At 48.6% G+C, this 72,089-nt stretch overlaps 2 long non-coding RNA genes across 2 annotated transcripts; both read right to left on the reverse strand.

Moving 5' to 3' along the window:
* Positions 1-4,191: 4,191 nt before the first annotated feature.
* On the reverse strand, positions 4,192-38,958 carry LOC125555964 (uncharacterized). The gene is made up of 2 exons (XR_015604615.1): positions 37,066-38,958; positions 4,192-4,757 (listed from the first exon to the last, which is right to left on the reverse strand). It is a non-coding gene; the product is annotated as an uncharacterized LOC125555964 (long non-coding RNA).
* A 4,399-nt stretch (positions 38,959-43,357) lies between these two features.
* On the reverse strand, positions 43,358-46,902 carry LOC147971279 (uncharacterized). Its single transcript, XR_015604616.1, has 2 exons — positions 44,903-46,902; positions 43,358-43,648 (listed from the first exon to the last, which is right to left on the reverse strand). It is a non-coding gene; the product is annotated as an uncharacterized LOC147971279 (long non-coding RNA).
* Between the last annotated feature and the right edge of the window lie 25,187 nt (positions 46,903-72,089).

The following is a 72,089-nucleotide window of genomic DNA, read 5'->3' on the forward strand; positions in this document are numbered from 1 at the left end:
CGCCGAACGCCCACGGGAGCACAGTGCCCCGACATGTTTTAATGGCGCTCGGCTTCTTCCTCTGCTTCTCCTTTGGCCTCCTCTTCCGCATGAGAATTCTCCCTGTGCCTCCGTTGTCGCCTACCTCCGAGCTCGCGAGCGTGGGCATGCGTTCGCGGCGACGCCAGCTCAACCTCCCTCGCCCAGCCTATATAAGGCCACCCCGTCTCCGTTTCTCCTCACCACTGGCCTCCCCCGCATCCTAGAAGCCTCCCCGAGCACTCCCTCGAGCTCGAGCGCCTCCCTTCCCTTCCCCATGGCTGCCGTGCCCGCCTCGGCTCGGCCTAAATTCTCTCAACGCCGAGCTCCTACCTCCCTATCTACACCACCAGAGACCTCCATCCTCACCCCGGAGCCACCCCAGCACCTCTCCTCATCCTCCCGTGGTCATTTGCAGCGCACTCCCCGGAGGCCAAAGCTCTCCTCTGCCGCGGCTCCCCGTTCCGCCTACTCCGCTGCTCTCCAACGTGGGCAAACTCAATAGGCGGGTGCGGCTCCTCGCGCTGGTCACTCCAGTGGTCCGAGCTACACCGGAGGTGGCCGGAGCTGGCCGGGTGAGCGCCGGCGCCGGCGGTCCTCCTCTGTGCAGCGGGTGCGCATCGGGGGAGAAGAAGGAGAAGGCCAGGAGGAGAGAGATGTCGCGCTGGACCCACACATCAGCGACACAAGGCCCAGCCCCGCCCCCTCGCTGACGTGGATAAGGGGACGCGGGATTTGCCCGCGTGCGCTTTCCCCTTATGAAAGCATACTTTGTTCTTCTTCGGGCCAAAAGTACGTTTTCCGCTCTGGAAAACGTATTTCCTGAGAAGACGCATTTTGTTTTTCTGTCCAGGCCCGGTTTGTAAAGATTTTTCTTACAGATGGGTCCCTGGCAGAAAAACCCTTATATCTTTTTGCTCCTAACTCCAAATGAGGTGATTCCAAAGCCCACTTCTTTGTTTCGTTGATCCCGTCCCGATGGAATCATTTTTAGCATTTTTTGACATTCTTAAAATGACCATTTTGCCCCTGCCTTATTCAGCCCCCTCCAAGAGAGCATGTTTTTCGGCGATTCTTTCCGCGAGCTTCTCGCACTTGTTCTCGGTGATTTCTTCCACCCAAGGCAAGCCACACACTCCATTTGCATGATTGCAATGCAGTGGCATGGTTTATTCATTTGAATTTGTTTAAAATATTGCATTAGCTATATATGCTTTGTTCATGGCATTTCTCGGAGTATGGTTTTGATCTAGATGTTGCCATGATATTGGTTGGAGTTCTAGGACTTATATTTTGATGATTATGTGGATGACATGTTGCCTTTGGATTCTTAATGGCTATTATGATTATGTCCGTGTTGATATTATGCTTTGGAGTATTACTTTGGATATCATGTTGCCTTCAGATTATTAGTGGCTTTTATGAATATTTTTCATGATGATATCTGGTATTATTTTGGAGTATTACTTTGGATATCATGTTACCTTTGGATTATTAGTCGCTAGTATTAGTTTCATCATGATGCTAGATGATATTATGTTTTGGAGTATGATGATGGAAATGATGCTTGCATGTGGATCATAGTTGGATAGTTAGTTCTTGATATTTGGGTAGTAGTCTTATCGCTCTTGGATTCATCATGATAGTAATGATAGACTGTCCTCGGAGTATTTTGATATGATGATATTAAGCTTTGGATAAATTGTTGGACAGTGCCATGACTTGGGTTATAGGTTGATAGATGATATCAGAGTATCAGTCCTTACTATTATATTTTGGGGATAAATTCCGTAATTAAGTTGGTTAGGTGCCACCGAACCGGGCTTTTCCAGTGCAACCACATTTGCCTTTATGGGACGGCCCTAATGCGTTCTATTGTCGTGCCTCTCGCCGGTGCCTCCAACTAGGGAAGGTTATGGGCGCGCACTACCCAGATCAGGTAGGCGGACATAGGCCTTGTGTGCCCGTTGTTGTTGTTATGTGCACCGTCCCCTAGGGACATTTTGGCCACGACGGTGGTCTTTGTGTCTTTGGTAGACATGGGGCCACCCAGGACTAGCTCAGTTGGGAGTGGGTAGGAGTGGCCGGGAGAGTGTCATGGCAGTAGATCGGTTTTGTCGGAACACTGTTGGTCCACCCGAATGGGAGTGCGAGGCCATGGGTTCCGTGGTGTGGGTACAGTGCGCTACCTCTGCAGAGTGTGTATTTAAATCTATCGATAGCCGCGTCCTCGGTCATGGGCATGGGTTCGTACTAGGTCACACCGTTCGATCAACACTCACATGACGGAATGACTTATAGGTGATATATTTATATGTTGATATGTTGAGCAGTACAGATTGGCAGGATGTTGATGATGATGTTGGAGAGCAAGTGTTGGTCATGGTAGTGATCGCCGGAAGGATCACAGTTGATACCAAGTGTTGGTCATGGTAGTGATCGCCGGAATGATCACCGTTTGGTTTGGATCACGTGGTGATCGAGATGGTATATTGCTTGGTCGGTTAGCCAAGAGATAAATGGTTATGGGGAACTGAGATGGTGATTTATCAGTATTGTATCAGTTTCATACCATGTTTAGTAGTTGTTTCATCATAATAGTTGTTAATTTAATTAACCTGTTAAATGCTATGCTATTATCTTGCCTTGATGTTATGGTTGTTGTGAGCTTGCAAGTACATTCAATGTACTGATATGGCGTGTCATGCCAGATTGCAGGTGATGCCATGATTGCTTGATTGCTTGTCGATGGTTGCCGTGCGTGCGAGCTAGATCGTGTCCCAACAAGAGTCCCTGCGGAGTGGAGTTCACCACCTTCGTCGTTGTTCCGCTGCTAGAAGTATTCCGCTGCTATGAGTTGTTTCGCTGCTAGCATAGAGCAAGTGTAGTATCGCAGGCGTAGTGTCGTCGTGCTGATGTGCTTCTTTGTAACATTAGACCCTTGTATTATTATTCTTGTAATAAGAGCTGATTTATTCTATGTCAAGCAGTGTCGTATTCCAGAGACTTCTCTTCGATCTCTCGGCTGGAATACGGGGCATTCTGGTTTCTCTGAACCGGGGTGCCACAGGCTTGGTATCAGAGCAGGTCTAGTTGTAGGACGCCCTAGTCAGTGCGAGCGGTAAAAACCGGTAGCAATCAATAGTGTAGAGTTTTGCTTGTTTATTGCATTTGGTTGCTGCATTTGTTTGTTGCACAACATGCATATAGCCTTATTATTTTGCTACTGATGATTTATCTGGTGAGTGTAGATGGCATCGGTTCAGATCCACTACAGCTCAGCCTTTGCCTTTCTCTAGTTTTCTTTTCTTGCACGTTTTTCAGTGTTTGGTGTCATTTCTATCCCAGTAGAGTGAGGCCAAGTGATCCCGCCACTATTTGCAAAGATGGTGCTCAGGTATCGCGCCAAATTCCTTCCTTCAGCCTCATTTTGTCTCGGTGGTGGACATGTTTCTACCCCGGATCGTCTTTTTTCTTGTCGTGATGGCAACCCTTAGTGGTCTTAGTTATCAAGAAAGGGCAATGCCAGCAGACTCAGTTTCCCCGCTATCCTTATTTCTTGGACGAGTACGGATATTTTCCGTCCACTAGTTAATAATGTGGTCGCGACATTCGTGTCCTGCTACATGGTTACCAAGTACGTCCTCGCCTCCGAGCTAGTCCAGGTTGCTACCTGGCTAAGCTAGCACTTGGTGTAGCGCTGTTTACACCAATTCCTCCACACATTTGTTCATCCTCGTGCACATCGTCACAGCATGCTAGATCATAGTACCGGAGATCCCGCGATATTTGTGTGCTTAAGTAGGCATGCATATTGTGTGACTAGCAGTAATATGTGACACTGATTGTGTGTGAATTGATTGTTATTGTGTGTTTTTGTTTAGTTGAGTTTTCTTTTTCTTCTTTCTTTTGGGCGCCGGTGTTACATTATTTTTCCCGTATAAATAGTTGCTCATCAGCTGACACCGGACCCGAGGAATAAGAAATGAGTTCAAATATTTGGAAGCTCAGCTAAATAGAATGGAATTCTCAGCCAACTGCAGTGAAATGAGGAATATATAATTTTGAGGCTGATAATCAATTTTGCATTAGTGTTCACTCCTCACAATAGTATTGATAACTCAAGTCTGTAACAGTATAAAATTCTCACGGCAGTAATGATCAGCAGCAAGATAAGTCAGGTACAAGATCAACGGTATATTCTCGGTCAAAGGTATGGAGCATATACAAAATTTTGGCTCAGCAATGCATGATGCTTGAAATATGTTATCATCCGAAATAAAGTCAGAATGTGATATGCTCAAGGAAGACAGTTAAGCAAATTTTCTCATGCAAATATTCAGCCACAAAATATCATGGGTGTTTGTGTGTGGATTTCAGTCTTCATATCAGTATGAAGTTTTGGATATAATAAGCTCGGTATTCTTCCACATGTTATCGGAAGAAATTTATGATGCAAGGCTCCTCAGCATGATATGTGAATAATTTCCGGTCCACGATACCCAGTCTTTCTCAACAAGATACCTCGGTAAAAGCTTCTGACAGACGGAATTGATTTTTTCTCAACAAGCAAACCCGAGGAGAAGTTTCTCAAGTACGGAACTAAGGCTTCTCCAGCACAATAATCATACCAAGCTTCGTGTGTAAGCTATCGAGGCTTCTTCTGCACGCTACCCAGACAAACGCTTCGAGCAGAAGCTAATGAGCCTTCCTCGGCAAGCTACACGAATGGCTTTTCTCTGCAGATCGAAGATCAGATTTGCAATAATTTTGTTAGAGGAACAATGCAGTCAAAACATATGCCTACCGCAAGGATCGAGTGTTCGGAGGCATATTATTCTTAGACATATGGTGAGCATGCACCCCCAATCATATCAGTCACTCATACGAGGTACGGATCCAACATATATACTTAAAGGAAAGTACGAATCCCACAGCCTCATAAATCATGCAAAGGAAGATAAACAGAGATACATCTCATGAATTACAAGGATCTCATATCCCGCTGACCCGCTGGGAATGGATAATACGGAAAGTCCAAATGGGTATACCGATAAAATGAGAAAGTCAAAACCTGAACAATCAGCTCACACCCGGTATACTCACCATATACATGGTCAGTCTGTCAGGAAAAGCAATTGTCTGTCAGCCCCCGTCATGCTAGTCTCAAGATGTAAATATTTGAGGTATAACATAGCTATACCTCCATACACCGTTATATTGCTCATGACAGAAGGCAGTCAAATCTCTAGTATATGCCACATGCACAAGCCAAAGGAAATAAATCAAAATCAGTGCCACCTATGAGCAGTCAGATGCTGTCAGAAGATTGCCATGATCAACTCTCAGCATTTATTGAAACCAGAAGGCCTGCATTTATTTGGAGCAACCCCATGACAGAAGTATTAAGGTTTTCATGACAAAAGGAAATTTATGCTCAGATCCATTGGATATCACCGCAGGTATGAAAGAATCAATGTCAGCAACATGATTTGGTGTGTGAGAAAAAACCCGTCAGAATTTGGGGGAAAGGTGAAGCAAACCACCCCGAGCAAAGATAATCAAATCATATAAAATTCTTGGGGGAACAATAAATAAAGGAAAAAGGATACCCAAGATGGAAACGGTATCCTCAAGTCATACTTGTTCCCAGAGCAACTAAATCTCGAGGACAAGATTTGTTTAAGGGGGTAAGAGTTGTAACAGCTTAGATTTTGGCCCTTTTCTTTTTCTTTTGATTTAATTGGTTTTTGCTCTGTTTTTCGTTTTGGAGTGGTTCTGCGGCCTTGTCACCTGGGAAATCATCTTAATTTCCCCTCCCAAGTGGCTCATCATCCTAAAAACTTTGCCAAGATCTTGTCACTCCACTGCTTGAGAAAATTCCTTTTTCTATTAAAGGAATAACCCTATATGCCCTAGGTGGTGAAGCAACCTATATTTCTGTCCATCCAAAAATCCCCAAATAATTCTTATAAATTGTTTGGGTCATATCTTCATCAAATATGGCAAAATATTTCATTGGCCATATTTTACATCATGCTCAATAAATGCATTTCCTATTCTGTTCTAAACGGCACATTGTGAAGCAAGTGCTATTTATATTTGTCCATTTGCCCCCAAGCTTCTTGGGCATGGTATATCATACAAATAATTGCCCTGTGCCAAAATTCAAGTTTACTTGCCTAGCCAAACTTCCTTAGTGATTTTTTCAAAGTTCCTATCTGAGGGAAGCCTTTGTGAAGGAAGTGCTAGCCGGGGTTATCCAAATGAGTTGAAATTTTGCACACTCCTTCATGTGCTCATATAATTAGCCTCCTCCAAATTTCATCTCCATCCCTTGATCTATGTGAGCACAACATCAAATCTTTGATTCTGTCAATATTTTCAGGTTGTGAAGCAAGTATATTGTATATTGCTTCAATTTACCTGAAAATTTACCAGAGCATTCTCCTACCCAAATAACTTCTCTCCGCAAAATTTAGCATCAATTCATAAAGCAAATATTTCTCTAGAATTCTTGCAAGTTTTTGGTCAGCAAGGATGTTTGTGAAGCAAGTACCATTTTGGTAAAACCAATTGGAATGAAATTTTTACGGCACCTTTATCTGGCCAAGTCGCTAAGCCCTGCCAAGTTTTACCTCAAGTGGTTACTCCATGTGAGTGCATCATCCAAATATTGATTCTTGACACATAATGTGAGTTATAAAGCAACTATGTTAGTTTGTGCTCCATTATGCCTCAAAACCTCCAGGATCATAGTCCTTCATTAGTTAATCACCCCAGACAAACTCTTTGGCACCAGTAAAATCCTTGTTGGTCACCAGTTTTCACCCAAGTTTACTGCAGTAAACTTCAGAGGGTGATTTCCAGTCAACCATATCACTTTTAACCGAGCTACCATCGTGGTTGTAACCTACCCTGGATGAACTACCCACTAGACAACATGGTCAAGCCCCTCTCCCTCGCTACCTTCCAGTGCACGTGGTGACCGCATTAATGGCACCACAGTGCACGCGCTCTGTGTGCAGTGGCTGCGTCCAGTGGTCGTTTGTGCGTCGGCAGCTCCTCCCCTCGTCGGCTTCGCGCGCGTGAGCATGTCCAAGAGTTTTACCATGTCGTCGCCGTTCTCCTGGACCTCTCTCCCTCTCAGTAGAACCCCTCACCGACGCTCACCGACGCTCGCCGCCGAACGCCCACGGGAGCACAGTGCCCTGACATGTTTTAATGGCGCTCGGCTTCTTCCTCTGCTTCTCCTTTGGCCTCCTCTTCCCCGTGAGCTTTCTCCCTATGCCTCCATCGTCGCCTACCTCCGAGCTCGTGAGCATGAGCATGCGTCTGTGGCGCCGGACACGCGTCCGCGACGATGCCAGCTCAAACTCCCTCGCCCTGCCTATATAAGGCCACCCCATCTCCGTTTCTCCTCACCACTGGCCTCCCCCGCATCCTAGAAGCCTTCCCGAGCACTCCCCAGAGCTCGAGCGCCCCCCTTCCCTTCCCCATGGCCGCCGTGCGCACCTCGGCCTCGGCCTAAATTCGCTCAACGCCGAGCTCCTCCCTCCCTACCTACACCTCCAGAGACCTCCATCCTCACCCCGGAGCCACCCCAGCACCTCTCCTCCGCCTCCCGTGGTCGTTTGCCACGCACACCCCAAAGGCCGAAGCTCTCCTCCACCACGGCTCGTCGTTCCGCCTGCTCCGCTGCTCTCCGACATGGGCAGACTCATCAGGCGGGTGCGGCTCCTCACGCTGGTCACTCCAGTGGTCCGAGCTCCACCGGAGGTGGCCGGAGCTGACCGGGTGAGCGCCGGCGCCGGCGGTCCTCCTCTGTGCAGCGGGTGCGCGTCGGGGGAGAAGAAGGAGAAGGCCAGGAGGAGAGAGATGTCGCGAGGAGAAGGCCAGAAGGAGAAGGCCAGAAGGGTGTGCCCAAGACTCCTGCTCTGCTCATGAGAAGTCGCTGGCTGACCTCGGTCTTCGGTTCCTCTTCAAGTAGCGAGCCTCGATCAGCTTGGGCTCCTCGCGAGGATGGGCTGACGTCAGGCACGGCGCCAGCCCCCAGCCCCCAACCGGGAGGTGGCGCGCCACTTGATGCTCCACCCATAGCCCGTGGAGGACGAGGCCGGTCGAGCATTCGAGCTCGAGCGCGGGCACAGCGTAGTCCGTCACGAGCACTTCTAGGAGGCGATGGGCGCGATGAGCCACCTCGGTGAAGAGCTTGCTGGTGTCGACTCATGTCTTGAGGCTGAAGGTCTTCGGTTGGTGGAGGAGCGGCGCAAGCTGCAGGTGGCCATCAACCTTGGTCGCTATCAGCATGACCTCGAGAACGCGAAGGCCGAGGCAGCCCTCAGGATTGCCAATGAGGCCCGCTCGCGAGCTTTGGAAGAAGCTCGTGAGGCCGATCGCCGCTGCAAGGCTGCGGAGGAGTGCGCGTGGGGGCTTCAGGCCTAGAGCGCGTCCCTTGAGTAGCAGGTGGAGGCGCGCGGGGCCTCTCTTGCATTGCTAAGGGGGGACGCCTGCGGAGGAAGAGGAGGTCCGGCAGCGCGAGGAGACGCTGGCCCTGGAAGCCGTGGAGCGTAGCCTCGAGCTCGAGCGACTGGAGACGAGGGAGCGTCAAGTCGCTCAAGCAGAAGATGTTGTCGGGGCCCGCGAAGCCGGACTCGAGGAGGAGATCGATCGCCGGGTGGCCGAGGTTCGCGCCGATCTGGAGGGCAGGTACGACTTGAAGCTAAAGCTCGCCGGTCTGGAGGGTGCGGGCAGGACTGCCGCCCTCAGGCCCAGGTTGGATGAGGCCGAGAGGCGTGCGGAGGCCACAGCCGCTGCCCTAGTTACGGCGCTGGCAGACGTGGCCTCCGCCCACGCCGAGCTGCTTTCCCTCCGGAAACGAGTTCACGACGCCAAGGCCGTCGCATGGCAAAACAGGGAGGAAGTGCTCCAATGCCGAACGCTGGAGCACGAGCATGCTCCTATGCTTCAAGACCTCCGGAACAAGGCCAACACCGCCCTGGGTTACATCTGCAACGAGAACATCCCGGCCCCTCACTCGAATGACTACGCCAGCCACCTGATCTTCTTCACCGAGGTGGTGACGTGCCTGGAGGCTCAATCTACCAGAGCTCGACAGCTTGTGGAGGAGAGGGGTCGTGGCCTGCTTCAGCGCGCCTTCCCCCGTGTCTTCAGCCACCTTCTGAACACCGACCCCAACTTCGACTTTGACGCCGCCATTGCCCCCGTACCCACGGCCGTCCGGGGCGACCTGGCGTGTTGGGTAGAGGACCATGTTGACGCATTAGTCAGGGCCTTCACCTCGGAGGATGACGCGGTGGTGGTCGTCACAGACGAAGGTGACGTAGTCAATGACAGTGATGGGGGCGTCACCGACGGCAGCGGCGATACCGACGAAGATGACGACAACGCGAGTGACGTGTCCGCGGGTGATGTAGCGAGTGATATCTCTGGCTGATCCCATGTTCGCCCGTTGTTTCATCCTGCATGCAAAACTCGGGCGTGGCCCTTGGAAGACTTTGTAAGAGCATTTCGAGAGGGGGAGCCCCTCGTGTAAGCAAATTGCAGTTTTTACTTTCCTATGCGATGTGGGTATGTGTCCTCGTGAGCTCATGAAGCTGGGGGTGAGCTCCCTGACATGGTTTACCTTAGTCAGCGCCAGATTAGGCTGGGTCATGAGGCGGCGAGTTCGTGAGAATCCTGCGGAGCTTATCACCCCGTTTGAGGGGGCCCCGTAAGAGGTGAGCACCAGGCGCAGTGCTTGACGAGCGTGCGCTCTGTGTGGTCTGACTCGCGAGGAGCTTTACGAGGGAAAGGCAATGGACATGAGTCCCAAACCAAACAAGATCCAGAAGGCAAGAAGAGGCTCAAATGAGAAAAGGCACCCCCCGCGCGCATCGATAAAAATTCAGCTTCAACTTAAGTCCAGATCCAGAAAGCAAAGCCACAGAAAGAGAGATCCAAAGCAAAAGGCCGCGTCCGGCACCTAGTCTAGTCTACAGGTCTTCAAGTCTTCTCACCAGCGCGGAGCTAAGTGCTTCCACTAGGCGTGGTAGGGAGCCCCAGGGCCTGAGGCCGGCGCTCCTGAGACTCCGGGGCGTGTACAGCCCCAACTCATTATTACGTGAGAGTGTCACGGGCGGCGAGCTTCACAGGCACTGGGCCTTCTTCACAGGTACCGGCCTTGCTTCATATCGCCAGACGAGGGCCCCGCCTTGCGCCACCCTCAACCTCCTTTGAGCCAACCAGTCACCAGGATGACACAAAAGAGGGAAAGGGGACGCCAGCGGTTCTCTCGGCGACCACGAGTCCTCTGCCGGGGGAAGGGTTGTCGAAGCCACCCCGGCAGAGGGCCTACCTCCAGGTGTCCCCTGGTTTTGCGTGCCTTGGGGAGGGGCTTGGCTCCCGACCCCTCTCCTGCAGCCCTCGGGGCGATCCTTCCACTGCCAGGGGGGCTGTCGAGCTGGGGGCCGCCTGCCGCCGTGGTGGCCTGCTCCTCCTGCGACTCATGGTTAGCGTAAGCTTGCTCCTGAGGGATTAGGGGTACCCTGTAGTGGTCATCGCACACGTGGCCGTGGTGGTTCTCCGGCAGCTCCTGGAAGGCTTCGGCTCCTAGCGCTCCTTCTTCCCAATCTTCTCCAATGAATGAGCCCGGGCCGTCCTCCGGTGTGTACTCCTGGTCCGTCATGCGGGGCACGTAGGCTTCCGGGGCTGTTACCCCGAATACCCCCCGTGGTGCCCCACACTCCATGTCGTTCGGCCCATCATGGCCTCCTGGGGGTGATAGTGTGGCATCCCTCTCGGGCCATGGAAGGCGACGCTTGTGCCCATGCTTGTTGCGGGCGGTACGGGGGCGGTAGAGCCCGCGACACCGCCAGCCATGCCGGCGTTGATGAAGCCCCATGGCGCACTCGTCAGTGCGCGATGGCGGCGTGGCCCACCAAAGATCCCCGTAGCGGCCTGAGGAGGAAGCTGATGGCAGAAGGGCGGGGCTCCCGAGGCCGCCGCGTCCAGCAGCTCAGCGACGCGCTCCAGCAGCGTGTCTCGGACGCTTTCCATCAGCCGGTACCGCAGCAGCTCCCTTGCCACGGTGAGTGCTGCCCGCGTGTTTGCTTGCTCCCGTCATGAGTGCGGCGCCGTCGCTGCGGTGTGGCTTGCTACTCTGGCAGCGGCTCGTACTTGCCATGGAGTGACGATAGCCGACACCCCGCCGCGTCGCCCGCGCCCCGTAGGATTGGGTAGCGCTCGGGCCGCCTGGAGTGCGGGGTCGATGTCTTCATAGGCGGGCGGCGCCGACCGGGCTGGCCAGGCTGCCCAGCGGTCGGGGTCAGCTCTTGGGTCATCGGACATCGCGGTCGCGGTGCATCTGCAAGTCGATTGTCGGAGAAGAAGCTCCGGCGCACCCCTACCTAGCGCGCCAAATGTCGTATGTGGGGTTCCGGCAAACCCTTAAGGTTCGAACACTGGGGTGCGCACGAAGTCTCTTCCTCCCACAGATCTACGCCCTAGCTCGCTAAGATCTCGCGGACGAACTCGACGAACTGGCAACACAGGAAGACACATGATTTATACTGGTTCGGGCCACCGTTGTGGTGTAACACCCTACTCTAGTGTGGTGGTGGTGAATTGCCTCTTGGGATGATGATGAACAATACAAGGGGAAGAATAGCCTCCTGAGGTCGAGGTGTCTTGTGCGTGGCTAACTTGTGTGGGTGAGAGAGCGATCTAAGATGCCGACCCTGCCCCCGATGGTGGCTAGTCCTACTTATAGAGGCCCTGATCCTCTTCCCAAATATTGAGCGGGAAGGGAGCCAACAATGGCAGTCTAATTTTAAGGGGGACAGCTAGTACAAGCCATCTGACCAAAGGTGGTCTGCGCCTACGAAAGGCTCTGGTGGTGACGCCGTCTTGGGCTCCAGGATGACCTCCGTCTTGCTGTCCTTCTGGTCTTGGTCTTGTTGCACCAAAATGGAAACCTTTGCCTGATGCCTCGGTACTCCTCGCCTGCGCTAGTTTCCTTAGCACCACATGAGGAAACAAGGACGTTGCGCGCGCTGGCGCCCGCCTGGCGCCCACCTGGTGTCGATCGTCATGGCTCACGTCATGAGAGCCTCGTGAGGTTCACCTCACCTTGATATATCCGCTCCTCGTGAGCCTGCCTGACTAGGCCGCTCTAGAGGAGGTCTCGTGTCGTCCTCCTCACGAGGGTCTTGGATGCCTTGTTGGTCAAGATGGGCCATACGTCCCGCTGGCTCAGCCACACCGCGGGCTGCAGGCAGGCAAGTCTGGGGACCCCCGTTCCCAGGACGCTGACAACTTGATCCGCTGTTGGATCGCATGGCGGATCATCCCTCTGAGCCGCCGATCTGACTTGATGTACAACTATACCGGAGGAGCAGACGATCCATTATGTTATAGCTCCCTACGTCTGACTGAAGAAGCCATTGTTGAAATGTCAACCACCCTCGTCAACAGTAAATATGAAGACTACATCAAAGTAGGATTGAATCCTTTCTGCAAACTTAACCCGGCACCAGAGGTAAATCCTCTTGACTCCTTTTTCTTCAGCAGTTAAGTATTTGCATGAGTTTCAACCTGTTATATTTCTACAGGCTAAATCTGACTTTTGGAAGGCCAAATATGATCATGAGGCTGCCAAAAAAGCTAGAGCCGCCGCAATAGCCGCCAATAAGACAGCCAGAAAATCTAAGAAGAAACCAACTGCTTCTGAATTGTTCAAGTTGGATGACGTCTCTGAGTCGGAGATAGCCCTTGACTCTCTTGGCCTACTTTTTAACAACCTTATTGACACTGACTATTACTAGGATGATACGGGGGCCAGCCAGGCAGTAGAAGAAGAGGTAACTATTATTTCCTTAGACTTAGAACTTTTTCCAAGGCAGAAACCTCGGCGGGTAACCCAGAAAGTAAGGTTTTTGCACCCCTTGGCTTATTTAGATCCTCATTTTCTTTTGATAAAGCAGCAACATGAGAGCCGCCGTCAGACCCCGACCAGTGGAGATGATGAGTTACCCTCCGGCTTACCGAAAACTCCTCGGAAATGCCAGAATGAGGTTCTTTTACATCTTAACTCTGATGAACAAGTCACTTTTATAAATCACTCAACCATAATTCCATTTTTTGCAGGAGATTGCTCGTTCCTCCTCTGGTGATTCCTCCCAAACTCAGCTGCCGGCTTTTAAGACCACCCCCGGGTAAAGATAATTATCCTTCTTCTGCACCTTTATGCCTGTATCGTTATACTGACTTTTTAAATTCTTCCTAGTGGTCAAGCAAAGCCCAAGAAGGCCAAGGTGGCCAAACCGGCTGAAGACCCGAAAGTCGCAGAACTGGCACAACCGACTATTGCCTCGGAAGAACCTGAAGCGCCGGAAGACCCCACTATCAATGTTCAATCAGATCTTCATGAGCTGTCTGTTGACGAAACCGTTCTCAGTCCATCCACTGTTGAGCCGTCAAGCTCAGCTAACCCGCCGGAGACTTATGGCAATGATGTTTTAATCACTGGTAGCAGATTCGTTGAACCGGGTAATCCAATTGTGCTGGCAAGACACTCTGCCAAGCAAGAGGTCATGGAGAGGCAGAAAGTGAGGTTTGATGTCTCCCACTACACCCATCTGACTATTGGTGAAGTACTATCTGGCTATCTTAGCCAAGTCAACTCCAGTCGTGACTCAGAAATTGAAATGGTCAAACAATTGTATCAGAAATATGAGGTATGTCATTCGGCTTATATATACATCCTGTCAGCCCCCAAGTCTTATGATTATGAAAAAACTTGAATAATCTGTAGACTTTGAAATGTTTAGAAGCTTATGTCCTAGGCTCCCTCCAAGTCCAGTTTATATATTATAAACTCAAATTCTGATGATAGCATAACCGTTGCATTTGTAGTCCCCAAGGGCCGGTTTAATCAGTATGAATGAACAATATGTAAAAGAGAAATACTTTGACTAGATATCCTGACGAGCCGGCTGAAGCTATGAATAACACATCCGGCTTACTTTAGGTAGGAAAAAATAGCAATATGCATTAGCCCCAAAGTGCCAAGTGTTATTGCTTGCAAAGCACTTGGGACTTCTGAAAAATCCAATTCCTTTGACAAGAAAATTGCGCTGACAGACATTAGCCCCCAAGTGCCAAGTGTTATTGCTTGCAAAGCACTTGGGACTTGCTTTTATAATCCGCCATGAAACTTAACAATCGTATTCTGTATACAGGCTGCAACCGCAGAACTGGAATCTCAATTGACTGAAGCCAAGACCCGGCTGTCGACTCTGGAGACTGAAACAACGAAAATTGAATCCAAACTCCAGTTGAGCATGTCTGAAGCAGAGAAACTGAAGACCAGTTTAAATGCAGAGAAAAAGTCTTCGACCGATGAGAGGACTTCACTGACGCAACGTGCTAAAACGGCCGAGGCGGCTCTGAAAGAAGTTACCATTGAACTCACCGGTTTTAAGAACCATGTGTCTCAGATGGTTTCTGCAATCTTTGGTAAATCATTCTTATTTACTCAAAGTCTATATGTATCACCATAATGTAAGCCACCTACTTAACCCATTGGGAAAACTTCACAGGTCCGCGGAGCAGCAATCTGAGTCAAAATAGCTTGATAAAGCTCAAGGCGGTTTACACTCTTGTGGAGCAACTGTATACTGGAGCTCAATGGGCTCTTCCCATTATCTCCCCAGCTAACCAAGGACCAAACTTATTGAGTGATGTCTTGAAGAAGCTATCCATCTTACACGCCGGGTTTCAAGAAGTCAAGCGTTCCTGTGCGAGAGCCGAAGCTGTAACTGCTTTAAGCCACTCCAAAGCCTGCGTACCGGAGCTAGACCCGACGAACGTAGCCAAGGCGTACCCCAGTTTTAAGGAATATGGGAGTCCCTTTGACCAAGAAGACTTTGCTGCTTGTGTAAAAGAGATTCATCCTCATGCCACCATCATTGCCGAAGAAACCAACCTTACCAAGTATCAGCCGAGTTTTGATGCAGAGAATAAAAAGATGACGACTCCTTCATATAAAGTGACGGATCTAATCCTGTCGGTTCGCCAGCACACTTTTGCCCTGGAAATTGACCCGTCTGGTCTGATTGATGATGAGCCTAAGTTCGTCGCCCTTCATGGCTTTGATTGGTCCAAGCCCAATTTCCAAACGGTGGAGGAGGATGAACTGGCAAGGGATGAGTCGTAACCATCCAAACAACCCAGCCAGGACTGATGAACCGTCTTTAGTTTATCATCTGCTATGAGAGTTTAAAAAAATCATTATCCTTTTGGGCTCCAAGTGCCTTGTAATAGGCTAGCTTAAAACTTCATGTTCTGTTTATGCCATCGTGCATATTGTGTTGCGTACAACACTTTTATCCGTCATGTGAAGATATGCCTTACATCCTTTACAATATCAGTAGGTTTTGAATCTGTTCCTACATGTAAGATATGAAAATTGTCCTGGCGGTTTATCGTCGGACGGGTCAAAACACCCAGTACACAACCATGGAAACCAACATAACTGTATAATTAAGGCTGGATATAAGGATAATTAAGGATGGAAAACCTCTGATTGAAGAGATACAGATAAGCATGTTGTGAATTTTAACTTTGAAACACAACGGCAATATCATACCTATGATCTTGAATCTGAACTGCCGGCTTATGTGACCCGAACAGTAAGGGTGATAACCCAATCTTTAGAAGCCAACACTTCCATATGTATGATGACTGTCATACACTGGCGATTTATCGTCAAAAAACCAAGACGGGTTAAATTGAAACCATACTTATACTTAGATCGAGAAGAAAAGCCGCGGAATAAAAAACAAAGATCGACTTTCAAAAAGTGTAAGTCAAACACAGAAAAATTTGGAGGCTTCTGATTCGAATACGATCAGTAAACCGGACCAAAGGGGTTAAGCTAGGATTCGAATACGATCATGTAGCCCCCAGTGGATTTGGTGTTGTGCCGATCAAGAGGGTACCGACAGCTATGTTCTCTTTGGTTCGAATACGGCCTGTGTTTGAACAGGAAGCCCCCAAATGACCTTGAGAGTTTTTTTAATGACTCTGATTCGAATACGATCAAAGTCAGACCCAAAAGGGGTTAAGCTATGATTCGAATACGATTAAGAAGCCCCCTAGTGAGTTTGGCATTGCGCCGATCAAGAGGGTACCGACAACTATGTTCTCTTTGGTTCGAATACGACCTATGTTTGAACAGGAATCCCCCTAGTGATCATATGTTTTACCGGCTAGATTCAAATTTGATCATAAGCCGGACCAAAGGGTTAAGCTAGATTTGAACAAAATCAGCCCCCAATTGGTCATTTTGAATTTAACATGATGAAAACATGCGATTATTGAGGATGAAAAAGGATAGAGGTCCTGCTTTATTACTTACCATAATATATACAACGTCAAAGTATGTACATCATGAGAGCCAGTGACTCACGTATAGTAAGGCCGAAGATGAGCGATGTTCCACGGCCGGCGAGTCTCCTCCTCCAACTTATGTGAGTCTTTGTGCTCTCGAACATCGATAAGGTAGTATGACCCGTTGTTCAAGTTCATGCTGACCACAAAAGGTCCTTCCCAAGGTGGAGATAATTTGTGTGCATCAGTTTGATCATGGATGAGCCGGAGCACCAAGTCACCTTCTTGAAAGGTTCTGGACTTAACCCGGTGGCTGCAATAACAGTGCAGGTCCTGTTGGTAAATCGCCGAGCGGGCTGCTGCTAAGTCACGCTCTTCATCTAACAGGTCAAGTGCATCCTGACGGGCTCGTTCATTATCAGCTTCAACGTAAGCCACCACGCAGGGTGAATCATGACGGATGTCACTAGGCAAGACTGCCTCCGCTCCGTAAGCCATCAAGAAAGGGGCATAACCCGTAGACCTGTTGGGGGTAGTATTCATGCTTCATATCACAGAGGGTAACTCCTCCACCCAACAACCCGGTGTTCATTGTAAAGGAACCACAAGCCGGGGCTTGAGACCTTTCAAGATTTCCTGATTGGCTCTTTCAGCTTGAGCATTAGATTGGGGATGAGCCACTGATGAAACATCAAGCCGGATATGCTCACGTTGGCAGAATTCCTCCATAGCACCCTTGGATAGATTAGTACCATTGTCAGTTATAATGTTGCATGGAAAGCCAAAATGAAAGACCACCTTTTTCATGAATTGAACCGCCATGGCTGCATCACACTTACTAACGGGCTTTGCCTCAACCCACTTTGTGAATTTGTCAACTGCCACCAAAAGGTGTGTCTTTTTATCTTTGGATATTTTGAAAGGTCCAACCATATCGAGCCCCCAGACTGCAAACGGCCAAGTAATTGGAATCATCCGCAATTCTTGAGCTGGCACGTGTGCCCATCGTCCGAATTTTTGACAACCATCACACCTACTGACTAGATCCTCCACATCAGCGTGAGCCGTCAGCCAGTAAAAACCATGATGGAAGGCTTTGGCTATAAGAGACTTTGAACCGGCATGATGGCCACAATCTCCTTCATGGATTTCATGAAGAATTTCTTGACATTCCTCAGGATAGACACATCGTTGAAACGCCCCGGTGACACTGCGATGATGCAACTCACCGTTGGCAATTGTCATTGATTTAGACCGCCGGGTTATTTGTCTAGCCAAGGTCTCATCCTCAGGCAACTCGCCCCGGGTCATATAAGCCAAATATGGCACTGTCCAATCTGGGATGACGTGAAGAGCCGCCACGAACTGTGCTTCTGGGTCTGGAATAGCCAAGTCTTCCTCTGTAGGCAACTTGAGATAAGGGTTATGCAGAACATCTAAGAAAGTGTTAGGCGGCACCGGCTTACGCTGAGACCCCAGCCGGCTTAAAGCATCAGCCGCTTCATTCTTTTTGCGATCAATGTGTTCCACATGGTAACCCTTGAACTGTCCAGCAATGGCATCAACTTCGCAGCGATAAGCCGCCATGAGAGGATCCTTGGAATCCCACTTGCCTGATACTTGTTGAGCCACCAAATCTGAGTCACCAAAGCACCGTACCTGGCTCAAGCTCATCTCCTTAGCCATCTGAAGACCATGGAGCAAGGCCTCATACGCAGCTGCATTGTTAGTACAGGGAAACATCAACTGTAGCACATAACAAAAAATTTCACCTCGAGGGGAAGCTAAAACAACTCCAGCCCCCGAGCCCTCTAATTGCCTGGACCCATCAAAATGAATAGTACAATATGTGTTGTCCGGCTTCTCTTCAGGCATCTGCAGCTCTGTCCAATCATTGATGAAATCCACTAGTGCTTGAGATTTGATGGCAGTGTGTGGCACATACTTTAAACCATAAGGCCCAAGCTCAATGGCCCACTTGGCAACTCGTCCTATGGCTTCTCTATTTTGAATAATATCTCCTAAAGGAGCATAGCTAACCACAGTGATGGGATGACCCTGAAAATAATGCTTAAGCTTCCGGCTCGCCATGAACACCCCATAAACAAGTTTTTGTCATTGTGGATATCTCTTTTTGGACTCAATGAGCACCTCACTGACGTAGTAAACCGGTCGTTGCCGGATATTCCTTGCCAACCTCTTTGCGCTCTACGACAATGGCCACACTGACAGCACGTGTGTTAGCAGCCACATATAACAATAATGGCTCCTTATCCATGGGAGCAGCAAGAACCGGCGGCTCAGCGAGCTATCTCTTCAGATCTTCAAAGGCAGAGTTTCCAGCATCACTCCAGACAAAATCATCTGTCTTCTTCATCATTTGATACAGCGGTATGGCTTTCTCACCTAACCGGCTTATGAACCGGCTTAAAGCAGCAACATGACCCGTCAACCGTTGAACATCATTGATGCATGCCGGCTTAGCCAAAGATGTAATTGCTTTGATTTTCTCCGGGTTAGCCTTGATGCCTCTATTAGAAACCAAAAAACCCAAAAGCTTTCCCGCTGGCACTCCAAAAATGCACTTGGCCGGGTTAAGCATCATCTTGTAGATCCGGAGGTTATTAAAGGTTTCCTTCAGATCATCTATCAAGGTCTCCTTCTCTTTGGACTTCACCACTATATCGTCCACATAAGCAAGAACATTGCGCCCAATCTAATTGTGAAGATAGTTCTGCACACATCGCGGATAAGTCGCCTGGGCACTTTTAAGCCCAAAAGGCATAGACACATAGCAGAAGGCTCCAAACGGAGTAATAAAAGCCGTCTTCTCCTGGTATTTAACTGCCATCTTGATCTGATGATAACCAGAATAAGCATCCAAAAAGCTCAAACGCTCACAACCCGCTGTAGCATCAATGACTTGATCAATACGAGGGAGAGCGAAAGGATCAGCCGGACAAGCCTTGTTTAAGTCCATGTAATCCACACACATACGCCAGGTGCTGTTCTTTTTAAGCACGAGCACCGGGTTAGCCAACCACTCTGGATGAAAAACTTCAATAATGAACCCGACTGCTAAGAGTCGGGCCACTTCTTCACCAATGGCCTTGCGCCTTTCGTCATTGAACCGCCGAAGAAACTGCTTGACCGGTTTAAATTTTGGATCAATATTGAGAGTGTGCTCAGCGAGTTCTCTCGGTACACCCGGCATGTCAGAAGGTTTCCATGCAAAGATGTCCCGGTTCTCACGGATGAACTCGATGAGCGCACTTTCCTATTTGGGATCCAGATTAGCAGTGATACTAAACTGCTTAGATGAGTCACCTGGAACAAAATCAACAAGCTTAGTGTCATCAGCCGACTTAAACTTCAGCAACGACTCATGCTCCTTAGTTGGCTTTTTCAAAGACGTCATGTCTGCCGGGTCAACATTGTCTTTGTAAAACTTTAACTCCTCTGTTGCATAAACAGATTCAGCGTAAGCGGCATCGCCTTCCTCACATTCCAAGGCTATCTTCCGACTCCCATGCACTGTGATGGTAGCCTTATGACCCGGCATCTTGAGCTGCAAATAAACATAACAGGGTCGTGCCATGAACTTGGCATAAGCCGATCGTCCAAACAGGGCGTGATACAGGCTCTTGATTTTGACCAGCTCAAAAGTTAAATTCTCAGCCCTAGAATCATACTCATCTCCAAAGGCTACTTCCAGTTCAATCTTGCCCACTGGGTATGCCGAGTTACCTGGCACCACTCCATGGAAAACAGTGTTGGATGTCTTAAGATTTTTGTCAGTCAGCCCCATGCGACAGAAAGTCTCATAATAGAGGATGTTGATGCTACTGCCTTCATCCATGAGTACTTTAGTGAATTTATATCCACCAACTTGAGGTGCCACCACCAAGGCCAGGTGACCCGGATTGTCAACCCAGGGGGTGATCTTCCCTACTCCATAGAATAGGCTGCTCAGACCATCTCAAATAATGAGGGACTACTGGCTCAACAGCATTCACAGCCCTCTTATGAAGCTTCTGGTCCCGTCTACACAAACTGGTGGTAAACACATGATACTGTCCACTATTCAACTGCTTTGGATTGCTCTGGTATCCAGATGGTTGTTGCTGCTGCTGACCTCCTTGGCCAGACTGCTGATTATGACCACCTTGATTTCCTTGAGAGCCTTGAAAATTGGAGTTTGAACCGCCGCCCGGACCATGAAAACCGCCGCCACCTGAGCCGCCGCGCGGCCCATGATTGCTATTGAACATGTTAGAGTTCTTGAAAGCCTTCATGATCGTACAGTCCTTCCACAGGTGAGTGGCCGGTTTCTGCTGAGTACCGTGCCTTGGACAGGGCTCATTTAATAGCTACTCAATAGTGGGACCCGACCCACCGGACCGAGGAGTTGGCCTCCCCTTACGTTGCTGATTGTTGCCCTGTGCATTGGTCTTAGCCACAAACTCCAAGCTACCGTCAGCCTTACATTTATTATTGCCTCCTTGATTTGTCGGGTTATGTTGATGACCCTTGTCATTCTTCTTCCCCTTCCATGTCTTCTCCTTGTTAGACTCGGGATCCTTGGTACTATCAGAGTCGACATACTTTACTAGAGCCGCCATCAGCTGGCCCATGTCAGTACAATCGCGTTTGAGCCGCCCCATCTTCTGTTTCAGAGGCGTAAAACGGCAATTTTTCTCCAACATTAAGACTGCAGAGCTGGCATCCATCTTATTAGATGAATGTATTATGGCTTTGACCCGGTGCACCCAATGGGTCGTGGACTCTCCTTCCTCTTGTTTACAATTAGTTAAATCCACAATTGTCATAGGCTGCTTGCAGGTGTCTTTGAAATTCTGAATAAACCGGGCTTTTAACTCTGCCCATGAACCAATGGAATTGGGCGGCAGCCCCTTCAGCCAGGTGTGGGTCGTTCCATCCAACATCATGGTGAAGTACTTGGCCATTGTCGTGTCACTGACCTCCAGTAGTTCCATGGCCATCTCATAGCTTTCAATCCACACCCCTGGCTGTAAATCGACTGTGTAATTAGGCACCTTTCGAGGCCCCTTGAAATACTTGGGCAAACGCTCATTACGCAGAGCCGGTACCAAACAAGGGACACCTCCATTCCTTGTGGCCATGCCTGCCTCAATAGAGGCCGTCGGATGAACCGGAAAAGACTGGTGAGCTGCCCGCTAAGCCGCCTGCTCAGCTGCCTGTTGAGCCGCCCGCTCAACCTCTTGGCGGATCCTATCCTGGTCAACCATGTTAAGATCTTCATCACGCGCCGGGTCATGCCCGCATGGCTGGTCACGGCATCGGGCGTTGCTTGAAATGGGTGCCAAATCTATATGCCTGCTATAACTCGGGCTCCGGCTTGGGCGAGGGGTCGAATGAATCCTGCCTCGACTATAAGAATAAGCCTCCTGCTGCGCCAGAGCCATCTGAAGAAGTTCTCTGACCCTTCGGGTTTCAATCGCCGTCGGAGAGTCACCCTTCGCTGGGAGAGCCGCCAATCACGCTCCCGCAGCGATCATGTTCTCCAAAGGGTTAGAATAATGACCCGGTGGTGTTGGTACATAATGAGGTGTAGCAGTATTCGCACGAGGAGGTTCCATCACCCGTGGCTAAACCGGCACCCCAGCCCTGGGCGTTGCAACCCGGTTTACCTCCGGCGGGTTACTGGGGCCCGCCCCGGGTGTGCGGAAGAGGTTTCTAGGATCATAAATCATAGGCAGACAGGATTGAGCCTTCTGGTGTCTTCTCCTCATGACTTCATTTGATGCGTTCCAATCCATCGTAAGCTGGAAAGCTTCTGATTGAATCTGCTGAGCTCGAGCATCTAAAGCCGCCCGCTCTGCGGCCATCCTGACATCCTCTGCTACTAGGTTTTCCTTGGCTTATGCCACCTCCTCACGTAACCGTGCCACTTCTGCATCATGTTGATCCTGATCCGCCGGGTTAACCACGGCAGTTAACATGGCTGTCATCCTGTCCATGAGATCCATCAGTACCTGAGCCGGCGGGCACGTAGGGCCTCCTGCCCCGGCCGCTGTTGACCCGGAGGTAATTGCTCCCACAGTCGTAGAGTTTTGAATGGGCTGCGTGCCAGTCATGAAGATCCCTGACTTGCTCGGCGGCTCAAAGGGGTCCGGAATACTGCTACCATCGGAACAGCCCCCAAGCCCACCGTCTTGCATTTGATACAATGAATCCGTCTCACCTGTGGACGATCCACCATCAAAGAAGATGGCCGTCTCATCGGCAGACACCGATCCTTCAGATAACTCTCCTCCATGGATGCATCCCACGAAGGCACGCTTAATGGCGGGCTGAGTCTGGGCGGATCTCGCACACTGAGCCATCTCGATGATGTCGGTGCAGATGTCTGGCTCAGGGCCCGGCCCGCCGATCTGGCCGATGAAGACGTGGATTCCACCGAAGGGGAATCGGTACCTGTACTCAATTGAGCCAGTGTCGGGGCCCCAGCCAGCATCGTCGATGTAGAGCTTGCCGCGATGACTCTTGGTCATCCGGCCCACAACATATCCCTTGAGCCCTTCGAAGCTGCCCTTCAAGAACTCAAATCCACCGTGTGCAGGCCCCACGGTGGGCGCCAACTATCGTGGAATTGTCACGGCAGATGTCCTAGTGAAAGGACTTAATCGTGGAGCCATCACAGGTAGGAAGCTTAAAGGGGTTAAACGGGACAAAGGACACGAGAAGTTTATACTGGTTCGGCCCCTTGCGGTGAAGGTAAAGGCCTAGTCCAGTTGAGGTGATATTGCTATGTTTCGATGACTAAGGAGCGAATACGCTTAACCTACCTCTCGATCTATTGCTTCTTACCCTAAGCCGCCGCCGGGTCGTCCCCTTATATACACAGGTTGACGCCATGCAGCCTACAGAGTCCCAGCCGGCTCATACAACGTGTACGGCTCGGTGACGTATCTTACATGCCTTACATTACAAGTCTATTCATACATGGCGTTTTATATTTACGGGCCCTAAGCCGCCCCTGGGCCTGGGCCTATCATAAGCCTAACTATGAACCGCCACCTTGTATACTCTTGGGCTTCATATAGGTGAAACGTCATTGTGGTTGACCCGGCCCCTTCTGGGCGGGTCATATCTGATAGTCATATCCCCAATAGTCCTCGTTGCTGAGGCTCACCTCGTCCTCGGAGAGCGGAAGGTAGTTACTGTCCTCCGGGTCTTCGTTCATGGCCTGTACATTAGGGCTAACTCGCCCATGTTCCTGCTCGTCCTGTTCGGAAGTTGGCTTAGCGGGGTCTTCATTGTCTTCGGCATCGTCAAGAGTATTGTTTGTGCCGGTATTGCTATTTTTTCGGCGGCGTTGCTTAGAGCGGTGCCGCTGACATCGGTGCTTCGGTTGTATCTCAGGAGGCCTGTCCTCGATGGATCTTCCTTGTCATCACCGCTATTCTCGTTTGGTGTGTCCACCATGTATACGTCGTAGGAGGAGGTGGCTGTCTGGCACCCGGTAAATGGCGGGATTTGGGCCTGCTCCTCTTTGGCATCGTTGTCCATACCGTCGATGTCTCTGGAGTCATAATCAAGCATGTCGGTTAGATCTTCGATAGTGGCTATTAAGTGGGAGGTGGGTGGGAAGCGAAATTCACCGTCATCAGCCCCAGTTCAAATCGGGTATAATTCGGCTATAAGTCCCCTTCTAAAGAGAGGGTTTTTAATGAGTTTAACACATCGCCTAAAGGTGAGTGCCGGAAGATGTCCGCGGAACTGAATTGTACGATCGGCGCCTGGTAAGGCTCGGCGGACACGGATGCATGTAGTTCAGAATCAGTGGCCGAAGATGAATCTAGGGGTCCGGTGACGCAGATCCCACTCGAGGTTGGCTCTGTGTGTGGCTCCAACGCCGCTGAGTCTGCGACTTCCGTGGCGGGGTTAAGCTTCCCGTCTTTGGATGATGCAAGCTGCTCCGGATCTAGGGCCAGAGCGCTTACGGGCGCAATCTCCTGGGTTTTGTCCGATGACAGATTTAGATCGTGTTCATCACGGTGGCAGGGAGCAGCTGCCATGGGCTCAAATCCGTCGAAGCTCAAGTCTCCGCGGATATCAATGATGTAGTTCAAGCTCTAGATGGCCAAACGAGTTGGCCCGCAGTGCGAAGCCACCGAATACGAAGATCTGGCCAGGAAGAAAGACATCCCCCCGGACAACGTTGTTGTAGATGATCGATGGAGCCATCAAACCTTCTGATGATGACACAACGAAACTCTCAATGAAAGCACCAATGTCGGTGTCAAAACCGGCGGATCTCGGGTAGGGGGTCCCGAACTGTGCGCCTAGGGTCAATGGTAATAGGAGACAGGGGACACGATGTTTACCCAGGTTCGGGCCCTCTCTATGGAGGTAATACCCTACTTCCTTCTTGATTGATCTTGATGAATATGAGTATTACAAGAGTTGATCTACCACGAGATCATAATGGCCAAAACCCTAGAAGTCTAGCCTATATGATTCTGATCATGGTCCCTACGGACTAACCCCTCCAGTTTATATAGACACCGGAGGGGACTAGGGTTATACAAAGTCGGATACAGAGAAAGGAATCTTCATATCTGAACACGAAGCTTGCCATCCACGCCAAGGAGAGTCCCATCCAGACACGGGTGAGAGTCTTCGGTCTTGTATCTTCATAGCCCATCAGTCTGGCCCATGTCCAACAGGCCGGACGCCCGAGGACCCCTTAGTCCAGGACTCCCTCAACAACCACATGCTAAGAAGCCCAAGATCCAGGAGGTACATGATCATCAACCCAGTCCCAAGGTGTCAGAAGAGGGCCCTGCTCCCATTCCTATCAATGTTATGCAGAATCTTGGTGCTTCTTTGGGCATCCCGCCAGACAAACTAATAGTGGAGCAGCTTATGGCTGAGCCCAAGAAGACTTGCCACACCAATGTGCCCAATTATAAGTGAAATACTTTGTTTTAGTTCAGGGAGGCAGGCCCTTTGTCCTGTCATTTATTTTCTTTTAGGTTTCTTCTATGTTCTATCAGACTTGTGTGAGTGCTCAGTGGGTTCTGAGGATGATCTAAACTATCTATTGCAGTGTTCTGATTATGATGTGTGCCAGTATTATTATGTGATACTGTGTATGGCTCCTTATCTTTCCAAGTTTTATAATGTGTGCATCTGTTAATAAAGATTGGAAAGTACTCTGTTGGAATGTTAGAGGGCTGAATTCTGAAATTAGACAAAGGGTTGTGAGGGAGTCCTGGATTAGGGGGTGTCCGGATAGCCGGACTATACCTTCGGCCGGACTCCTGGACTATGAAGATACAAGATTGAAGACTTCGCCCGTGTCCGGAAGGGACTTTCCTTGGCGTGGAAGGAAAGCTTGGTGATACGGATATGTAGATCTCCTACCATTGTAACCGACTCTGTGTAACCCTAGCCCTCTCCGGTGTCTATATAAACCGGAGGGTTTTAGTCTGTAGGATGAACAACAATCATACCATAGGCTAGCTTGTAGGGTTTAGCCTCCTTGATCTCGTGGTAGATCTACTCTTGTACTACCCATATCATCAATATTAATCAAGCATGACGTAGGGTTTTACCTCCATCAAGAGGGCCCGAACCTGGGTAAAACATCGTGTCCCCTGCCTCCTGTTACCATCCGCCTTAGACGCACAGTTCGGGACCCCCTACCCGAGATCCGCCGGTTTTGACACCGACATTGGTGCTTTCATTGAGAGTTCCTCTGTGTCGTCACTTTTAGGCCTGATGACTCCTCCGATAAACAACGACGATGCGATCCAGGGTGAGACTTTTCTCCCCAGTCAGATCTTCGTATTTGGCGGCTTTGCACTGCGGGCCAATTCGCTTGGTCATCTGGAGCAGATCGAAAGCTACGCCCCTGGCCATCAGGTTAGATTTGGAAGTTTGAACTACACAGCCGACCTCCGCGGAGACTTGATCTTCGACGGATTCGAGCCACAGCCGAGCGCGCCGCACTGTCACGATGGGCATGATCTAGCTCTGCCGCCGAACAGTGCTCTGGAGGCCGCACCTGCATCAGCTCCAACCCTTAATTCGGAGCCAACTGCACCAATTGAGGATGGGTGGTTGGACACCGCCTCGGGGGCTGCAATCTCTACGGCGATCGAGCCGAACACCAGCCCTATTCTCTGCGAAGCCCGTGACTCCAAGGAGCCGGACTCCTCTCCAGACTATGAGCTCTCCGCGCCCCTACCGATCGAACCCGATTGGGCGCCGATCATGGAGTTCACCGCCGCGGACATCTTTCAGCACTCGCCCTTCGGTGATATTCTGAATTCACTAAAGTCTCTCTCTTTATCAGGATAGCCCTGGCCGGACTATGGTCAGCAAGGTTGGGGTGCGGATGATGAAGAAATTCAAAGCCCCCCCACCACCCACTTCGTAGCCACTGTTGATGATTTAACCGACATGCTCGACTTCGACTCCGAAGATATCGACGGTATGGATGCCGATGTAGGAGACGATCAAGAACCAGCGCCTATAGGGCACTGGAAAGCCACCTCGTCGTATGATATATACATGGTGGACACCCCAACAGAAGGCAATGTCGATGGAACAGCAGAGGATGACCCCTCCAAGAAGCAGCCTAAGCGCCAGCGTCAGCGGCGCCGCTCTAAATCCCGCCAAAGCAAAAATGGTGATTCCGGCACGGGAGATAATAACACCCCGGACAGCGCCGAAGACAACCGCCTCCAGCAAGATTCAGCACAGGAGGATGGAGAAGCCAGCCCTCATGAGAGAGCGGCAGACAGAGAGGTCGAGTACGATAATTATATGCCTCCCTCCGAAGACGAGGCAAGCATCGACGACGACGAATTCGTCGTGCCGGAGGATCTCATCGAACAAGAGCGTTTCAAACACAGGCTTATGGCCACGGCGAGCAACCTCAAGAAAAAACAGCAACAGCTTAGAGCTGATCAAGATTTGCTAGCCGACAGATGGACTGAAGTCCTCGCGGCCGAAGAGTATGAACTCGAACGCCCTTCCAAGAGCTACCCAAAGCGCAGGTTGCTACCCCGATTAGAGGAGGAAGCACCTAAACCTACATCACCAGTGCATGATGCGGCCGACCGGCCACCCCGTGGCCGCGACAGAGAGGCCTCTTAGCCCTCCACTCAAGCCGCACCCCGGCGCCGCTCAAAAAATACCAAGGCACGGGTAAATGCGCCAAACCTGCGAGATATATTGGAGGACAAGGCAAGGCAAACAAGATCGATCTACGGATCGCGTGGGCACCCCACAGCACGAGACGGTAATCATCACTCCAGATACAGTAAATCCGGCCGGGCCGAACACAGTAGACAAAGCTCGTTTGAGCTGCGTCGTGATATAGCCCAATACAGAGGCGCCGCACACCCACTATGCTTCACAGATGAAGTAATGGGCATCGATCCCTCGAGGATTAAACCCACTACAATGACCTTTAAAGGCGTCATACCAAGTGTAGAGGCCAACTATACAGGCTCAGTTACACTTGAAGTGGTTTTTGGATCTCCGGATAATTTCCGAAGCGAGGAGTTAATCTTCGACATAGTCCCATTCCACAGTGGCTATCACGCAGTGCTCGGGCAAACCGCATTTGCCAAGTTCAATGTGGTGCCGCACTACGCATACCTCAAGCTCAAGATGCCAGGCCCTCGAGGATTCATCATAGTCAATGGAAACACCGAATGCTCTCTCCGAACGGAGGAGCATACGGCGGCTATCGCAATAGAAGTACAAAGCAGCCTCTCAAGGCAATTCTCCAGTCCGGCCATTAAACGTCTGGACACTGTCAAGCGCGCCTGGAGTAACCTACAACAAGACCGCCTGGCACGTTCCGAGCAAGCGTAGCAATGCGGCCCCAACCCCAGCCCTCGTGAACTTGCGAAACCAGTGTTGCGCGTACCTAACTACGCTCTGGAAATACCATGGGCACAGGGGGAGGGGAACCATCACGACACGCCCGAAACGCAGCTTAAAACGCACTAGGGGCTGCCGATTTCTTAATTTTCTCTTATTTTCAGGACTCCATTCTTCGGAAGGCTTGTCCGGCAGTACAATTGCCGCACAAACGATACAACCAGGGAAGCAGAAAGCTACGCCGCACTATGGAACTCTAAGGTGGTCTCTATAACGAGCAGTATACCTGTTTCACTTAACATTCCGCAGCTCGCCCCTGGAAAGGACATGTTAAATAGTCCCATCTTTTGCTTATTGCACTATTTGTATCGTTCTGCTTTAATCGCAGCTTTTTTAAATAAACAATGCATAGCTTCCGTCTATTATCACATTACTCTTTTTTACGAATATATGTTCATTAATGACATGTTGCACCCGTAAACTTTGGTACGACCAATATGCCAGGGGCTTAACTACCCCACAATACGGTGTGAGAAGTCCGAACACTTTCACAAGTGCAGCACCCCGAACTTATAGCATTATATGCATCGGCTCCGAATCATGTCTTGGGTCAATAGTTGGGTTTGCCCGGCTCCTATGTTTTGGTACCTTACGTTCCGTTATATCGGCTAAGGTAGCACTAGGAGAACTACTGCGATTGTGCCCCAGTTGAGCTGGGCTAAGCACCTCAGTAGAGAAAGTTGAAACTGACCGTCATGATGAGGCAAGAGCTGGTCGCTGTTCGAGAGGTTTTCGAGTCCCTAAAGACTTATGCCGCTTAGAGCGAGGAGTCGGCTTTGTCTGGCCTAGGCGTGGATAGCGCCCCGAACTCGGTCTTCCGAACACTAGGGGCTTCACCGAAATTTAAAATTATAGAATTCTATGGCTAAGTGAGAGTGTTCAAGCATTATAGTCCGATTGCCTTGTTCATTGTGTTGAGCGCCTCCCTCGAAGGACCCAAGAATGGGAAAAAGAGCGCTCATGTTTATCCCGAACACCCCAGCACTCGTGGCATGGGGGCAGAGGCCGACGACTCACCATCTCTCAAATTTGATAAATGGTCGCACAGAAGGTAATATTTTAAATTCAAAAGGCATTGCTTAGCGCACATGAACAAGATTTCAGCGCACAGGACAAAAGCAGCGAGTTTACTGAAAAATTACATCCCTGGAACATTCATCCGCCATAAGGCGGGCACCCTTCAGAACGCCCTCATAATACATCTCGGGCTTGCAATGCTCCTTGCCCGGCGGTGGCCCGTCCTTCACAAGCTTCTCAGCATCCAGCTTGCCCCAGTGCACCTTTGCACGGGCAAGCGCCCTACGGGCACCCTCGATGCATACGAAGCGCTTGATGACTTCGAGCCTTGGACAAGCCTCCACCAGCCGCCTCACCAGCCCGAAGTAGCTCCCAGGCATGGCCTCTCCAGGCCACAACCGGACTATGAGGCCATTCATGGCCTGTTCGGCCACCTTATGCAGCTCGACCAGCTGTTTCAGCTGGTCTCTTAAGGGCACCGGGTGTTCGGCCTCAGCATACTGAGACCAGAACACCTTCTCCGCCGAGCTTCCCTCCTCGGATCGGTAGAAGGCGGCGGCATCCGACACGCTACGGGGAAAGTCTGCGAATGCTCCTGGAGAGCTCCGGATTCGGGTAAGTAACAAGTAATTCACCTTTACGTGCTTGCTTTGCATAAAGAATGCCTTACCCGCCGCTATCCTTTTTATTACCTCAACCTCCTGGAGGGCCTTCTGGGCTTCGGCCTTGGCAGACTTGGCATCTTGAATGGCCGCCGCGAGCTCAGACTCTCGCGTCTTCGAGTCAAGCTCCAAACTCTCATGTTTTTTCATGAGAGCCTGGAGCTCTTGCCGCACCTCGCCAACCTGCGTCTCATGCTTCTCCCGCTCCGTGTGCTCCGTGGCCGCCCTCTTCTCGGCCTCGGACAGCGCTTGCTTAAGGGTCACCACCTCAGTTGTGGCCCCTAAAATAGCCACGTTAATCCTGTCACTTTTTGCAATGCACCTTTCACATATTTAAATCAGGTATTTCTTACCTTCCTTCTCCTTGAGCTGCTGCTTGGCTAGGCCGAGCTCTTGCTCGGACCGCTCGAGGTTCTGCTTCAGCGTGCCCACCTCTGCAGTCAGTGCGGCGGATGCTAGCAGTGAAGCCTGCATATGCATATTGACTTACTTTTGTTAGACTCCTGCGAACGTTATTAGATCCTCTATTCGGCTTTTCTTTCCAAACGCCAAATAGAGCATCAGGGGCTACTATCTATGCGGTAATATTTTTTACATATCTTTTACTTACCTCAAAGCCTGTTAGAAGGATGGCACAGGCTTCAATCAGTCCGCTCTTGGCGGACTGAACCTTCTGGATCACCGCACTCATAACAATGCGGTGCTCCTCGTCGATGGAGGCGCCGTTAAGCACCTCCAGCAAATTGTCCGGTGCCTCTGGTTGGACGGAGGTCACAGGCTCGGTAGGCTTGCTCCTCTTGAAAGGAGGCTGCCTACCGGAGTCTGGAACCGTTAAAGGTTCCGGCGCGGTGTCCGGATCAAGGCCGGACTTGGAGCCCTTGGGGGTTCTATCCCCTTTACGCCTGGAGTCCGGGAGGTCGCCTTGCGGCGCCTCCAGGACCACCTCCTCCTGGCTTGGAACCTGTTGGGACGCCACCTCGGCGTCGTCCGTAGGGTGGGGGGAGGTAGCCGTCGGAAGCGAATTCACATCCGACGAATCCAGGGAGCTGCTCGACGACTCGTCGAGCCCGGCCTTGGGCAGACTGCATAAACATGTTCGACGTAAGGAAAAGCTGTGCAATGGGGGAATACTATGAATCACTCTGGTATCCGGATACTTACGATCTCGCCAGGGGCTTGGCCCTGTGCGGCCACTCCTGTTTGCCATCGTCGGCGTTGGTGGGGTAGTCCAGAAGAGGGGTCTTCCCCTTCTTGGACCCTTCGGCCTCCCCAGTTGGGGCGGCCTTCCTTTTCTTCCCTCCCCCCGCTGGAGGGGGAGAGGTCTCTTCTTCCTCCTCCTCGTCTTCACGGGAGGACTGCATCTTGGAGTCGTCGGATGATGAATCCGAGACCTCCAGGCGCTGGGCACTCTTTCGAGTCCCCGTGGCCGTCTTCTTGGCCTTCCTCTCCGGCACCACATAGGGTGCCGGAACTAGCAGCTTCGCCAAGCGAGCATCCGCTGGGCCTTCGGGCAAAGGAGCCAGACAGTTGATCTGTCCAGACGTCTCCTGCCAATCCTGTCAAAGGTAAGGGAGCTTAGATCCCGCATGGAGTCAAACTATGAAAAACTAATATCCTGTAAAAGGTAAAAATAGCTTACCGCACGAGCGTGACACTGCGTGTTGAATCCACGATCCTCGGTAGTGGATGCGGGGGCCTCGGCGCCCTTGAAAAGCACCTTCCAGGCATCTTCGTACGTCATGTTGAAGAGCCTGCTCAGAGTTCGGTGTTGCGCCGGGTCGAACTCCCATAGGTTGAAAGCCCGTTGTTGACACGAGAGGATCCGGCGGATGAGCATAACCTGGACTACGTTGACAAGTTTGAGATTCTTGTCCACCAGGGTTTGGACGCATGTTTGGAGTCCGGTCAGCTCTCCTTTTTTACCCCATGACATGCCCGTCTCTTTCCAGGAGGTGAGCCGCGTAGGGGGTCCAGATCGGAACTCGGGGGCTGCGACCCATTCACGGTCGCACGGCTCGGTGATGTAAAACCACCCTGATTGCCACCCCTTTAGGGAGTCCACAAAGGAGCCCTTGAGCCATAGGACGTTGGGCATCTTGCCCACCATGGCGCCTCCGCACTCCGCCTGGGTGCCGTGCACCACCTTCAGCTTGACATTGAAAGTCTTGAGCCATAGGCCGAAATGGGGCGGATGCAGAAGAAAGCCTCACACACGACGATAAACGCCGAGATGTTTAGGACAAAGTTCGGGGCCAGATCGTGGAAATCCAGGCCATAGTAGAACATGAGCCCCCGTATTAATGGGTGGAGAGGGAAACCCAGTCCGCGGAGGAAATGGGGGAGGAACACCACCCTCTCATGGGGCCTAGGGGTGGGGATGAGCTGCCCCTCTTGGGAAAGCGGTGGCAATGTCGTTAGACAAGTATCCGGCCTTCCTTAGTTTTTTTATGTGTCCCTCCGTGACGGGGGAGACCATCCACTTGCCTCCCGCTCCGGACATGGTTGGAGAAGGTTGAGGTGGGGTGTGCGGACTTGGGCGCTGGAGGTCGAGTGCGCGGAGATGGATAGGCAAAGGAGTAAGAAGGCATGGATGAAAAGGTGGATCCTTATCCCCTTATATGGGCCGACGCGACTATGCGTCCCCACCAGCCTGGTAAAACTCGCTTATCTCCTGAGCGCCATAATCAATGGCGCGGTTGGGTTACCCACGCCGCATTGATGAGAATCCCGGACTAAGGGGACACGATCTCTGCTTTGACAAGACATGCCAAGGAAACCGCCTCGCTAAACGCGCTGAGGTGGGACAGTAAAACGATTCGAATAAAGACTTGGCCATGGTGTGATGTCACGCTACGGAATAAGTCAGCAGATTAGATTTGTGTAAATATTATTCTCTCCATGGCAATATGTGGAAACTTATTTTGCAGAACCGGACACTACCTTTGTGTTCAAAATCTTCTATGAAGTACTTGGAGGAGGAACCTGCCTTGCAATGCCGAAGACAATCTGCGCGCCGGACTCGCCGTCATTGAAGCTTGGTTCAGGGGCTACTGAGGGAGTCCTGGATTAGGGGGTGTCCGGATAGCCGGACTATACCTTCGGCCGAACTCCTGGACTATGAAGATACAAGATTGAAGACTTCGTCCCGTGTCCGGAAGGGACTTTCCTTGGCGTGGAAGGTAAGCTTGGCGATACGGATATGTAGATCTCCTACCATTGTAACTGACTCTGTGTAACCCTAGCCCTCTCCGGTGTCTATATAAACTGGAGGGTTTTAGTTTGTAGGACGAACAACAATCATACCATAGGCTAGCTTCTAGGGTTTAGCCTCCTTGATCCTGTGGTAGATCTACTCTTGTACTACCCATATCATCAATATTAATCAAGCAGGACGTAGGGTTTTACCTCCATCAAGAGGGCCCGAACCTGGGTAAAACATCGTGTCCCCTGCCTCCTGTTACCATCCGCCTTAGACGCACAGTTCGGGACCCCCTACCCGAGATCCGCCGGTTTTGACACCGACAGGTTGTGAGAGCCAAAAATGAAGAAAGCCAATGTTCTGTTGTTTGCTTACAGGAAACAATGTGTGATTTCTTTGACCAAAGATCTATCAGGAAATTTTGCCCCAAAAGATTTGATACCTTTGCTTATTCACCCTCTGTGGGTGCTCTAGTGGAATTATTGTGTTATGGTGTTCTTCTGCTTTAACTGGTGCCTTAGTTGAAGTTCAAAGTTTTGGTATTATCATAAATTTCACCTCAGCCCATAATAACTAAAAATGGACTTTGGTTAATGTTTATCGACCCTGACATGGAGAGTTAAGAGATTCTTTTGTGCACTGGCTGTATCACATTCAAATCCCACAAGATGATCTTTGGTTATTCTTAGGAGATTTTAATTTTATCAGATCTGCGGATAACGGAAATATGCCAGGGCGTGATATCAATGATATGTTCATTTTAATGAAATTATTGGACATCTGGGTCTTATTGAATTGCCTTTGAAGGGAAGATCATACACATGGTCAAATATGCAGGAAACACCTGTACTGGAATAGCTAGATTGGTTTTTTACCACACCAACATGGACTGGGGAATACCCAAATACAATGGTGTATCCACTAGCTAAGACTAGCTCAGATCATGTGCCTTGTGTGGTCTCCATCTCCACCTCCATACCCAAAGCAATGATTTTTTGTTTTGAGAATTACTTGGTGGACATGCCTGGGTTTATGGAGTGTGTTTAGCTTTCTTGTTCTGCTCCCACAAAAAAGGCAAATCCAGCTACCATACTAACTGAAAAATTCTAAAGGCTAAGTACTAATCTCAAAAAATGGCACACCGGTCTATCAAGGTTAAAACTACTGATGAATGCTTGTAATGTGGTTATCCAAGCTTTTGATAATTTGGAAGAGCAAAGACCCTATCTAGGCCAGAATTCAACTTCAGAAAGATTATCAAGTTGCATCTAGAAGAGCTTCTACATCTTCAGTATGTTTATTGGAAACAAAGATGCACCATCAGATGGATTAAAGTGGGGGAGGAGAACTCCAAGTTCTTTCAAGCAATGGTGACTAAGAGGTTTAGAAGAAATACAATTTCCAATTTTGTTAGTGATAATGGTTTGTTATTGTCCTCCCACAATGCTATGGCTGGACTTCTTTGGTCTTCATATAAAGATAGAGTGGGGATATCCTATGGGATTGACATGTTGTTTGATTTGGAGGATTTGATTCAGCCTATCCTTGGGCTTGAGAGTCTGCCAGGGTCTTTCTCTAAAGAATAAATAAATGAGGTATTGAAGCACTTACCACAAGACAGAGCACCAGGATCAGATGGTTTTACTGGGTTGTTTGTAAAGAGATGTTGGCATATAATTAAGGATAATTTCCTCAATTTAATTACTGACTTCTATGAAGGAAGAATTACCCTCTAGAGTATAAATGGGTCCTTGGTCACACTCATCCCAAAAATTATATCTCCTAAGGGGCCAAATGATTATAGGCCAATCTCTCTCACAAACACTTGCCTCAAGTTCCTCACTAAACTCCAGGCAAATAGGTTGCAAAAATTTATTCTTAAATGCATCCATAAGAATCAATATGGTTTTCTTAATTCTGGGTCCATTCAAGACTGCATTGCATGGATTTTGGAATATATTCATTAGTGTCATCAATCTAAGAGACAAATTCTCATCCTCAAGCTTGATTTTGCTAAAGCCTTTGACACTGTTGAACATGATATGATCTTGCTCATGTTGAAATACAAGGGTTTTGATGCAAAATGGTTGGTTGGATTAAGGAGCTCCTTTCTTATGAATCTTCTTCCATCCTCCTCAATGGTGTTCCAGGCAAGCAGTTTATTTGTAAAAGAGGTGTAAGGCAAGGAGATTTTAACACCCTTGATGCGGCTATATCTCCTACGTGTCGAAGCACGACTTAGAGGCATAACCGCATTGAAAGCAATGTTGCAACTACGGTAATCTTCACAACAACACATGTAAATAGATAATAAGGGGAAAGATACATAGTTGGCTTACACTCACCACGTCACACAAAGTACATAAATAACATTACAATCATCCAATCACTCATGGTCCGACTACGGTACCAAAATAAAAGAAGACTACCCCAAATGCTACACAGATCCCCGATCGACCCCAACTGGGCTCCACTACTGACCAACTAGAAAACGGAACAACATAAAGAACACGATCTTCATAGAGCTCCTCCTTGAGCTTGGTTGCGTCATCTGCACGGTTCAACAGTACCTTCAAACTGGTTTTGGAAGTATCTGTGAGTCACGGGGACTCAGCAATCTCACACCCTCGCGATCAAGACTATTTAAGCTTATGGGTAAGGTAAAGGTATGATGTGGAGCTGCAGCAAGCGACTAGCATATATGGTGGCTAACATACGGAAAAGAGAGCGAGAAGAGAAGGCAAAGCACGATCGTGAAACTATGATCAAGAAGTGATCCTAGAACAATCTACGTCAAGCATAACTCCAACACCGTGTTCACTTCCCGGACTCCGCCGGAAAGAGACCCTCACGGTTACACACGCAGTTGATTCATTTTAATTAAGTTAAGGTTCAAGTTATCTACAACCGGACATTAACAAATTCCCATCTGCCCATAACCGCGGGCATGGCTTGCGAAAGTTCAAATCCCTACAGGGGAGTCCCAACTTAGCCCATGACAAGCTCTCACGGTCAACGAAGGATATACCTTCTCCTGAGACATTCCGATCAGACTCGGCATCCCGGTTCTACAAGACAACTTCGACAAGTTAAAACAAATCCAGCAACACCGCCCGAATGTGCCGACAAATCCCGATAGGAGCTGCACATATCTCGTTCTCAGGGCACACTCAGATGAGCGCTCCATACAACTAAAATCAAACCTCGAGTTTCCCCGAGGGGGTGCCGCACAGGACTCTAGTTTGGACCACCACTCAGAGGAGCACTGGCCCGGGGGGGGGGGTTTAAAATAAGATGACCCTCGGGCTCCGGAAACCCAAGGGAAAAAGAGGCTAGGTGGCAAATGGTAAAACCAAGGTTGGGCATTGCTGGAGGAGTTTTATTCAAGGCGAACTGTCAAGGGGTTCCCATTATTACCCAACCGCGTAAGGAACGCAAAATCCGGGAACATAACACCGATATGACGGAAACTAGGGCGGCAAGATTAGAACAAAACACTAGGCAAAAAGGCCGAGCCTTCCACCCTTTACCAAGTATATGGATGCATTAAGATAACAAGATAATATAATGATATCCCAACAATAAACAATGTTCCAACAAGGAACAATCTCCAATCTTCACCTACAACTAGCAATGCTATAAGAGGGGCTGAGAAAAGCGGTAACATAGCCAAACAACGGTTTGCTAGGACAAGGTGGGTTAGAGGCTTAGTTCTACAATATGGGAGGCATGATAAGCAAGTGGTAGGTATCGCAGCATAGGCATAGCAAAAGAGCGAGCAACTAGCAAGCAAAGATAGAAGTGATTTCGAGGGTATGGTCATCTTGCCTGAAATCCCACAAGGAAGAAGAAACGAGTCCATGAAGAAGATAAACGGACGTAGCCAACAGATCCTCACAAACGCGACGTTATCGGAACCACCCCGAAGAAGCAACACCGGAAAGAAGCAAACAACATAGTAAACAACCAACACATGAACATGGCATGATGCACAACCAAGTATGATGCATGTCCAGTTTAATGAAGCATGTCATGGCAAAAGTGCACAAGCAATCCTACAAATTAAGTGGAGCTCAATATGCAACGGTGCATATTGACGAAACACCACAACAAGTTATTTAGTTCGATCTCGTTTATGTACCCAACAATATTAGATGTTGATTAACATGGCAAGGGGTGAAGCACAACAAAACTACCTATCTAGGCAAGTTTAAATGAGGCCGGAAACAACAAACAACAATTCCGATAAAACCCCATATGCATATTTTAAGGTTTGGTACTGTTCTGCCCTAAACCATATTTTAGAGTTGTTAAACATGCAAAGTAAAGCCACCATGTTAAACTAGGCATTTTTCCACCCCATTTACATATAAAGTTTATCAAATTCGGAGTTACAGTTATTTAGTTATGAATTAAAGCATTTTAACATGGCATAGGAGTAAATTTAACCAAACATCATTTTTAAGCATTTCAAACATAGATGAAAGTGGCAAATTATTAAACTAGACGAAATTCTAAGCAAGTTTCATATTTAAAGTTTTTACATATGATGCACCATTTGTGAGTAATGAAATGCATGAAGTTTAGGGGCTGATCTGCAAAAGTGCAAATCCCTGGAAATTGACTAATTCACAGATCTGAAAAAAGGCTACACTGGACCGAAACTAAAACTGGAGCAGGCCCAACAAAATAAAGAAAAAAAGGGGCGATGGGGCTCTCACTTCGGGCTGAGGCCTAGTCGGTAGAACAGGAGGCCGGGCAGGCCGAAAGCGGTGCTGGGCCTCGCAAGTCGATCGAAGCAGGGTGGCGCAGTCAACGCATAGGCTGGACCGGGCGACCTTGCTCCTCTCTCGATCTGGACAGCGGCGATGCACTGCATCTAGCGCGTCCCTCTGCTCGCCAGAAAATAGAGCAGTGGCGGTGCTAGACAGAAAGGCAGCAGCGGGACTTGGGCGGAGGACGGCTTGAAATGGCAGCGCGGCGACGCGGTCCGGCAGCTCTGCTCGCTGGCGGTGGGTGAAGGTGGGGCGCGGCTGCAGGCGTTGGGCCCGGGGCGGTGACGAGCTGACGGACGACGGGGACAAGGTGGCGGCGTCATGGAGGCGCGGTTCCCTGTGAAGAAGAGAAAACAGGAGAGAGCTTGAGCGCGTAGAGAGAAGGAAGGAAAAAGGAGGAAGGGTGCTGGTCTCCAACGAAGTCGAGGCGCAGGGGAGGAGGCGCGATGAGGAGAAGCACGAGGTGCTCGGGCGGCCGGAGTGGCACCGGGGCTGGTCCTGGTGGTGCTCAATGATGCAAGGGCCCCGGTGGTGCTGCTTCTTGCCGTGGCGCGTGAGGAAGCAGAGGAGCTTGTGCGCGAGTCTGCAGGCGCGGGGTCCTGGTGACGCGGTCGCCGGCGACGGGAGGAGGAGGAGGTGCTCGGGTGGCTTGGCGGCGGCCATGGGAGCTCGTGCTCCTTTTGCTGCTCGGGATGGTCTGCTGGTTGCTGCTGCTCGCCGGCAGCGGCTGGGTCGATGACGGGGTCGAGGTGCGTCCCAGCGCCATGGGAGCTACGGGAGAGGTAGGCACATGGGCAGAGGAGCTCTGGCTCCTGTAGGATTTGGGCGACGGCGGTGGTTGGACGGGAGGGGAAAACGAGGAGAAAGTGGAGGCTTCGATTCGTCTCGGGTGGAACTAGATCGGGACGATCCCGAGGGGAATTGTGAGTGGGTGGCGGCGGCTGGGAGGATGTGACAGGGCTTCTAAATTCTAGGGTTAGGCAGGTTTATATAGCAGGGGATTAAATGTTAGACTATTTGGTCCCTCTGATAAAATCAGACGGTCCGAGATACAAAGGTTAGGAAGCCCAAATAAGAATAAGGTGACGTTTTGTAGATGTTTGGGGATGATCCGGACACGACGGTGACGACTGCTCGGGTCATGTCCAGGACAATTTTTGGATGCACGCGCGAGGAGGGCCGCGGGCTGACGAGAGAGGTTAGGCTGGACCTGGCGGTAGGTCATGGGCTGTGTAGACGGTCTCTAGCTGAGAGAAGAGAAGAGAGGGAGGCCCGGCGACTGTTTCCGGAGACCGAAAACGTCTGACGTTAGACCGGATATACTGTCGCTATAGTTAATCGTTGGGGCGTCAAACGAACTCCGATTGCGATGAAACTTGGCAGGCGGTCTACCTACACTATAACAAGACCACACACCAACGCTCATCCCATCCCGACAAAATTAGCCACTTATAAAATAATATTTCGGACGTGTCGCGGGCGCGTGCAAGTGAGTCTGGCCTCAGAACGGACCACGGAAGGAACTGGGAGACCCGGACGAATGCAAGTTTTGAAAACATGATGATGCAATGCACATGATGACATGATATGCAATGCATGACACGCAAGCAATGACAACACAACAACAGCGAATAACTGGAGGACACCTGGCAGATCGGTCTCGGGGCGTTACAACACTCCACCACTACGAGAGGATCTCGTCCCGAGATCTAGAATGGCACCGGAGGGACAACAGAAGAGAAAGAGGAGAGGTAAAGCTAAGTTGCTTCTTTGACCAATGAGTGAGACCAAAGAACCTTGAAAAGGTTAAGCCATTTCGAGAAAAGAATACAACGGAGATGAACGAAGTTGAAAACACTCCGTTAGAAAAAGGAACAGGGAACAACAACACACTGCCTCCGGATCTAATGAATGAATGAAACAAGGGGTAAGAAAGATCTCAGACAGCACTCCGGTTGAAAAGAGATGAAAGGCTTGATAAGGCGAAAAGAGCTTGAGCAAAAAGGACACAACACTACGGTTAAATGGATAAACCAAGAAAAGAACACGATCCTGACAGAACGAAAAGATGGGTTGAAGAGAGCAACATCACAAAGCCTCTAGAACAAAATTAAGAATCGAATGGAATGAACGAAGGGAAACAAGATCTTCTACCCCAAATGAGCTTTAAAAAGCATCTTCAAGAGAAAGGTCGAACGGAGTAGTTGGAAAAAACCAACAATGAAAAAGAGTAAGCTTGATATGGTCTTATGGAATACATTTCAAATTATGAGGTGACAACCTGCCACTCACGGGAAAAAGAATTGGATTGATATGAACAAGCAGACGAGAAACTTATTTCACCGGGACGAAAACAGAAGAACTTGGATCATTTATAAACACCATAGATAGCAACAATCCTTAGGGAAGGCTTTAGGTGAAAATATTACCCAACATAACTCAAATGACAAGATTGATGGATTTAAAATATCTCATTCTTGATAACTTGTGAATCACGGAGCATGCACTCAAATTATCAAGAATGACATAATACCACCTCTAATGATATGGAAGAAGGAATTGCACTCCGGATTGCAAGATGAAGAAACTTAAGCTCCTTAGAAAAGAATTTTGATGAACGCTTCGAGAAGGAAATAAATCCTTGATGAACCAACATGTATAGCCTCCATGAAGAAACTCTGGTAACAAAAAGAATAATCACACGAAGGAAAAAGAAGTTGAAAACACAAGGTGAATCCTTGTGACGATTTAGATGAATCTCCGTGACGATATAGTTGAGAGAGCTTGGAACTCCGGTAAAAGAAAAGGTGAATAATTGAGATCAAGAATTTTAATGAACCTCCGGAATAAGGAATTAAATTTACTCGATGAAAACACGAATAAGAATTACGTTATGCGTATCCTTCAACAATTTAGATTGATGACAAGCAATGGATTTGGCATACTACTTATTCTCGTAGAAAGGATTAAGATATGGAGCAAACTTGAGAAGGTCTTCAACGAACCACCGGAAGGATTGAAAACAACGAATAATTGATATGATAACGAATGACGAGAGCTCTTGAATGAACCACCGTAAGAATTAAAAATGAGCAAAGAGAAGATAAAGAAACACTGGGAAGAATTATAAAAAGAATGAAAATACTTGAGAGAATTTAGATACAACTGAAACAAAGAGATCACGCGCTGATTAAAGAATATTGAATGATGTACCGGTGAGATTTGGGGAACTAGAGCTGAAAACTGAGAATGAACAAGTCTTCTGAAATGATGGGCTCCGGATAATCGAACTGAAAATACCCTTGAATATCTCCTGATGGGTGAAAAGGATTCTCACAATCGAAAATAATTATGAGAGGATGGCAACAAGCTAGCACCATGAATCTTGAAGAGAATGGAGCAAGATTAAAGGGAAACTCTTCTTCGGTCTTCAATATCTGAGAATGATGATGAGAAACACCACCAAATTGTTGAGGTACTCCGGGATGAAAAATGGAAAGGTTGAACCAACGATTAAAGAATTTGAAAGATCAAGGAGAAAGGAATTTGACTGGTGATAACTCATTCTTAAGTCAAACTTGAAAAGAATTTGAGAGTAACGCCGGGAAAATAAGAAGAGTCAGGTAAGATCCTGGGAAAAGACCTATGGGTTAGGGCCCACTGAAAAGATACACTGTTGAAAAGATTACTTGAAAAGGAGAATGCACCGGTTGATTTAAATGGTTTGAATGAGAGAACATCCTCGAAAGATCTTGAACGAATGCAGAGTGGAAACACGAATCTTCGAGATATCTTGAGCACTCCGGAACAATTGAATAGTGAGAAAAGACTGAATATGAGGTGCACCGGCATGAGAAGGTATTTGGAACGAGGAAAGGATATAATTGGCAAATCTTGAATTGAATTCATCGAATAAAAGAGAACGAAGAATGATGAACTAGAAGCTCCGTTAGCATCTTCCTGATAATCACCGGATAAGAACATTAACGGAAAAGAATGGAGAGACTTCATATGAATAAAAGGATACTTGATTAAGAATTCCGAGTCCTCGAAGAAAAAGGGGTGGGTGGGCGGGAAAAACAAAGGCAGCTTGGGACGAATGAAACAAACAACGTCCAGAAGAAATGATAATTGATCTTGCTGATGGGGAGAAAGATGGGATCATCTCGAAGAGAAGCGCATCAGTTGGAAAAAGGATTGACATGACAATCTCGATTATCAAGAAGGATTGGTATTCACATCAGAACATGAGAACACCGGTTAGGCAAGGTATGGAGTCAACATTTGACTTCAAAGCAACTCGAATACCACAACTCAAAACAAAACAAAGGATTGCCATGCAAAATAAGCCGGAACAAACATATGATAGAGATTTCGTCCGAAGTTTTCGTGGTGGGGCCTACACGGGCTCGATCATACAGCACCATCATGTACAAGGCAGTGCACATGACATATGAAGCGTCCCCGAGTCGGCATAGCCAAGGACTCTTTAAGACACAATGAGACCATTGTAAAACCGACCGTGGATAGGCGGACCACTAGACGTCGAACCCCAATTTCATATCATACATCTGTCGGAAAGATATCCTAAGAGCTACTTGAATTCCCACTTATAAACTCCTGAAATTTTCCGGTTATGCAATCAGGTGTTGGGGATACAGGGGAAGCATAATATCTCACCCAAAACTAGCAAATCCTACATCCAGCTGTATCCATCCTTCAACACATAACCAAGAAACCCTCGGAAATCGTTTACCTCAACCTTCGAAAAGCATCCGTTATACGAGTTATGGCAATACTCCCAAACTCCCGCCCCAGTACTGGGTGGCGTCGAGGTTATCTCACCAACAACTGCATAAAAGAGATTTTCGATGTCGGCGAAACTAAACTCAGGTATTCCAGAACTGCAATGATAAAATTGTGACGACAACACCTCGGAGCTCAACTCCCCGGGACACTGCCACAACCCCTAAATAACAGGAGGCACCAAGAACAATGTTCTCGTCACAAAACCATCGGAACGATTCCAAGATACCCACGTGATCCTAAAAAAAATAGTGAAATTTCAGAAGAGAAGAGTCAAAACTCTACGTCAGGATGCCTCACCAGAGCGACGAAGGGACTGAGGAGTAAAAAGAATTCCTAAACTCTCTGATATATAATTCCTAAATGACTCAAAACATTTCTAGACTCAATAATGCCAGCGATTCGATCAAGCAGGGGGCTCCTAAGGTCGGGGAAGGCTTTGATACCAACTTGTAACGCCCTCGATGCGGCTATATCTCCTACGTGTCGAAGCACGACTTAGAGGCATAACCGCATTGAAAGCAATGTCGCAAGTAAGGTAATCTTCACAACAACCCATGTAAATAGATAATAAGGGGAAAGATACATAGTTGGCTTACACTCGCCACGTCACACAAAGTACATAAATAACATTACAATCATCCAATCACTCATGGTCCGACTACGGTACCAAAATAAAACAAGACTACCCCAAATGCTACACAGATCCCGGATCGACCCCAACTGGGCTCCACTACTGACCAACTGGAAAACAGAACAACATAAAAAACACGATCTTCATAGAGCTCCTCCTTGAGCTTGGTTGCATCATCTGCACGGTTCAACGGCACCTGCAAATTGGTTTTGGAAGTATCTGTGAGTCACGGGGACTCAGCAATCTCACACCCTCGCAATCAAGACTATTTAAGCTTATGGGTAAGGTAAAGGTATGATGTGGAGCTGCAGCAAGCGACTAGCATATATGGTGGCTAACATACGCAAAAGAGAGCGAGAAGAGAAGGCAAAGCACGATCGTGAAACTATGATCAAGAAGTGATCCTAGAACAACCTACGTCAAGCATAACTCCAAAACCGTGTTCACTTCCCGGACTCCGCCGAAAAGAGACCCTCACGGTTACACGCGCAGTTGATTCATTTTAATTAAGTTAAGGTTCAAGTTATCTACAACCGGACATTAACAAATTCCCATCTGCCCATAACCGCGGGCACGGCTTTCGAAAGTTCAAATCCCTACAGGGGAGTCCCAACTTAGCCCATGACAAGCTCTCAGGGTCAACGAAGGATATACCTTCTCCCGAGACATTCCGATCAGACTCGGCATCCCGGTTCTACAAGACAACTTCGACAAGTTAAAATAAATCCAGCAACACCGCCCGAATGTGCCGACAAATCCCGATAGGAGCTGCACATATCTCGTTCTCAGGGCACACTCAGATGAGCGCTCCATACAACTAAAACCAAACCTCGAGTTTCCCCGAGGGGGCGCTGCACAGGACTCTAGTTTGGACCAACACTCAGAGGAGCACTGGCCTGGGGGGGTTTAAAATAAGATGACCCTCGGGCTCCAGAAACCCAAGGGAAAAAGAGGCTAGGTGGCAAATGGTAAAACCAAGGTTGGGCATTGCTGGAGGAGTTTTATTCAAGGCGAGCTGTCAAGGGGTTCCCATTATTACCCAACCGCGTAAGGAACACAAAATCCGGGAACATAACACCGATATGACAGAAACTAGGGCAGCAAGAGTGGAACAAAACACTAGGCAAAAAGGCCGAGCCTTCCACCCTTTACCAAGTATATAGATGCATTAAGATAACAAGATAATATAATGATATCCCAAAAATAAACAATGTTCCAAAAAGGAAAGATCTCCAATCTTCACCTGCAACTAGCAACGTTATAAGAGGGGCTGAGCAAAGCGGTAACATAGCCAAACAACGGTTTGCTAGGACAAGGTGGGTTAGAGGCTTGGTTCTACAATATGGGAGGCATGATAAGCAAGTGGTAGGTATCGCAGCATAGGCATAGCAAAAGAGCGAGCAACTAGCAAGCAAAGATAGAAGTGATTTCGAGGGTATGGTCATCTTGCCTAAAATCCCGCAAGGAAGAAGAAACGAGTCCATGAAGAAGATAAACGGACGTAGCCAACGGATCCTCACAAACGCGATGTTATCGGAACCACCCCGAAGAAGCAACACCAGAAAGAAGCAAACAACATAGTAAACAACCAACACATGAACATGGCATGATGCACAACCAAGTATGATGCATGTCCGGTTTAATGAAGCATGTCATGGCAAAAGTGCACAAGCAATCCTACAAATTAAGTGGAGCTCAATATGCAACGGTGCATATTGACGAAACACCACGACAAGTTATTTAGTTTGATCTTGTTTATGTACCCAACAATATTGAATGTTGATTAACATGGAAAGGGGTGAAGCACAGCAAAACTACCTATCTAGGCAAGTTTAAATGATGCCGGAAACAACGAACAACAATTCCGGTAAAACCCCATATGCATATTTTAAGGTTTGGTACTGTTCTGCCCTAAACCATATTTTAGAGTTGTTAAACATGCAAAGTAAAGCCACCATGTTAAACTTGGCATTTTTCCACCCCATTTACATATAAAGTTTATTAAATTCGGAGCTACGGTTATTTAGTTATGAATTAAAGCATTTCAACATGGCATAGGAGTAAATTTAACCAAACATCATTTTTAAGCATTTCAAACATAGATGAAAATGGCAAATTATTTAACTAGACGAAATTCTAAGAAAGTTTCATATTTAAAGTTTTTACATATGATGCACCGTTTGTGAGTAATGAAATGCATGAAATTTAGGGGCTGGTCTGCAAAAGTGCAAATCCCTGGAAATTGACTAATTCACATATCTGAAAAAAAAGGCTACACTGGACCGAAACTAAAACTGGAGCAGGCCCAACAAAATAAAGAAAAAAAGGGGCGCTAGGGCTCTCACTTCGGGCTGAGGCCCAGTCGGTAGCACAGGAGGCCGGGCAGGCCGAAAGCGGTGCTGGGCCTCGCAGGTCGATCGAAGCAGGGTGGCGTAGTCAACGCGCAGGCTAGACCGGGCGACCTTGCTCCTCTCTCGATCTGAACAGCGGCGATGCACTGCATCTAGCGCGTCCCTCTGCTCGCCAGAAAATAAAGCAGCGGCGGTGCTGGACAGAAAGGCAGCAGCGGGACTTGGGCGGAGGACGGCCTGAAACGGCAGCGCGGCGACGCGGTCCGGCGGCTCTGCTCGCCTGTGGTGGGTGAAGGTGGGGGCGCGGCTGCAGGCGCTGGGCCCGGGGCGGCGACGAGCTGACGGACGACGGGGACGAGGTGGCGGCATCATGGAGGCGCGGTTCCCTGTGAAGAAGAGAAAACAGGAGAGGGCTTGAGCGCGTAGAGAGACGGAAAAGAAGGAAGGAAAAAGGAGGAAGGGAGCTGGTCTCCAACGAAGTCGAGGCGCAGGGGAGGAGGCGCGACGAGGAGAAGCACGAGGTGCTCGGGCGGCCGGAGTGGCACCGGGGCTGGTCCTGGTGGTGCTCGACGATGCAAGGGCCGCGGTGGTGCTGCTTCTTGCCGTGGCGCGTGAGGAAGCAGAGGAGCTTGTGTGCGAGTCTGCAGGTGCGGGGTCCTGGTGACGCGGTCGCCGGCGACGGGAGGAGGAGGAGGTGCTCGGGCGGCTCGGCGGCGGCCATGGGAGCTCGTGCTCCTTTTGCTGCTCGGGATGGTCTGCTGGTTGCTGTTGCTCGCCGGCAGCGGCTGGGTCGACGACGGGGCTGAGGTGCTTCCTGGTGCCATGGGAGCTACGGGAGAGGTAGGCGCACGGGCAGAGGAGCTCTGGCTCCTATAGGATTTGGGCGACGGCGGTGGTTGGACGGTAGGGGAAAACGAGGAGAAAGTGGAGGCTTCGATTCGTCTCGGGTGGAACTGGATCGGGACGATCCCGAGGGGAATTGTGGGTGGGTGGCGGCGGCGGCTGGGAGGATGTGACAGGGCTTCTAAATTCTAGGATTAGGCAAGTTTATATAGCAGGGGACTAAATGTTAAACTATTTGGTCCCTCTGATAAAATCGGACGGTCCGAGATATAAAGGTTAGGAAGCCCAAATAAGAAAACGGTGACGTTTTGTAGATGTTTGGGGATGATCCGGACACGACGGTGACGACTGCTCGGGTCGGGTCCGGGACAATTTTCAGACGCGCGCGCGAGGAGGGCCGCGGGCTGACGAGAGAGGTTAGGTTGGACCTGGCGGTAGGTCATGGGCTGTGTAGACGGTCTCTAGCTGAGAGAAGAGAAGAGAGGGAGGCCCGGCGACTGTTTCCGGAGACGAAAAACGTCTGACGTTAGACCGGATATACTGCCGCTATAGTTAATCGTTGGGGCGTCAAACGAACTCCGATTGCGATGAAACTTGGCAGGCGGTCTACCTACACTATAACAAGACCGCACACCAACGCTCATCCCATCCCGACAAAATTAGCCACTTATAAAATAATGTTTCGGACGTGCCGCGGGCGCGTGCAAGTGAGTCTGGCCTCAGAACGGACCACGGAAGGAACTGGGAGACCCGGACGAATGCAAGTTTTGAAAACATGATGATGCAATGCACATGACGACATGATATGCAATGCATGACACGCAAGCAATGACAACACAACAACAGCGAATAACTGGAGGACACCTGGCACATCGGTCTCGGGGCGTTACAGAGATCCATTGTCACCTCCTCTCTTTGTTATTGCTGCTGATTTGCTGCAATCTGTGGTTAATAAAATGCTCCAACAAGGACCCATTTCACTTCCAATACCATCTAATGACCCAGATTTCCCAATTGTTCAATATGGTGATGATACTTTGTTGATAGTTCAAGCAGATGAGGCCCAACTGCGAGCTCTCAAGAACATGTCGGCTGCTTTTTCTAAATCAATTGGATTAAAGGTGAACTTCCATAAGTCTTGCATTTTTCCCATCAATGTTGCACCTGATGAAGCAATCAGATTGGCTGCAGTTTTTGGCTACCAGGTTGGGACACTGCCTTTCACTTACCTGGGTTTGCTTGTGGGCACTACCAAAGCCAGAGTTCAAGAGCTGGTACCTGTTGTTGATAGAGTTGAAAGGAGACTCTCTGCCAGTTCCTCACTGCTATCCCAAGGTGCTAGACTGCAGCTATTACAGTCAGTTCTCTCCTCTATGCCTATTTATTTCCTTTGTAGTCTTAGTCTACCTGCTGCTATTATAAAACAATTAGAAAGAATAATGAGGCAATGCTTATGGAGAGAAAATTCTGATACCTCAAAGCAATCTTTGGCAGCTTGGCCAATGGTATGTAAACCAAAAGATAAAGGAGGCATGGGTATTATCAACCTTGCAGTTCAGAACAAAGCCTTGCTCACTAAACATCTACACCAGTTTTATAATAAGGCTAATATACCTTGGGTCTCTCTGATCTGGGACACTTACTATAATGGAGTGGTTCCCCATGCAATAGTCCAGTGTGGCTCTTCATGGTGGAGGGACATCATGAACTTAAATGAGGTTTATAGGTCACATTCTATCATCACAATCAATGATGGAAATAGTTCTCTGTTCTGGCATGATACTTGGAGCTTGGATGGATGTCATATGCCTATCAAGGAGAGGTTCCCAAGACTTTTCTCTTTTACACTTGATGATAAAATTTCAGTCAAGGATTTTATTGAAGATCTTGACATTGCCACATATTTTCAACTGCCCATATCTCATGAATAAATGGATGAGCTGGTATCTCTTAATACTGCCTTACATGGATTGTAGAGGAATCCCCATGAACCTGACTCCTGGTCATGGACACCTGGTAAAGGTTCTTACGCTACCAAAAGTTATTATACACTGGCACACGCAAATTTACCAGATGATGATCCCTGTAAATGGATTTGGAAGAGCAAGTACACTATGAAAATTAAGGTCTTCGCATGGTTGGTGTTGAATGATAGACTCAACAAGAGACATTCTTCTTAGAAAGCATTGGAGGTCTGAGGAGGATGACAATTTATGCCCCATGTGTGTGGCTCAGTTACATGAAGATAGAGATCATCTTTTCTTCAGGTGCACATTCAGTAACAGAGTCTGGAACTATCTGCAGATCAAATGGTATGTGGGGTTATCTCCTAGAGAATGTATTTTGGCTACTAAGAGGGGTTTTCAGAACCCTTTCTTCTTTGAAGTAGTTTACCTCACTGCATGGAGTATCTGGACTATGAGGAATGATAAAATTTCCAGGCACATCAGACTAACTTTTGGTGGATGGAAGGCCAAGTTTATCCATGACATCACCTTGCACTCCCATAGGATGAAGGATTCAATCAAACATGTGCTCCTTCAATGGATCAATGATCTGCCATGATCCATCTGACATGGTTGTTTCTTGTATATTTGTAAATATCTTGTTGTATTTTTGTAGGTAGGAATTCTAAACACCTAGCTAGCTACTACTTCCTATTTTCTTTTCTGTAAGACTTGGGGCCTTGTTTTAATAAATGCCTGTGGGGCTTTTGCCTCATAGTGTTTAGTCAAAAAACATTCAAATTTGTCCCGAAAATTAGTATGTCATCAACATGCAAGCAAAGGATAAATCCCTCGCCCCCGCCATGGCGATAGTACAAACATTTATCAGCTTCGTTTACAACAAAGCTTGTAGCTGTTAAAGTTCTTTCAAAATTCTCATGTCATTGCTTGGGTGCTTGCTTAAGTCCATACAAAGACTTCAGCAACTTGCACACTTTTCCTTCCTGACCATCTACTACAAACCCATCTGGTTGTTGCATATAAATTTCCTCTTCCAACTCTCCATTTAGGAAAGCAGTCTTAACATCCATTTGACGAATGAGAATACCATGTGAGGCAGCTAATGAAAGTAGTACTCGAATAGTGGTCACTCGAGCCACATGTGAGTAATATCAAAGAAGTCTTCACCTTCCTTTTGGGTATAACCCATGGCCATGAGTCGTGCCTTGTACTTCTCGATAGTACCATCAGGCCTAAGCTTCTTCTTGAATACCAATTTGCAACCTATAGGTTTGCACCCATAAGGATGATCAGTTATCTCCCAAGTTTCATTTTCCAAGATGGAATCCATCTCACTAGGACCTCTTCCTTCCAGTAGTCAGCATCTTCCGATGCATAGGCCTCTGAAATAGAAATGGGAGTGTCATCCATGAGATACACAAGAAAATCATCACCAAAGGACTTTGCAGTCCTCTGTCTCTTGTTCCTAGTAGGAACTCCATTGTTCTTCTCCACAGGATTTGCAGAGCGTTCCATCGAAATGGTAGGTTTAGTAATCATAACTAATTCCTGATTCGGTGAACTGGGCATCTGCTGATTTGACGAGCTAGTCATATCCTTCATGTGAAAGATATCTTCAAAGAAAGTCGCATCATTCGACTCCATTATTGTACCGACATGCATGTCAGATACCTAAGATTTTACAACCAATAATCTATAGCCAATGGTATGAAAAGCATATCCCAGGAAAACACAATCCATGGTTTTTGGTCCAAGCTAACGCTTCTTTGAAATTGGCACATTGACTTTCGCCAAACAACCCCAGGTTCATAGATAAGAGAGTTTTAACCTTTTCTTCTCCCATTCCTCGAATGGATTTATCTCTTTGTTCTATGTGGGAACTCGGTTTAGGACGTGGCATGCAGTCAATATCGCCTCCCCCACCATTCCTTGGAGAGTCCCCATGTGTCTAACATGGCGTTAACCAAATCAGTTAGAGTATGGTTCTTTCTTTCGACTAACCCATTTGACTGAGGTGAGTAGGGAGGAGTCCTCTCATGGATTATACCATGTTCCGCACAAAAAGAATCAAATTCATTGTAAAAATACTCTCCACCATGGTAGAACCCAAGCCTCTTGATTTTACGATCAAGTTGGTTTTCCATTTCAGATTTATAGATGTTGAAAAAGTTCAAAGCTTCATCCTTAGATTTCATAAGATACACATGGAAGTATCTAGTGGAGCCATTGACGGTGTCCTGGACTAGGGGGTACTCACCACATCATCTCCCGACCAGCTGGATTGGGCCGAGGACCCCCCATGGCGGTTCACTCATGGGCCACTTCGGGCAGCCCATGCCGCATACAAGGAAGATCCCACGAGACTTGGCGCACAAGACGAGGACTCTCCTAAACCCTAGGCCTCTGGTGTGTTATATAAACCGAGGCCAGGCTAGTCAATAGACAATCTGATATTCATTATTATAGTCTCGTGGTAGACATATGTACTATGTACTACACCCATATGAATACAATCAAAAGCAGGACGTAGGGTTTTACCTCCATCAAGAGGGCCCAAACCTGGGTAAAACCTGTGTCCATGTTACCATCGCTTCAAGACGCCTAGCTTAGGACACCTACTGCGAGATATGCCAGATATAGAACCGATATTGGTGCTTTCATTGAGAGCCGGCTAGGTGATCGTTATGGTTAGATGAGTTGTTTTCATCTACATCTGTTTCGAGCTTGCCGATCAAGATCGAAAGAGTTTCAACGGCGGTGTAATCAGGTTCTATCTTTTTAGATCGGTTCCATACAAATTTTCCTTGTGAGTTGGTACCGCGGTTCGTACGTATTTGTTGGCAAATCGGAGTCCACGTCGCCACCGCATCTTTCGAGGTTCAAGCCCATCCATCAAATTGTCTTGTCGACATCACGCGGACATGTGTAACCGGCCGACCTTCGAGATCCCTGAGCATCATGGGCGTCTAGTAAAATCTATTTATTGTTGGCCGCACATGTAGTACACAGCCACGGGCACATAGCGACCGCGGCGAGCCTACAGCTACCGTACCCTTGCGTCACACAGGGAGAATTCTTCTTCTCTTTTTTAATTCAGTGCCTTGTCGGCTGCCGTAACTCTACTTTGTTCAAAGTTGTTTTCCCTTAAAGAACTACTTCTGCTAATCTAATTGAATGTTAGCTTTGCACTACGGAAACCAAGACATGGTCAATGAATTATGAAGATTCAACTAGCACTACTAGTCCACGTGGTGGATCATGCAACGATCAAAATGAACTGACCCTTGTCGGTGTCAAAACCGGCGGATCTCGGGTAGGGGGTCCAAAACTATGCGTCTAAGGTCGATGGTAACAGGAGATAGGGGACACGATGTTTACCCAGGTTTGGGCCCTCTCTATGGAGGTAATACCCTACGTCATGCTTGATTGATATTGATGAATACGAGTATTACAAGAGTTGATCTACCTCGAGATCGTAATGGATAAACCCTAGAGTTCTAGCTTGTATGGTTATGATAATGAATCTGGCCTATCTGAACTAAGTCCTCTGGTTTATATAGACATCGGAAGGATCTAGGGTTACACAAGGTCAGTTACAAAGAAGGGAATCTACATATCCGGTCGCCAAGCTTGCCTTCCACGCCAAGGAGTGTCCCGTCTGGACACGGGTATAGTCTTCGGTCTTCGCATCTTCACCGTCCATCAGTCTGGCCCATGGCTAAAAGGCTGGACGCCCGAGGACCCCTTAGCCCAGGACTCCCTCAGTAGCCCCCAAACCTGGCTTCAATGACAAGATATCTGGTGCGTAGTTCGGTCTTTGGCATTGCAAGGCGGGTTCCTCCTTCCGAACTTCAAAATAGTCTTCAGATGAATTGATCATGTCCGTACCTGTAACACACACCACCCAATCATAGAGACAATATAATATTTTACGAATCCAATCTGCTGACAAATTTTTTACAATATGACATCACGTCTGCCCTATCACTATATCGAACCGTTTTGTCTGCCATCTCATGTTTTGAGATGCGGTTTCCATTGGCACGTCTTGTCTAAGCAAAGATCGTGTCCCCTTATTACGGGATTCTCATCAATACGGGTGTGGGTAACCCAACCGTGCCGTTTACACAGCCCTCGGGAATAGGCGAGTTTTAAGGCAAGCAGGAAGGCGTTTGATATTAACGTCTTTTATAAGGGGGTAAGGATTCGTCCTCACTCACCCCTGCCTTCTCCTTCCTCTGCCCATCCATTCTAGAGATCCAGTGCCCAAGCGCTAACTTCCCCGCCGGAGAAAACACTCCAACCATGTCCTGATCCGGAGCTGGTGGCAAGTGGATGGCTTCTTTTGTTAGGAAGAAAGACATCAAGGAGCTTCGAGAGGCCGGATACCTGGCCAAGGAGATCGTTCACCATCTCCCGACCGAAGGACAAATCATCCCTAGCCGAGTGCCCCATGAGAGGGTTGTGTTTCTCGCACATTTCGTCCGTGAGCTGGGATTCCCTCTCCACCCGTTTGTCCGCGGACTGATGTTTTACTACAGGCTGTATTTCCATGATCTAGCCCCCAACTTTATCCTCAACATCTCGGCATTCATAGTCATTTGCGAGGCCTTCCTCCGTATCCCGCCTCACTTCGGCCTATGGCTGAAGACTTTCAATGTAAAGACGAAGGTGGTCAGAGGCCAACAAGCAGAGTGTGGAGGCGCCATGGTGGGAAAGATGCCCAACGTTACATGGCCCGAAGGCTCCTTTGTGGAGACGGTGAAGGGGTGGCAGTCGGGGTGGTTCTACATCACCGAGCCGCGCGACGCCAACTGGGAGGCGGCCCCCGAATTTCGATCTGGACCTCCGCTACGGCTCACGTCCTGGCAAGAGAAGGGCCTTGCCTGGGCTCTTCTAGCAAGCTGACTGGGCTCCAGACGTGCGTTCAGAACATGATAACCAAGAGGATCAAACTCGTCAACGTGATCCAGGTTATGCTCATTCGTCAGATCCTTCCGTGCCAACGCCAGACTTGCTATTTGTGGGAGTTCGATCCGGCCAAGCACCAGACGCTACTAGAGCTCTTCGGCACAACGCACGAAGATATCTGGGAAGTGCTGTTCAAGGCCGGCGAGACACTACCGCCCACGACCGAAGATCGTGGGCTTAGCTTAAAGCGCCAGGCCAATTCGGTAAGCTCTTTCATGTATTAAAGGTATAGCCTTTACTGGCATATTTTGGGAGGAGTCTAAGCCTTCCTATCAATTTTCAGGCCTGGATCGACATAGCAGGGCGGATTAATTGTCCAGCTCCACTTCCCGAAGATGAGGAAACCCCACTCCTAACGAAGATGCTATTTTCGGCACCTTATGATGTGCCGGAGAAGAAGGCCAAGAAGATGGCCAAAGGGAGTAGGAGTGGCCTTCGCCGAAAGGGTGCTTCGGTTATGTTGTCCGAAGACGATACCGACTCTACGGTCGCCAAAGACGACGGTGAGGAGGAAGAAAAAGGCGGCTTCCCCGGAGGGGGAAAGAAGAAAAGAGAGGCCTCCACAAATATGGAGGCGAAGGCGCCCAAGAGGGGGAAGGGCTCCCTTGCGGATAACTCCGCATGGGATGTCGAAAGCAGTCCGGAGCGAATGCCCCGGACCAAGCCTCGGGCTGCCTCGTAAGTACCAAAACCCTATGCACCTCCCAATACATGGCCTTTGCATTTTATAATATTAATATGTTTAAACTATGCCATTATAGTCCGGCCCGCGATGGCTCCCCGCGATCCTCGACAAAGGGTTCGCTAGACTCAAAGGAGATGGCTAGCATGTCTCCGCCGCCCGCTCACTCTGCCTCACCCAAGGGCGATGACGAGGTGGCGTCCCAAAGGACCTTCCCAGACTAGGGGGAGATTCTAGAAATCGTTAAGGTGGCGCCCTAGGATGACTCCTCGACTGCCGGACACATGGGGGAAAATCCCCCCATGGGGACTGGCAATGGGGGCCAAGTTCCATTCGGCCCTTAGCCGGATACCATTCCGGAGACCTACACGGCTCCGGAGTCCAGCGAACGGCCTTCCCCGAAAGGAGGAGGTGTGTCTGTTCCACTGGTGACCTCTGTCCAACCAGAGGCACCGGATAATCTGCTGGAAGCGCTGCGAGGTGCCTCCATTATGGATGAGCACCGTGTCCTCATGGGTACGGTGATCGAAAAGGTTCAGTCCGCCAATGGCGGACTGACCGAGGCCTGCACTAGCCTTTTAACAGGCTTTGAGGTAACAATTGTAGAAAAAATATCACAATGTGGACAGTAGCCCCTGATCCTCTGTTCGGTGTCCGGAAAGGAAAAGCCGAACAGGGGATCAAAATAATTTTCGCACGAGTCTAACATAAGATGTCTATGTGAATAAGCAGGCATCGCTACTGGCTGCTGCCGCTCACACTGTAGAGGTCTCCGGACTGAAGCAGAACCTGGAGCGGGCCGAGAAAGAGCTCGGCCTCATGAAGAAGCAGCTAGAGGACAGCAAAGGTATGCAGTAACCTGCATGTATATTTAGGAAGGATGAATGGTTCATGCTGACTAAAGTGCCATGAAATTTATTAGGAGCCACGACCGAGGTGGCGGCCCTCAAGAAGGCGTTAGAGAAGGCCGAGGACAAAGCAGCCATGGAACGCACCGCGCGCGAGAAGTACGAGGCCCGGGTCGGCAAGGTTCAGCAAGAGCTCCAGGACGCCGTCAAGAAGTACGAGTCCTTGGAGCGTGATTCTAAGACGCAAGCGTCCGAACTTGCGAAAGGCCCTCCAAAGCACGCAAGAGGCTCGAGCCGAAGCCCAGAGCGCCCTTCAAGAAATCCTGGCGGCCCGGAAGATCGCGGCGGGTAAGGCTTTCATTATGCAAAGTAAGTCTGTGAATGAAGCGTTCCTTTTACTTACCCGAATTTGGTGCTCTCCAGGGGCGTTTACGGATTTGCCGCGCATCGTATCAGACGCTACCGAGTTCTATTGAGCCGGGGAAGGGACTTCCATGGAGAAGTTGTTCTGGTCTCAATATCTTGGACCCGAACATCCGGTGTCTTCCAGCGACCAGCTGAAATAGCTAGTCGAGCTGCACAAGGCGGCCGAGCTAGCCATGAAGGAGCTGATAGTCCGACTATGGCCTGCCGCGCCGATACCTAGCAGCTACTTCGGACTTGTGAAGCGGCTTGTTGATGCCTTCCCCCGGCTTGAGGTTATAAAACGTTCGTTCTGTATCGAAGGTGCACGGATGGCCTTTGCCCGCATCAAAACGCATTGGGAAAAGATGGATGCCAAGAAGCTAATGACCAAGGGGCCACCTAAGGGCAAGGAGCACCGCCGACCCGAGTTGTATTTTGATGGTGTCCTGGAGGGATCTCGCATTGTTGCGGATCACTGTGCGAAAGACACTATCTTTGAATGAATGTATGCGAGCTCCCTCTGCCTTGTATGATAAAAGAAAGTGTTTATGCAATATAATGCCTGTTATGTTTTTAAATTTTTACTTCCTGTGCGGCCGTGTTGTATGAAATCTAAGGGTTAACCAGTCGTCGGCTTCTGCCCCCTCGTAGGTAGTACGGGGGTGTTCGGGATGGAATATAAACAATCTCGATCCAATTAGATGGTCCTTGAAGGAGTTGTTTAGCGCAACGAACCAGGCAACCAGACTATGCGACTATAACACCCTCACTTAGCCATAGGAGTGCGACAATAAAAACATGGGCGCAGCCCCTAGTATCTGAACTAGAGGGCTATAAGTGTCTGATCGGGCAGTACCAATTCTTCGCGTAATGCGGACTAAATCTCCAACGATTTGCAACCTCCGAACAGCTGACCGGCTCTTGCCGCATCATGACAGTCAGTTTTCGGCTTTCTCTACTGAGGTGCTCCTTTGGATAAACCAAGGAACAATCGCAGTAGTTCTCCCTTTACTACCTTAGCCAATATAGCGGAATGTAAGGTAGCAAGCACAGGAGCCGGGTAACCCAACTATTGGCCAAAGACATGATTCGAAGCCAATGCATATAATGCTAAATTCGGGGTGCCGAACAATACTTATAAAAAGTGTTCGAACTTTTGTTGTCGTAATGTGGGGTGCTATGAAGCCCCTGGCAAACATCAAGCGTACCAAAGTGTACGGGTGCTACCTGATAGGATTGTCCACAGGGGAGCTGAAAAAAAAACAGAAAAGGTACGAAGGTAAAAAGCTGGAGTCCTACAGCTCCAGCCGCAAACTGTTCTCATTGTAATTTAATTAGTATGTCAAGGCGCATTGATACAGGTAGTGCGATAAGCAACAGGCTATTTGACATGCCGAACCAAAGGGAGAGCTGCATGTGGGTCCTGAAAAACGGGTAGAGTTATCGTTAACAGAATCACCTAAAAAGTCCCCCATATGTCTATGTTTCTCGCTGTCTCGGTGTGTTTGTCCTTCAAGAGGACCGATGACCAGACCAACAGATGGTGCCTGTGGGATTGAGACCTGAAAAGGAAACAAGTAAAAGTGAAAGTATGTGTGTATCCGATGTCGGTTGAGTCGTACTATGGACCACAAGCTATCTATGCCTCCGTTGATGCCCATGGGATTTTGAGTGCATAGTTATGTACGCGCGGCACGAATGCCGCCACTTGATCGGAATGGAGACGGAGGCCGGATTGCTAGTCGAGCTCCTGACGAGTCGAGCTCTCCTGCTGTAGAGTAGTTCGGACCCTCCTAACGGTGTCCATGGGCTCGGCAGCCGAATTAAGGTTCTGCTTGAGAAGGCCGCTCTGTACTTCTGCTACTAAGGCAGCTGTGTGGACCAGCCATCTTGAGCTTGAGATAAGCATAGTGTGCTACTGCGTTGAATCGAGCGAACGCAGTTCGTCCAAGCAGTGCGTGATAGCCATTGCGGAAGGGGACGATATCGAAGATTAACTCCTCGCTTCGGAAGTTTTTTGGAGATCTGAAGACAACCTCTAGTGTGATTGAGCCCATACAGCGGGCCTCTACACCTGGTATGACTCCTATGAAGGTAGTCCTGGTGGGCTTGATCTGAGATTGTTTAATGCCCATTTTTCGCGTTGTATCCTGATAGAGTAGATTGAGGCTGCTACCTCCGTCCATAAGGACGCGAGTCAGGTGGAACCCATCAATTATTGGGTCTAGGACCAGTGCGGCTGAGCCACCGTGACAGATACTGGTTGGATGATCCCGGCGATCAAAAGTGATCGGGCATGACAACCATGGATTAAATTTTGGGGCGACTGGCTCTATCACGTAGACGTCCCTAAGCGCACGCTTGCGCTCCCTCTTGGGAATGTGGGTAGCGTATATCATGTTCACCGTTTTGACCTGAGGGGGAAACTTCTTTGGTCCCCCTATGTTCGGTTGATGGGGCTCTTCGTCATCGTCCTCGCTTCGCAATCCCTTTTCCCTGTTCTCGGGGTTTAATTTGCCAGCCTGTTTAAAAACCCAGCAATCTCTATTTGTATGATTGGGTGGCTTGTTTGGGGTGCCATGAATCTGGCACGGACGATCAAGTATGCAGTCCAAGCTGGATGGGCCTGAATTGTTCTTTTGGAACGGCTTCTTCCGCTGACTGGACTTAGAGCCCCTGAATTCGGCATTGACTGCCGTGTCCTCGGTGTTATCACTACTGTTTCGACGCTTGTATGTGTTGCGTTGAGACTTGTCTTTGCTATTTTTAGCTTCAGGAGTGCCAGCGTCGCTTGCATTGTTTTCGCTACGGGCCAGCCAATTGTCCTCGCCCACACAAAAGCGGGTCATGAGTGTCGTGAGGGTTGCCATGGATTTTGGCTTTTCTTGGCCGAGATGGTGAGCGATCCATTCGTCGCGGATGCTGTGTTTGAAGGCTGCTAGGGCTTCGGCATCTGGACAATCGACGATTTGGTTCTTTTTAGTTAAGAACCTAGTCCAGAATTTCCTGGCGGACTCTCCGGGCTGTTGAACTATATGGCTTAAGTCATCAGTGTCCGGAGGTCAAACATATGTACCTTGGAAGTTATCGAGGAAGGCCTCTAACAAGTCCTCCCAGCTGCCAATAGAATTTGCAGGCAGACTGTTGAGCCAGTGCCGAGCTGGCCCCTTGAGTTTTAAAGGGAGGTATTTGATGGCGTGGAGGTCATCGCCGCGGGCCATATGAATGTGGAGAATGAAGTCTTCGATCCACACCGCGGGGTCTGTGGTTCCATCATATGATTACATATTCACGGGTTTGAACCCTTCTGGGAATTCATGATCTAGGACCTCATCAGTGAAGCAATGAGGGTGTGCGGTGCCTCTATATCAGGCCATATCGCGACGTAGCTCTGATGGAGTCCGTCTGCGGTTTTCAGCCCGCGCATGACTAAGTTTGTCATGTCCAAATTGGTGGCCGTCGTCGCGTGTCGAGGCACGTCCTCGCGATCTATAGATTGATCTAGTATGCCCTGCTTATTGTTCAGGTTTTGCTGGAGGTCATATGTATGACCGTGGGCTAATTTACTTCTGCCTGTGTGATGAGGCGGTGCTGGCTGGTGTTCGGCGTGAGATGTCGTTTTGTCCCGACCGCGTGGTGGTCGGTCAGCCACATTGTATGATGGAGGTATGTATTCCGGCGCCTCCTCGTCAAACTAAGGTAGCAACTTGCGCTTTGGGTAGATTTTGGTTGGGCACTTGAGGCTGTATTCTTCGGCTGCTAGGACATTAGTCCATTTATCATTGAGTAGATCTTGGTTAGCTTGAAGCTGCTGCTGCTGCTTCTTTTTCAGGCTCCTTGCCGTGGCGATTAGCTGGCACTTGAAGCGCTCCTGCTCCAGAGGTTGCTCAGGCATGATGAAATCGTCGGTGCCGAGGCTCACCTCATCCACGGAGAGCGGGAGATAACTTCCGACCTCTGAGTCTTCGTGTGTGGCCTGCTTGCCAGGGCTAGCCTGCCAATCTTCCCGTTCATCTTGTTCATTAGCTGTTTCAATGGGGTCTTCGTTGTCTTCGGCACCTTCTGGAGTATTATCTTCTCCTGTGCCGGTGTTGCCGTGTTTACTATGGTGTGACTTAGAGCAGCGCCGCTGACGCCGGCGCTTGGATTGTATTTCGGAAGGTTTATCCTCGGCTGGATCTTCCTTGTCATCGCTGCTGTTTTCCTTTGGTGCATCCACCATGTATACATCATACAAGGAAGTGGTCATCCAGCGTCCGGTGAACGGCGGGTTCTGGGCCTCTTCTTCTCCAGCATTGTCGTCTATACCGTCGATGTCCTCGGAGTCGTAATCAAGTGTGTCGATCAGATCCTCGACTGTGGCGATGAAGTGGGTGGCGGGTGGGAAGCAAAATTCTCCACCATCAGCCCCTAGTTCGAACCGAATATAGTTCGGCTGTGAGTCCTCTGCCAAGGACAGGTTCTTTAATGAGTTTAGCACATCGCCCAAAGGCGAGTGCTGGAAGACGTTTGTGGCGCTGAACTCGAAGATCGATAAACGATCAAGTTTGGCGTCCTCGGGCTCATGTGGTCCGAAACTTACGGCCGGAGACGAGTCCAGAGTTCCGGTGACAAAGATGTCGTGAGAGGTTAAGTCTATGTGCGACTCCAACGCCATGGAATCTGTGGCCTCCGTGTTGGGGTTGATCCTCCCGTCCTCGGATGGCACAGTCTGCTCCGGCTCTAAGGCCAGAGCGGTTATAGGAGCGATCTCCTGGATGCGGTCTGATGACAGATTTAGGTCATGATCATCGGGGTGACCGGGGGTGGCAGCCACGGTCTCGAATCTGGCGAAGATCAAGTCTCCACGGATGTCCGCAACATAGTTCAAGCTCCCAAATCTGACCTGATGGCCAGTGGCATAGCTTTCGATCTGCTCCAGATGGCCAAGCGAATTGGCCCGCAATGCGAAGCTGCCGAACACAAAGATTTGTCCCGGGAGGAAGGTTTCTCCTTGGGCAGCGTCATTATTGACGATTGAAGGGGCCATCAAACCTTTTGGCGATAGCATAGTGGAACTCTCAATGAAAGCACCAATGTCAGAGTGAAAACCGGCGGATCTCGGGTAGGGGGTCCCGAACTGTGCATCTATGGTCGATGGTAACAGGAGACAGGGGACACGATGTTTACCCAGGTTCGGGCCCTCTCTATGGAGGTAATACCCTACGTCCTGCTTGATTGATATTGATGAATACGATTATTACAAGAGTTGATCTACCTCGAGATCGTAATGGCTAAACCCTAGAGGTCTAGCTTGTATGGCTATGATAATGAATCTGGCCTATCTGAACTAAGTCCTCCGGTTTATATAGACACCGGAAGGATCTAGGGTTACACAAGGTTGGTTAGAAAGAAGGGAATCTACATATCCGGTCACCAAGCTTGCCTTCCATGCCAAGGAGAGTCCCGTCCGGACACTGGTACAGTCTTCGGTCGTCGCATCTTCATAGTCCATCAGTCCGGCCCATGGCTAACAGGCCGGACGCCCGAGGACCCCTTAGTCCAGGACTCCCTCAACCCTTGTCGCTAGTTCAGTATGGATCCGCTAGTTTGTTTGCGTTGTCACCGACAAACATGTTTAATTTTTCCTGACTATTCGTTTTTCACGCGAAATTATTATGCATGGAATTTTTTTTCTGTTGGTCTATGTTGCATTATTCTTGCAGAGATACACCGACGCTTGTATGTGGTGGATGTGTCAATATGGCGATCAACGCGGATCGATGGGATTATCGGAATAAGATCAAGAAATTTTTTAGCGGCAACCTTGCTCGTTGCCTGGCAATGTGCCAGGTCCGAGGTCTGCCGCTGCTGGTAGCACACTCATAGGGAAACTATACCCCGGACTATAGAGACGATCCGACCAGCAGCGCTCCATCCATGGAGATCATGTATGCACAAGTACTTCTCCCATGGAGTAGTAACACCAGGCCGGCGTAGGTCGTCGATGCGGCAACTTACAGGGAGATTCAGTCTTTCCCTTTTTTTCTTTTTTTTAATATTTACTTAATTAAGGATGAGGAAGTCTACGCTTTTTAACTCGTGATCTGTCTTGCACGTACCTTGTCATGTACTGAATTGATTTGACCTTTGCAAGAGAAGGAGTACTATACTACTGCTTGCTACTACGTACGTTGCAGTACGACCCATGTTCGCATCTGCTGCTTGGCGATACATCGGATCCGGACTCAATCTGACCATCGGGCGATCCGGCCAAAGAGATAGTGCGGAAGCAGTATCCTAACAGGGACTTGGCTCCATGGCAGCACACAAACAGAGAAAGTTCACCGACCCTCGTACATGGCGTCGGTCTGACCAATCTCAGCGCAGTCACTGGGAGATTTGATCTTTCTTCTCTCCATTATTTAATTAAGTTTGGAAGCCGTCTACATTTTCACTAACGGTTTCACTTTCATGTGCTTCCTGATGCAATTAGCACTACCAGTTGCTTCACGTCCATCGAGATTGGATTGATGCGACAAGCAACTTACGTGGTACCTTCCACATGAAGTTGCATGAGTACTTCGGGGGCGTCTCTTTCACAACAATTGCTACATGCGGATTAGGCTGATAGCCACCGCACCAGCCGACACCTCCGCACAATGAGTTCGGATCATACCAGGCCGATGTTGTCCCCCGAGCATGCCGACCTGCATCGACGGGTCCGCGCTGCCACTCCGTCGAACCAACCCCGGCGCACATGCCAAACTTACCTCATGATTCTCTTCGCATATATTAATTATGCAATTTTTTCTTTCAATTATTATTGTTTTTTGCTTGCACCATTTTATGTGTGCAGGTAATCGATTTTGACTGCGTTACGCGGTCACTTCGGCATCACCAGCCGACCTGCATGAGACTTCGGCATTCGCCGATCATAGCTTCTCCATGTTAACTAGACCGAGAACTTCATCTCGCCACATCGGCCGCGCAGCACCGTCGCTTCATCAAACTGACGTCCACCATGCCGAACAAGTCGACTGGCGTGGTGGCTTCATTGTCACCTTGCGAACGAACTCCGCCAGCTCGGCTAGACTAAGGGCTTTGCATTACCGTGTCACTACTCCGGAGTGCCGAACTCCTCGCTCGGACACCTCGGGCTTGGGGGCTGGGACCTCGGCCATGCCGTGGACTGCGAACCTTATCAGATATGTCACAGATCAATGGGCGTCTTCGTCCCGCCACAAGCCCGAATCGCGTCCTCAACACCGAGCACATTAACCAGCTAAGTCGCTTTCATGCTCAAAAACTTTCAGTTTTTAATTTTGTTTGGTTCGACCAAGCATTATACTTTTTGGCAAAAAGTTGTTTGTGAAATAGTTCCTTGTCAAAACTTTGTTTGTGACACACAAATTCAAATACCCCGTTTATTTGGGGGCTTCCTTTATGAAGCCTTTCCTCTTGCATATGAGTATACTTGTATGGCTTCGTTCCTTGTTTGTGTATTAAGCCACAATATGCACCATGTTGACTTAAGTGTTCCGCAAGCTGGGTTGCCTTACTCCTGTGTTTACCCCTACGTTCCCGATTGTTCGGCTAGGGAGTAAAGGGAGCACCTCTGCGATTGTCACGATCGGGTCATCCGAGCTCGGACCTCAGACTGGGTGAAGCCGAAAGCTAGCGCTCTTATTGTTTTCAATCATGGTCGGCACACAACAGAACCCATGACTACAAAAAATCTAGTGCACAAGTCTCATAGTAACAATGAGCAACCGAAGAAAGGTATCGATGGGGGTACTATTTTCTTCGAAGATGCTTCTTACACTTCGTCAGTAATATAGCATAAGTTCCCTGAGCGCGCTTTGTCTGTTATAGCCTTATGGCCTAATTGCCTGGTTATCGGAAACACCATCGATATTCTCGACAGGTGGAGTACATAACACTTTTTGGCCCTTGACCGAAGAGGGAGAAGCCGACGGTCGGTTAAGACGCGTTTAAAGTTCGGGTGAACACAGATATGATATAAGTACTTCGGTACATACAACCATTATACATATAACTCTTTTACCCAAGTCACTTGGGGGCTCTTATAGTATGAGCCATTTTTGTTAGTCGCTGCACAGTCTTTTTCTACCACTCCTTTCTCGACTCAGGTGTATGATCAATAGCCGGGTAGCCTGGTTTCTATCTAAGGTCGGTCGCATTTAGTTCGCTAAACTGGCCTGAGAAATACTCCGCTTTCGGGATAGGGAGGTTGAAGCCGAAAGCTGACCCACTTGAAGTCTAGAGATCAGATGTGTCATGTCAAAGCACGACAAAAGTACAATTTTAAGACCAATTTCATATTGACGCCAAAACAGCTTGATTCAATCTAGACGTAAAGTTTTCTACGCATGTTTGTTGGCCTTTTTTGAGATTATAACATCTTTCACCTATTTTCTATTTCAGGAAGCGGGACATTCTCTCGGTTGAGGTGTTCGGCGTGAAACTCTTTTCTAAAAACTACAGTTTGGCATTTTTCCTGTTGAACTCCGCCTCGGTATTGTAAAAACATACATGACAGTTGAACTTGTTCCTGAGGAGGTACGATCCTAGGGTCGTCCATTTTGCCCAACCCAATTCTCGGGGGCTACTGCATTGACAATCCAATGCAGAAAATTCAAGTGCAATATAGTTTTCAAGGAGATTATGATCCTCAGGTTGGTCGGCCGCACCCAACCTGAGTCTCGAGGACTTTGCACACCGCTTTTTGTGTCCCTAAGTATTCTACCAAGCTAAGAGTTGATCCTCAGGCCGATTTTGCGAATCAACCTGAGTCTCAGGGGCTATTAGGATCAGCGATCTTATGTCATCCTTCATGTGCATCTCGGGTTTTAGACCGATACACACCTTGAGGGCTACTGGCTATATATCTCAGCAGAGAATAAACTGCACCAATAAAAAATATTGATAAAAAATCGGCCCGCGGTCGGGGTGGTGCACCACCTCGGAAGTAGTCCGGCATAAAGCTAGGGCACCAGTGGCTGGCTCCATAGAGGGCATTTCCGACATTAAGCTCGGCTAAACTCCTTCAACTTTTTTGAACCAAGGTGATCTATGACACCTCGAATATAGTCCGGCATTGGAGCTCGGATCTAGTCTGGCGTTGGAGCTTGGACATAATCCGGCGTTGGAGCTCGGATATAGTCCGGTGTTGGATCTTGGACATAGTCCGGCGTTGGAGCTCGGATACAGTCCGGTGTTGGGGCTCGGATACATTCCGGCGTTGGAGCTCAGAAGCGGTTCGGCGTTGGTGCTCGGCTGCAAAAGATACCTCGAATGGAGTCCGGCGTTGGATCTCGGACGCAAGAGAACGCTGCCGCCCGGGAACAACTTCAAACTCGAGGTGTGGCATAAAAATAACAAGGCATTGATAAAGGCTAGAAACTTAAAAGGGATCCTCGGATACCCAACGTGTAAAGTCTTCGGATGCACTTTGGCGATCCTCAAGATCGAAGATGAGAAGATTTGTTGAACTAGTTTTCAAGACCGACGACCGAAGATGAAGAACAGTTCAGAAGAATCGAGGAGCATCCCCAACTTGAAGACTAGTTCAGGGGGCTACTGACGGTGTCCTAGACTAGGGCTACTCACCACGTCGTCTCCCGGCCAGCTGGATTGGGCCGAGGACCCCCCATGGCGGTTCACTCATGGGCCACTTCGGGCAGCCCATGCCGCATACAAGGAAGATCCCACGAGACTTGGCGCACAAGACGAGGATCTCTCCTAAACCCTAGGCCTCTGGTGTTTTATATAAACCGAGGCCAGGCTAGTCAATAGACAATCTGATATTCATTATTACAGTCTCGTGGTAGACATATGTACTCTGTACTACACCCATATGAATACAATCAAAAGCAGGACGTAGGGTTTTACCTCCATCAAGAGGGCCAAAACCTAGGTAAAACCTGTGTCCATGTTACCATCTCTCCAATATGCCTAGCTTAGGACCCCTACTGCGAGATACGTGTAGGATCGAAAGTATGTCTAGAGGGGGGTGATTAGACTACTTGAACAAATAAAAATCTAGCCTTTTCCCAATTTTAGTTCTTGGCAGATTTTAGCAACTTTGCACAAGTCAAGAAATCAACCTACACATGCAATTCTAAGAGTATAGCAGTGGAAAGTAAAACAATTGCATATGAAGGTAAAGGGAGGAGTTTGAGGGAGCAAACGCAATGTAGACACGGACATTTTTGGCATGGTTCCGATAGGTGGTGCTATCGTACATCCACGTTGATGGAGACTTCAACCCACGAAGGGTAACGTTTGCACGAGTCCACGGAGGGCTCCACCCACGAAGGGTCCATGAAGAATCAACCTTGTCTATCCCACCATAGTCGTCGCCCACGAAGGACTTGCCTCACTCGGGTAGATCCTCACGAAGTAGGCGATCTCCTTGACCTTAAAAACTCCTTGGTTCAACTCCACAATCTTGACGGAGGCTCCCAAGTGACATCTAGTCAATCTAGGAGACACCACTCTCCAAGAGGTAACAAATGGTGTGTTGATAATGAACTCCTTGCTCTTGTGTTTCAAATGATAGTCTCCCCAACACTCAACTCTCTCTCACAGGATTTGGATTTGGTAGAATGAAGATTTGAGTGGAAATCAACTTGGGGAAGGCTACAGATCAAGATTTATGTGGTTGGAATGGAATATCTTGACCTCAACACAAGTGTAGGTGGTTCTATCTCAGAAAATGTATGTTGGAAGTGTAGGCATGTTCTGATGGCTCTCTCCACGAATGAAGAGTGGGTGGAGGGGTATATTTAACCTCCACACAAAATCTAACCGTTACACACAATTTACCAAACTCGGTGGGACCGAATCATGAAACTCGGTCGGACCGATTTAGTTCAAAATGTGAACGTTAGGATTTTCGATGGGACCAACATGTCAACTCGGTGGGACCGATACCATTAGGGTTAGGGCATAACGTAATCTCGGTGAGACCGATTACACAAACTCAGTGGGACCGATTTTGGTAATAGACAAACAGAGAGTTGGTCAGGCAAACTCGGTGGGACCAATTCGCTCATCTCGGTTGGACCGAAACGTTATGAAAGGGAAACAGAGAGTTTGCATTGCAATCTCGGTGGGGCCGATCACTCATCTCGGTTTGACCGAAACGTTACGAAGGGAAACAAAGAGATTACAATCCCATCTCGGTGAGACCGAGATCCCTATCGGTGAGACCGAAAAGACTAGGAGTTCTGGCAGTGGCTATGTCAAGAGAACTCGGTGGCGCCGGATAGAAAGTTTCGGTAGGGCCGAGTTTGACTTTTGGTTTGGGACATATCTGGATATGAGAAATTAGTTGAGGGATTTGGAGCATATCCCTAAGAATTTTGAGCAAGAACCTCATTAAGCAGGACCTCACCCCCTCTTGATAGTATTGGCTTTTCCTATGGACTCAATGCGATCTTGGAACACTAAAATGAAAAATGTAGAGTCTTGTGCTTTGAGATTGAGCCAATCCTTTTGTCCTTGGCATTTTGAGGGGTCCACTTTTCTAATACATGCCATGGCAATCATTGAGCTTTCTTGAAATATTTATCTTGAAATAGCATTAGCTCAATGTGCTATATGTTGTTAGGAATTACCAAAACCACCCAGGGATAGTTGCACTTTAAATCTCCCCCTTTTTGGTAATTGATGACAACATATAGATCAAAGCTTCGACAAATGATAATAAGATTGAAAAACATCGTCGCTTTTAGAAGTATGTGATAAGCAAGAGCTCCCCCGAAATTTGTGCATTATTTAAAATTTGCTTTTGAATGCAAATGCACAATCGATTAGGATCATGGGTTACTCTTCAATGTCACATACATCTTGGTGGAGCGCTCAAAATGATAGAAATTAAAAGCATGCACTCATCACCAAGCAAGTGAATGATCATATAAGGATATAAGAGATAATATCATCCAACAAGCATTAAGGGTAGCATATGATCAAACACATGATCAAACAAGTATTTCACAAGAACATAAAGTATCTCACACAAGCACACAATCAAGAAGTTCAACCAAAAACAAGAGAGGTAAAAAGCAACACTCTCTCTCGAAGCCTATGATCTATACATTTTTCTCCCCCTTTAGCAACAAGTTACCAAAAAGTTCAAAAATGCATAGTGCTAAACGTCTCTCAGGCTTGATCTTCGGGAGGTGGTGTAGAGATGACTCCAAGGATGAAAGCTTCTGTTGATGTAGTTGGAGCTGGTGGAGTGGCTGCTGGAGGTGGCACTGGAGCTGTAGCTGCTGGAGCTAATGATGTATCTCTAGTATCTGTGACTAGCACTGCAGCAGACCTCTGGCTTCAGGGCACTCTAGCAAAAGCATCTGTAGTTGACTTGCCCTTCTTCTCCTCCACTTCCTCCTGAAGTTGCTCAACTGCTGACCGAATCCCAGTTACTTTGACATCAAGATTATAGAATTTCTGCTCAATGATCCTCTCCAAGCTCTCCTGGTTTTGAGTCAGGGTGGCCAAGCCCTTCTCAATCCTCATGGTGGATTGGATCAGATATCCAAGCTGATCTTACTTGGATTTCAAGAACCATTGAGATGCCTCTTTAACAGTTGGCATTCTTGCAGCTTTCTCAGCTTTAGCTTTGGCTTTCTTCTCCTGTGCTTGAACTGATGATGGTTCATTCTCATCCATCACAACTGTATTGTCTTCAAATTTAGGGTGTATGGACAGGTGCTCCTTATCCAATAGATATTTTCCCGTGCCCATCTTGGAGTTGATGAGCTCCTGAATTTGTGGGGCATACCCACAGCTTCTCTTCTGATCAGCTATTGTCCTTTTGATTGTCTCTACAATCAGACTCATGACTTTGAACTTTTGAGGCACATCAAACAAATGTAGCAAATTGATATCATGTCCTCTGATCATCTTATGATCACCTGACTTGGGTAGCAATGTGTGCCTTAGGATCCAGTTGATGGTAGGCAGACCAGACAACAAGAAGTGGACAGATGCAAACTTATGAGTCTCTAAAGCATCATCTGGGATCTCTCTATACATGTGTCCCATAGTGTTGTGGTCTTTCTTCTTCTCGGCATAAACATCCAAGTCATCCTCATGTTCTTCTAGGGCATTGATCAACTGAGCCCATTCTTCAACAGTGGATTGGTACCTAGTACCTTCAGACATCCAAACTATCCTTCCATCTAGATAGAAGTGGGCTATGGAGTAAAACTAGATGATGAGCTCATCATTCCACTTGGTGAGCTTCTGGGCAACAAATGTATCAACTCCACATGCTTTGAAGCTATCATATACTCCTAGATAGTGATCTTCATTCTCCTTGATCTACTCCCAGTCAACCCATCTCATGTCACACATACTATGGGCTTCTTGTCAAGCAAGACAGTCTCATAAAAGTCTTGTTGTTCCTTTGTGTGGAACCTGTAGTCCACAACAGTTCTCCTCCTGGCAGCATATGGATCAGACTGTCTCCACAATCTCAGTGTTGAATCCTTCCTGATCTTCATATTTTCTGTAACAGGATGTGCATCATTGTGGTCAGGGATGTTGGGCTTGAGCTTCCTTAGCACTTGGGCTTCATCTTATTCTTCATCAACAGTCTCAGACACTGGGGCCTTGTTCTTTTCTGCAGCTGGAATGTTCCTGGTGCTTCTCTTGGGTGCAGACTTTTGAGCTGGAGCTTTGGGAGCAGATTTGGGCTTAGATGGAGAAGCCCCTGATCTAATTGCATCTCCCATAAGCTTCTGAGCTTTGGGTGCTGGTTGTGATGGCCTGACTTATTAGGGGTGATAGACTACTCATATCAATAAGGAATTCCTTCTTTTCCGGTAGCCCATTCAGACAGAACTCCAAAGTTAAGCGTGCTCAGCTTGGAGTAGTGTCAGGATGGGTGACCGACCGGGAAGTTGCTCCCGGGTGCGCATGAGTGAGGACAAAGTGCGCAGAAAAGACTAGTATTGATCTGTGGGGCCAATCTAGATCCCGCCAGGAGTAACGACCATCGGCGGGTGTGTCTGGAGCGTTACAAGTTGGTATCAGAGCCGACCCTCACGGTTACACGGATGGTTGCGGAAAGGTGCGTGGTCATGTTGTTCATGACGTTTGTGACCCGTCGTGGCACACGGCATGGCACTTGTACTGGACTGGAAGCACAGACGTATGTGCCAAGAGGGAACGTTCCTGTGGCCCGACGAGGACGTCGGTTCCTCTGAGTGGGGGTGTATGTGATGGCCTGGCTTATTAGGGATGATAGACTACTCATATCAATAAAGAATTCCTTCTTTTCCGGTAGCCCATTCAGACAGAACTCCAAAGTTAAGCGTGCTCAGCTTGGAGTAGTGTCAGGATGGGTGACCGACCGGGAAGTTGCTCCCGGGTGCGCATGAGTGAGGACAAAGTGCGCAGAAAAGACTAGTATTGATCTGTGGGGCCGGTCTAGATCCCGCTAGGAGTAACGACCACCGGTGCGTGTGTCCGGGGCGTTACACTGGTGCAGCATCCTCTTCTTCTTCATCATCATCTCTCATCATTGATGGTTTTCCAATAACTCTAGCAATGGTCTTCTTGACCCTTTCTTTCCTCTTCTTGCCTTCACCTCCTTCTTTGGGTTCAAGAGTGAACTCCATTGTTTCTTGAGTGGAGGCTCTGGCTTTTGACATTGGAACTCTTCTTGCTGGAGCCTTTGTCTTCATTCCGGGCTTACTTGCAGCAGCTGTGCCATACTCCTTTTTCAGCACCTTTTTCCTTGAAGTGGCCTCATCCTCAACGGCCACATAATCCTCATCCTCAGAATCTGAGATTTTCTTCTTCCTTGTCCTGGTAGCTGCTTTTGGCAAGTTACTAGGTGTGCTCCTGCTGCCCTCATCATAGCTGCTGGAGGGACTAGTGCCCTCACTCAACTGAACCTGCTCTTCAGACTTGTTCTGACAGTCACTTTGATCAGACATCTTCAGGCAAATTGTCAGCAGACCCTGTGAATAGGTTGTATATGAGGTAGAGTAGATGAGCATCACAAAGTACAGAGGTTTTGCAAAACAATTGAGTCAAAAAGCTTAGTTTTAGTTCTCTACAGAAGTGATCTCGGAGCTACCGAATTGACAAACTCGGTGATACTGAAGCAACACTTGGAACCTAAACTAGTGAACTCAGTTGGGCCGAGTCATAGTTTGGTGGCACCGAGATTGCTAAGGTTTCACAGAATCTTGAACTCGTTCACACCGATTGCACATTTTGGCTGGACCAAAAAGCGCATGTGCAATGGCCAAGGCCGAATCGGTGAGACCAATTTCTACATTTCGGTCGGTCTGAGATGAGTTCTGCAAAGAGCTAACCCTAAAATTTTTGAATCAATCTAGACCTAAGGAAGTTTTAGCTGGATGGATCAATCTCAATTGTGGAAAGAAACATGGCATTGTCCTTGTGCTAGGAATCGGAGTGAAAAAGACAGCACAAGGGGTCGAACACTTACCCTAGAGCGGCGAGTGTTCGCTACGGCGACAACGGCGGAGCAGATTGCCGTTGACGGCGGCGCAGACCAGCGGCGGGAGGTCGCTGGTGGCGAGAGGACGATCCAGAGACCCGAAGAGGCAGAGCAGGTTACGAGCGGGTGAAGGGTTTCGGAAAAATTTCCAAAATTTGACCCGTCAGTATATATAACCTGACCCTGTCGGTGTGACCGAGTGGAACAACTCGGTGGCACTGAGATGCAAAACTACAGGCAGTTACTGCAACTCGGTGTGACCGAAAGGTTCTAATCGCTTGCACCGAGATTGAAAACCTAGATCAACAAAGTGATCTCGGTAGGACCAAAAAGGATGAATCGGTCAGACCGAAATGCACAAAGAGGTTTTGGAAGTTTAAGTCTATGACGAATCGGGGACTCCGAGTGCTCCTCACACAGAGTGGTACAAATCTGACTTGATCAAACTTTGTGATGTAGCATGAATACAGTTTGACGAGGAAAGCATAGATAGCTAGAGGGAGTTCTTAGGCATTCTTGTCCATCCATTTGGCAAAAAATAAAGAGCCAAACAATCAAAGCAACAAATGGATGTCCTCGAATGAGAGAAATATGCATACAACATGCTCACACAATAAAATGGCAAATGAAATATGTGACAAAACATGCACAAACACTCTAGCATCTATCAAGCAATTGGCGATGACTAGGTCATCTATATATGAGTATATTGACTTAGGAGTCAAATGAGAAGATTTGATCATAGGTCATACTCATTGTTTAAGCACAAGTGGGGTTACCACTTTTACATAAAGTATTGTTGTGCTCACACCATTAGAGTTGCTTTAGCTCATTTTTAGAGTAAAGCTCCCCCTAGATGTGGTATCCCCCCTAAGAGGGATGAACTAACCTTGGGTTTTGTCGATGATGACTTCATGTAGGTAATGAAGATGTGGATGCTCAATGTTGATGTAGATCATTTAGAGCATTCCATTGGAGTGGGTTGCACTTTCAATACCTACACCGGTTAGTCCCACAAGGAACAGGCAAGGATATCCATAGACATAGAGTGATGTATACACAAGATGATGTCCATGAAAG

The sequence above is a fragment of the Triticum urartu genome, chromosome 5A, assembly GCF_056163025.1.
Source record: "Triticum urartu cultivar PI428250 chromosome 5A, HENAU_Tu73, whole genome shotgun sequence".
Classification (NCBI taxonomy): Eukaryota; Viridiplantae; Streptophyta; class Magnoliopsida; order Poales; family Poaceae; genus Triticum; species Triticum urartu.